The following is a 72,089-nucleotide window of genomic DNA, read 5'->3' as shown; positions in this document are numbered from 1 at the left end:
AACACACTCAGAAATAATGTTTTACCAGGTATCTGGACACCCCTTAGACTGGTCATATTGACATGAAATTAAACATCATGTTAAACTATATGGCAATTATATATATATATATATATATATATATATACACACACACATATATATATACTATATATTATTTATATATAATAATATAATATATTATATATATATTATAATTATATATATATATATATCCCTACCACTGTATAGTTTTTTTTTTTTTTGGTTGTTATTAGATATATGTAATTTGCAAATATTCTCCTTAGCAAGAGTTGCCTTTTACTTTGCTGTTGGTATCTTATAATGCACGAAACTTTCTAGTTTTGATGAGGTCCAAAGTATCTGTTTTCTTGTGTTACCTTTGCTTTAGATGTCATATCCAAGAAATAATTTCCAAATCCAATGTTATGAAACTTTTCCTCTATATTTGCTTCCAAGAGTTAATATTTAATTTTTATGATTAATTCTTTGAGCCATATATATTTTTTTTTTTTTTGTATATGGTGTAAGATAAGCATTCAACTTTATTGTTTTGAATGTAGGCAACCTATTTTCCCAGCACCATTTGTTGACAATATTTTCCTTTATCCAGTGAATAGTCTTGTAACACTTGTTGAAAATCATTGGACCATATATTTGAAGGATTCTTTCTGGACCCTTCATTCTATTCCACTGGTTAATATTTCTATCTTTGTGCTACTCCCACACTCTTTTTTGATTACTGTAGTTTGTAGTAAGATTTGAAATGAGAAAGAGTGAACCTTCCAACTTTTTCTCCATTTACCGTAATATTTTTGATTTTCCATATGAATTTTAGGATGGATTTTTCTTTTTGCAAAACAGTTATTAGGATTTTGATATCAATTTCATTGAATCTGAAAATTATTTTAGGAGTTATTAACATATTTGCAGCACTAAGTATTTCAATCCATGAACATGAAATATCTTTCCAGTTATTTTTGTTTTCTTTAATTCCTTTCAATAATGGTTTCTACTTGACAGTGTTTAAGTCATTTTCTTAAGTCAAATTCCCAAGTAATTTTCTTTTTGATGCTATTTTAAATGGAATTGTTTTCTTTAACTTTTGGATGGGCCATTGTTTACGTCTAGAGAAGAAAGCTCTGTTGAATTTGTTTATTAGTTCCAGAGTTTGAATGGAATGTTTAGGGTTTTACACATATAGGGTCACGATCTCTGCTATCAGAGAAAATTTCACATCTTTTTTTCTTTTTCTTGACTAACTACTGTAGCTAGAATTACAATACTGTGTTGAATAGAAGTGGCAAAAATGAGCATCTATACCTTGTTACTGATATAAAAGGAAAAGTTTTCACCCTTTAACCATTCAGTATTATGTTAACTGTGGGGAATTTCATATATGGCCTTTATTATGTTGAGGTGGCTTCTTTCAATTTCTAGTATACTGAGTGTTTTTGTCATGAAAAGTTCTTAAAATTTGCAACGTGTTTTTTTTTTAATTAACTAAGATAATCATGATTTTTTTTCCTCCATTCTGTAAACATCTTATATTGCAGAGGTTTATTATCTTATGTTCTTTTGGTATCTCTAATTTTCTTGAAGAGATCTCTAGTCTTTCCCATTCTATTGTTTTCCTATATTTCTTTGCTTTGATCACTGAGGAAGGCTTTCTTATCTCTCCTTGCTATTCTTTGGAAATCTGCATTCAGATGCTTATATCTTTCCTTTTCTCCTTTGCTTTTCTCTTCTCTTCGTTTCATAGCTATTTATAAGGCCTCCTCAGACAGCCATTTTGATTTTCTTCATTTCTTTTTCTTGGGGATGGTCTTGCTCCCTCTCTCCTGTACAATGTCACAAACCTCTGTCCATAGTGCATCAGGCACTCTGTCTATCAGATTTAGTCCCTTAAATCTATTTCTCACTTCCATTGTATAGTCATAAAAGATTTGATTTAAGTCATACCAGAATGGTCTAGTGGTTTTTCCTACTTTTTTCAATTTAAGTCTGAATTTGACAATAAGGAGTTCATGATCTGAGCCACAATCAGCTTCCGGTTTTGTTTTTGCTGACTGTACAAAGCTTCTCCATCATTGACTGCAAAGGATATAATCAATCTGATTTCAGTGTTGAACATCTGGTGACGTCCATGTGTAGAGTCTTCTCCTGTGTTGTTGGAAGAGGGTGTTTGCTATGACCAGTGTGTTCTCTTGAAAAAACTCTGTTAGCCTTTGCCCTGCTTCATTCTGTACTCCAAGGCAAAATTTGCCTGTTACCCCAGGTGTTTCTTGACTTCCTACTTTTGCATGCCAGTGTCCTGTAATGAAAAGGACATCATTTTGGGGTGTTAGTTCTAGCAGGTCTTCATAGAACTGCTCCACTTCAGCTTCTTCAGCATTACTGGTTGGGGCATAGGCTTGAATTACCGTGATAATGAATGGTTTGCCTTGGAAATGAGCAGAGATTGTTCTGTCATTTTTGAGATTGCATCCAAGTACTGAATTTCAGGCTCTATTCTTGACAATGTTGGCTACTCCATTTCCTCTAAGAAATTCCTGCCCACAGTAGGAGATATAATGGTCATCTGAGTTAAATTCACCCATTCCAGGCCATCTTAGTTCGCTGATTCCTAGAATGTCGGTGTTCAATCTTGCCATCTCCTGTTTGACCACTTCCAATTTGCCTTGAATCATGGACCTAACATTCTAGGTTCCTATGCAATATTGCAAAAGAATACAGTGATCAATGCAAAGATATAGAGGAGAACAATAGAATGGGAAAGACTAGAGGTCACTTCAAGAAAATTAGAGACAGCAAGGGAACATTTCATGCAAAGATGGGCTCAATAAAGGACAGAAATGGTATGGACCTAACAGAAGCACAAGATATTAAGAAGAAGTGGCAAGAATACACAGGAGAACTGTACAAAAAAGATCTTCACGACCCATATAATCATGAAAGTGTGATCACTCACAGTCACCTAGAGCCAGATATCCTGAAATGTGAAGTCAGGTGGGCCTTAGGAAGCATCCCTACAAGCAAAGTTAGTGGAGACGATGGAATTCCAGTTGAGCTATTTCAAATTCTAAAAGATAATACTGTGAAAGGGCTGCACTCAATATGTCAGCAAATTTGAAAAACTCAGCAGTGGCCACAGGACTGGAAAAGGTCAGTTTTCATTCCAATCCAAAGAAAGGTAATGGCAAAGAATGCTCAAACCACCACACAATTGCACTCAATTCACAGGCTAATAAAGTAATGCTCAAAATTCTCCAAGCCAGGCTTCAGCAATATGTGAACCGTGAACATCCAGATGTTCAAGCTGGTTTTAGAAAAGGCAGAGGAACCAGAGATCAAATTGCCAACATCCTCTGGATCATGGAAAAAGCAAAAGAGTTCAAGAAAAACATCTACTTTTGCTTGATTGACTATGCCAAAGCCTTTGACTGTGTGGATCAAAATAAACAGTGGAAAATTCTGAAAGAGATGGGAATACCAGACCACCTGACCTGCCTCTTGAGAAACCTATATGCAGGTCAGCAAGCAACAGTCAGAACTGGGCATGGAACAACAGACTGGTTCCAAAAGGAAAAGGAGTATGTCAAGGCTGTGTATTGTCACCCTGTTATTTAACTTATATGCAGAGTACATCATGAGAAATGCTGCCTTGGAGGAAACACAAGCTGGAATAAAGATTGCCAGGAGAAATAACAATAACCTCAGATATGCAGATGACACCACCCTTATGGCAGAAAGTGAAGAAGAATTAAAGAGCCTCTTGATGAAAGTGAAAGAGGAGAGTGAAAAAGTTGGCTTAAAGCTCAACATTCAGAAAACGAAGATCATGGCATTCAGTCCCATCACTTCATGGCAAATAGATGGGGAAACAATGGATACAGTAGCTGACTATATTTTTCTGGGCTCCAAAATCATTGCGATTGGTGATTACAGCCATGAAATTAAAAACAAACAAACAAAAAAACCACATTGCTCCTTGGAAGGAAAGATATGACCAACATAGATAGCATATTAAAAAGCAGAGACATTACTTTGCCAACAAAGGTCCATCTTTTCAAGGCTATGGTTTTTCCAGTAGTCATGTATGCATGTGAGAGTTGTAGTATAAAGAAAGCTGAGCGTTCAAGAATTGATGCTTTTGAACTGTGGTGTTGGAGAAGACTCTTGAGAGTCCCTTGGACAGCAAGGAGATCCAACCAGTCCATTTTAAAGGAGATCAGTCCTGGGTTGTTCATTGGAGTGTCTGATGTTGAAGCTGAAACTCCAATAGTTTGGCCACCTGATGTAGAAAGCTGACTCATTTGAAAAGACCTTGATGCTGGGTAAGATTGAGGGCAGGAGGAAAAGGGGACTACAGAGGATGAGATGATTGGATGGCATCACTGAAACAATGAACTTGGTTTTGGATGACCTCTAGGAGTTGGTGATGGACAGGGAGACCTGGCTTGCTGCGGTTCATGGGATTCCAAAGAGTCTGACATGAGTGAGCAACTGAACTGAATTGATTATCTTATGTTGAACTGTACTACAATTTCAGGATAAATCCCACTTTATCATGCTGTACAATCCTTTTAATGTGTTGTCAAATTTGATTTGCTAATATTTTGCAGAGAATTTTTACATCAATATTTATAAGGATAATTTTCTGTAGTTTTATTTTCTTTTAATGTCCTGAACATCTACTTCTGCTTTATTGACTATGCCAAAGTCTTTGTGTGGATCACAATAAACGGTGGAAAATTCTGAAAGAGATGGGAATACCAGAACACCTGATCTGCCTCTTGAGAAATTTGTATGCAGGTCAGGAAGCAACAGTTAGAACTGGACATGGAACAACAGACTGGTTCCATGTAGGAAAAGGAGTATGTCAAGGCTGTATATTGTCACCCTGCTTATTTAACTTATATACAGAGTACATCATGAGAAACGCTGGGCTGGAAGAAGCACAAGCTAGAGTCAAGATTGCCAGGAGAAATATCAATAACCACGGATATGTAGATGACACCACCCTTACGGGAGAAAGTGAAGAAGAATTAAAGAGCCTCTTGATGAAAGTGAAAGAGGAGAGTGAAAAAGTTGGCTTAAAGCTCAACATTCAGAAAACGAAGATCATGGCATTCAGTCCCATCACTTCCTGGGAAATAGATGGGGAAACAATGGAAACAGTAGCTGACTTCATTTTTGGGGGCTCCAAAATCACTGCACATGGTCATTGCAGCCATGAAATTAAAAGACACATACTCCTTTGAAGGAAAGTTATGATGAACCTAGATAGCGTATTCAAAAGCAGAGACATTACTTTGCCAACAAAGGTCCATCTAGTCAAGGCTATGGTTTTCTCAGTGGTCATATATGGATGTGAGAGTTGGACTGTGAAGAAAGCTGAGCGCTGAAGAATTGATGCTTTTGAACTCTGGTGTTAAAGAAGACTCTTGAGAGTCCCTTGGACTGCAAGGAGTTCCAACCAGTTCATTCTAAAGGAGATCAGTCCTGGGTGTTCTTTGGAAGGACTGATGCTAAAGCTGAAACTCCAATATTTTGACCAACTCATGCGAAGTGTTGACTCGTTGGAAAAGATCCTGATGCTGGGAGGGATTGGGGGCAGGAGGAGAAGGGGACGACAGAGGATGAGATAGCTGGATGGCATCACTGACTTGATGGATATGAGTCTGAGTGAACTCTGGGAGTTGGTGAAGGACAGGGAGGCCTGGTGTGCTGCGATTCATGGGGTCACAAAGAGTCGGACACAATTGAGCAACTGAACTGAACTGATACTGTATTGGTGTTTTTCTTTCTGGCTTACTTCATTCTATATAATAGGCTCCAGTTTCATCCACCTCATTAGAACTGATTCAAATGTATTCTTTTTAATGGCTGAGTAATACTCCATTGTGTATATGTACCACAGCTTTCTTATCCATTCATCTGCTGATGGACATCTAGGTTGCTTCCATGTCCTGGCTATATAAACAGTGCTGTGATGAACATTGGGGTACACGTGTCTCTTTCAATTCTGGTTTCCTCAGTGTGTATGCCCAGCAGTGGGACGGATAGTTCATAAGGCAGTTCTATTTCCAGTTTTTAAAGGAATCTCCACACTGTTCTCCATATTGGCTGTACTAGTTTGCATTCCCACCAACAGTGTAAGAGGGTTCCCTTTTCTCCACACCTTCTTCAGCATTTATTGCTTGTAGACTTTTAGATTGCAGCCATTCTGACTGGTGTGAAATTGTACAGCGTTGTGGTTTTGATTTGCATTTCTCTGCTAATGAGTGATGTTTCATATGTTTGTTAGCCATCTGTATGTCTTCTTTGGAGAAATGTCTATTTAGTTCTTTGGCCCATTTTTTGATTGGGTCGTTTAGTTTTCTGGAATTGAGCTGCAGGATCTGCTAGCATATTTTTGAGATTAGTTATACATGTTTTAAAAATACATTTTCTCTATCCATCTCTTGAAATAATTAAAGTGATCTCATTTTCTTTTGTATTTACAAGCATCTAGCACAACAGTTGGTATTAAATAAATATTTTCTGAAGGAATAAATGAGTAGGCAGATATTTATTAATATCTGTATTATTTGCACTCAATGTTTTTTCTTTCTTCTTCTTCCCTAACTTGAAGTTGAGCAATGAGTCATCTCAGATCACTACAAAGCACTAGAGAATTCAGACTGACATTTATTTCTGCTTGCTTTATCTTTGATTAATCTTTCTATCTACTGAAAGTATTTGTAAAAGGAATTTATTAACTTCAACATTTTCTTCAAACAATATTTTTAATTAAAGCAAGTGCCATTTTCTGCCATTATGCACTAAGCGTTATATTCTAGGGGCAATATTATTTCTCTCTAGATCTTGGTTTAAATTTTATGTAAGATTTCACATGTATGATATAATAAATAATAGCTAAGTAATGTACACATAATATGATCCTAAATTGATAGACATGGGAATTAGAAAGAAAGTACATATCTGAGAAAACCTTCCTTCCTTCTTCTGTCCTTTCTTTCTTTCTTTTTTTCCTTCCCTTATTTTATGCCTACTAATCCCCAAACTCTAGATGCACAACTAAGAATAAGAAACACTCTTCTCTTTGGAGAATTTCACATTTTATGGAGGGAGGGATACATATAAATACAAATAATTTCAATGCATTCTGATGTGTTTTTCTATGGAATTATAAAGATAGAGTGATTATTCCGCCTAAGGCAGTAGCAGAATTGCTCACAGAGGAAATAAAATTTGGGATAAAACTTCAATAGTGATACAGATGTTTAAGATTTATAGGAAAGGTAGACAAGAAAAAGGGTTTTCTGTTAGGAGAACAGTGAGTAATTCAGTATTACTAGATTAGAATTGCTTTGGAGGTAATGGTGAGATATGATGGTGGAGAGGAAGTTAGGGACCTTGTGAAGCAATTTGGATCTTAGCAATAAAGATAAATTAATTGTGATTTGATGGAATTTGAATAGAAAGATGATAAAGTACAATTTCTGCTTTGGGAATGTAATTCTGGAGAAAATGTGGAACATAAATTAAAGGGTCCAAAATACAAATTAAAATGCAAGTTGTAACTGTTGAAGTTAGGGATTAATTAGGTCCTCAACTTAGACACAGTGTTAGTGATAGTGAATTGTAACTGAATGCCAGACACATTTCTGATGCAAAGTTAAAAATTATTGTGGCCTATTATAAATGATTTATACACAGACAAGAATGAGAGGAGGAATAAGCTAGGGTTAAAGACTGGGTAGCATACTAGTCAATTAATTGAGTTAGGAAGAGAAGGAAAGGTTTTGTGTAGGAAATTTAGGGTGCTTCTATAAACCAAATTTATAATTCAGTAAGAGGTCTCTTTTGGAGGTAGATTTGGAATCATCAGAATATAAGCTTTTTGAAGTTGGTATTCTTGGATAAGTTTACTAAATGAGAGAGTTTTAAAAAAAGACTAAGATCAAAGATATAAAGATTATTGAGCACTTAGGAGACTAACAAAAACAGAGACATCTAGAAAGCCATTTGAGAAAAATTAATGTGAGAGGAAAGAGGAGAACCAATAAAAATGTAGTGAAATCCCAGTGAATCTGAGGGTGAAGAATATGAAAGACATTTTATTGAGGATAGATAAAGGGTTAAGATGTGGGAAATCCAAGAGACTTACAGTTTATGAAACTCATATGCTGGAGTAATTGTGTAACCACTGACCAGAACGGAAAAATTAGAAAGGAGAAAAGGTCTTGAAAGAAAGTTAGTGGTGTTTTACATAAAGAGAATTGAAGTGACATGCAAACAACCTATTCTGGTTGGCAGTGATAGATGCAGGACAGACTAAAAAAGGACCTATTACTTAAGGAGTTCTGGGGATGGGTGCTAGTGCTAATTGGATTAAATAATGAGTCTTTGTTACATCTGACTTAAGCTTAGGGACATAGCCAGGGATGGTAATTAGGCTTTTTGTGAATAACTTCTATTACTGTGCTTTTACACTTTCTGATTTAGCCTATGGTTAAAACTCCGAGGTGTGTAAATACAAAAATGAAAATAAGTGTGTAGGTGTGTGTGTTATAGATAAACTTGAATTTATAGCTGGATATATAATTATTGCTGTGCATATACCAAATAATAAATTATAAATATATGCATATCTAGTTGCAGATGGAAGTGAAAATGTTAGTCTCTTAGTTGTGTCCGACTCTTTGCAACCCCATGGACTATAGATCACTAGGCTCCTCTGTCCATGGGATTTTCCAGGCAAAAATACTTGAGTGGGTAGCCATTGCCTTCTCCAGGGGATCTTTCTGACCCAGGGATCAAGCCCAGGTCTCCTGTATTTTAGACAGATTCTTTACTGTCTGAGCCACCAGGGAAGACCTAGGGGCATATATAAGTGAGTTTTGAAAATATTGAAATACTGGGACTTCCTTGCAGTCCAGTGGTTAAGACTCTCTGCTTCCACTGTAGGGCATGGGTTCAATCCCTGGTTGAGGAACTAAAGTTCCACATGCTTTGCAGTGTGGCCAAAAAAAAAAAAAGAAAAAAAAAGAAAATAGTGCAATAATATTTTGCAATTATTTTAGACTTTGAGAATATTTTCTCTGAACTGGTTCATTCACACAGAGGTACCCTTGATCTTAAAGGTAACTACAGAACCATGCAATGTAGAGATCAATAGTTCTTGATTCATGGATATTTGCAAACAAACTGTCCTATATCTACAATGTTCATGACCCAAATTGTCAACTTTTGTTTTATGTTTTATGTCACAAATCAACTAAACTCAACGTCCCTTACATTTCTTGTTACCCAGAAGACTTAAAGGTCCTTAAAGCTGTTTGGGGAATCATAAAATTCTCTTCTAAAAAAGCATATATTTTATATGTCAAGTTTCTCACTACTATACCCATAAACTTTAGAATGTGAGAACATTCTAAATAAGACACTTTGTGTGTGTGTGTGTGTGTGTGTGTGTGTGTGTGTGTGTGTTGAGGGGTGATGTGGAATGAGGAGGGGTATTTCTCTTTTCCTTGTCAAAAAATATATATATCTTAACAATATCCAAATTGAATTTCACTTAATTTCTGCTTCAGCCCTCAAAATGGTACCATTAGGGATTTCCTATAGAATATATTAGCTGGACAATGTAGTTTAACTTTTGATCTTATTTTGGCATTATAATTTATTTTACTTGTATTTTTTGTCTTCTCAATGAAGACCATATCATTTTTATGTAAAAGATAATGTAACTAACTTTTTCATCTGTTCTATAAACACATTTTAATGAATATCTTAGATGAGAGATTAATATGTCAACAAGTAATGTGTTCAGTTGTTCACTTTGTATTTTTTTTATTGAAATGTAGCTGGTTTACAGTGTTATATTAGTTTTAGGAGTACAGCATAGTGATCCAATTTTTTTCAGATTATAATATGTTATTAGAAGATAATGTCTATAATTCCCTGTGCTATAAAATAGATCTTTGTTGCTTTTCCATTTCACATGTAGTAGTATGTATCTGTTAATCCCGTATTCCAAATTTGTCACTCCCACCATTCTTTTCTCATTTGGTAACTACAGGTTTGTTTTTTATGTCTGGGAATCTGTTTTGGTTTTGCACACACATTCATTAGTATCATTTTTAGATTCCACATGTAAGTGAAATCATAGAGTATTTGTCATTGTCTCTCTAACTTATTTCACTAAGTATAATATTCTCTTATGTCCATCCATGTTGTTACAAATGGTAGAATTACATTTGTTTTTATGGCTGAGTAATACTCCATTGTATATATAAACCACATCTTCTTTAACCATTTGTCTTTTGATGGGCACTTGAGTTTCTTTCATGTCTCAGATATTGAAAATAATGCTCCTATGAACATTGGGGTACATATATCTTTTCAAATTAGTGTTTTCATTTTTTACAGCTATATTCCCTGGAGTGGAATTGCTGGATCATGTGATAGTTCTATTTTTTGAGGAAACTCCATACAGTTTTTGAGTAACCTCCATACATTTTTCTATTGTGACTACACGAACTTACATTCCCATCAGCAGTGTACAAAAGCTGCCTTTTCACCACATCCTGCTCAATATTTGTGATTTCTAAGCCTTTTGATGACAACCATTCTGACAATTGAGATGTTATATCTGATTTTTTTTAATGTTTTTCTAACAATTAACAATGTTGAGAATCTTTTCATGTGTTTGTTAACCATCTGTGTGCCTTCTTTGGAAAAATACCTATTCAAGTCTTCTGCAGGAAATGGCAACCCACTCCAGTATTCTTGCCTGGAGAGTCCCAGGGACAGGGAAGCCTGGTGGGCTGCTGTCTATGGAGTCACACAGAGTTGGACACGACTGAAGTGACTTAGCAGCAGCAGCAGCAGCAGGTTTTCTGCACATTTTGTAATTGAATTATTTCATTTTTGATGTTGAATTTTAAGAGCTGTTTATATGATTTGGACGTTAACTACTTTTTGGTAACATCATTTGCAAATATTTTCTCCCATTATGTAAATTGTCTTATTTTGTCTGTGCTATGCATTTCTTTTCTATGCAAATACTTCAAGTTTAATTAAGCCCTATTAGCTTATTTTGTTTTTATTTCTTTTGCCTTAAGAGATAGATCCAAACAATATTGCTACAATTTATATCAAGTATTGTACTGTCTATGTTCCCTTCTAGGAATTTTTTATGGTTTCAGGGCTTACACTTAGATCTTGAATCATTTTAAGTTTATTTTTGTATATGGTATGAAAGGATGTTCTAATCTCATTATTTTATATGTAGCTTTTCAGTTTTTCCAGTAGCACTTGTTGAAGATACCGTCATTTCTCGACTGTATATTCTTCTGTAGTTTGCCATAGATTAACTAATCATATTTATATAAGATTATTTCTGGGCTCTCTACTGTTTTGCATGATCTATGACCTTTTTTTGTTTGTTTGTTTTTGAGAAGCATAATGTTTTGGCTACTGTAGCTTTTTAGTATAGTCTGAAGCCTGAGAGTTTTATACTTCTAGTTTTGCTATGTTTTCCACAGTATTTCTTTTCCAATTTGGGATCTTTTGTAGTTTTATATGAATTTTATGAATATTTTTTCTACTTATGTGAAAAGTGTCATTGGTATTTTGATAGAAGCTGCATTAAATCTATATAGAATGCTTTGGATAGTATGCTGCTACTGCTGCTAAGTCACTTCAGTTATGTCCAACTCTGTGGGACCCCATAGATGGCAGCCCACCAGGCTCCCCTGTCCTTGGGATTCTCCAGGCAAGAACACTGGAGTGGGTTGCCATTCCTTCTCCAATGCATGAAAGTGAAAAGTGAAAGTGAAGTCACTCAGTTTTGTCCGACCCTCAGTGACCCCATCGAGTGCATCCTTCCAGGGTCCTCCTTTCATGGGATTTTCCAGGCAAGAGTACTGGAGTGGGGTGTCATTGCCTTCTCCGTAGTATGCTGCTACTGCTGCTAAGTTGCTTCAGTCATGTCCGACTCTGTGCAACCCCATAGACGGCAGCCCACCAGGCTCCCCCGTCCCTGGGATTCTCCAGGCAAGAACACTGGAGTGGGTTGCCATTTCCTTCTCCAATGCATGAAAGTGAAAAGTGAAAGTGAAGTTGCTGAGTTGTGCCCAACCCTCAGTGACCCCATGGACTGCAGCCTTCCAGGCTCCTCCGTCCATGGGATTTTCCAGGCAAGAGGACTGGAGTGGGGTGCCATTGCCTTCTCTGTCTCCATAGTATAGACACTTAAAAATATTCATTCTTACAGATCAGAAACAGAAATTCAAGGAGCAATTCCATTTACCATCACATCAAAAAGAATAAAACACTTAGGAATAAACTTGCCTAAGGAGACAAAATACCTATACTCCGAAAACTATAAAATACCAAAGAAAGAAACAAACAAAAAAAAGACGTAAGCAAATATAAAGATATACCATGTTTTTGAACTGGAAGCATCAATATTGTCAAAATGAGTATACTCTCCAAGGCAGTCTACATTCAGTGCAATCCCTATCAAATTACCAACGGCATTTTTCACAGAACTAGAACAAAAAAAATCTCAAAATTTGTATGGAGACACAAAAGATCCAGAATAGCCAAAGCAACCTTGAAAGAGAAAAACGGAGCTGGAGGAATCAACCTCCCTGACTTCGAACTATACTACAAAGCTACAGTCATCAAAACAGTATGATACTGACACAAAAATAGAAATATAGGTCAATAAAACAGGATAGAAAACCCAGAAATAAGCCCATGCACCTATGATCAATCAATCTATGACAAAGGAGACAAGATTACACAATGTTGGAAAGACAGTCTCTTCAATAAATGGCATGGGGAAAACTGAACAGTGACATGTAAAAAAATAAAATCAGATCATTCTTTAGCTCCGTGTACAAAATAGGCCCAAAATCCATTAAAGACTTACATGTGAGACCAGATACTATAAGACTCCTAGAAGTAAATATTGGCATAACACTATCTGATATAAATCACAGCAGCATCTTTTACAATCCATCTCCCAGAATAATGGAAATAAAAACAAACACAAATGGGATTTACTAAAACTCAAAAGCCTTTGTAAAGCAAAAGAAACAATAAACAAAATGAAAAGACAACCCACAGACTGGGAGAATATATTTGCAAATGACGTGACAGATATGGGATTAGTCTCCAAAATTTAAAAACAGCCTATGATGCATCAAAACAAACAGTCCATTCAAAAAATAAGCAGAAGACCTGAACAGACATTTCTCCAAAGAGGACATACAGATGGCCAAAAGGCATGTGAAAAGTTGTTCACCATCACTAGTTATTAGAGAAATGCAAATCAAAACTACAATGAGGTATCACTTCACACTGGTCAGAAAGGATATCATCAAAAAATCCACACACAACAAATGCTGGAGAGGGTGTGGAGAGAGGGGAACCTCTTACACTATTGGTGGTAATGTAAATTGGTACAGCCACTAAGGAGAATAGTATGGAGATTCCTTAAAAAACTAAAACTAGAGCTACCATATGACTCTGCAATCTCACTCCTGGGCATATATCCAGAGAAAAACATCCAAAAGTATACAAGTGCCTTGATATTCATTGCAGCACTGTTTACCATAGCTAAGTCTTGGAATCAACATAAATGTCCATTGACAGAGGAATGGATAAAGAAGATGTGGTACATATATACAATAGAATATTATTCATCCATTAAAAAGAATGAAACAATGCCATTTGAAAAAATATGGATGGACAGAGAGAGCATCATCCTGAGTGAAGTAAGTCAGACAGAGGAGAAATATTTTATGACATCCCTTACATGTGGAATGTAAAGTGAAATGATACAAGTGAACTTACTTGCAAAACAGAAAGAGCCTCACAGACAGAAAATTAATTTATGGTTGCTGGGGGAAGGGACAGTTAGGGAATTTGAGAAGTTCATGTACACATTGCTATATTCAAAATTGATAACCATAAGGACCTATTGTATAGCACATGGATTTCTACTCAAAGCTATGTTCCTGCCTGGATGAGAGGGGAGTTTGGGAGAGAATGGATTCATATATATGTATGACTGAGTCCCTTTTCTGTTCACCTGAAACTACCACAATCTTGTTAATTGGCTCTATGCCTATACAAAATAAAAAGTTTAGTTTGAAAAAATAAAAATAACAAATATTCATTCTTTCAACCCAAAAGCACAGTTTATCTTTCTGTTACTTTGTGTCAGATTTAATTTCCCTCATCAATGCTTTATACTTTTCAGAGCACAAGTCTTTCACCTCATTGGTTAAGTTTATTCCTAGTTGCTAATTTTACTCTTTTGATGTGATTTTAAATGGGATTTTTTTAAGCATTCTCTTTGTGATAGTTCATTATTCATGCACAGAAGAGCAGACTTCTGTATATTTACATTATATCCTGAAGCTTTAGGAGAAGGCAATGGCACCCCACTCCAGTACTCTTGCCTGGAAAATCCCATGGACAGAGGAGCCTGGTGGGCTGCAGTGCATGGGGTCGTGAAGAGTGGGTCATGACTGAGCGATTTCACTTTAACTTTTCACTTTCACATATTGGAGAAGGAAATGGCAACCCACTCCAGTGTTCTTGCCTGGAGAATCCCAGGGATTGGGGAGCCTGGTGGGCTGCCCTCTATGGGGTCACACAGAGTCGGACACTACTGAAGCGACTTAGCAGCAGCAGCAGCTGCAGCTTTACTGAATTCATTTTAGCTCCAAGAGTATAGGGAGACTTTAAAGTTTTCTATAAAAAGTATGTCACTTGCCCATAGTGACAGTTTTACTCCTTCACTTGCAATTAGTATGCCTTCTTTTTGTATTTATTTATATTTTTGGGGGGTGGGGGGTGGGAGTCTGACTGCTGTGGCTAGGTCTTCCAAAACTGTTAAATAAAAGTGATGAGAGGGGATATCTTTATTTCTGAATTTAGAAGAAAATCTTTCAGCTTTTTATCAGTGAGCATGATGTTAGCTTTTTTTTTTTTTTGTCATAAATGGCCTTTATTATGTTGAGATATATTCCTTCTATAACTTCTAAGAGTTTTTATCATGAATTGTTGACTTTTGTCAAATGCATTTTCTGTATCTATTTAGATGACTTTTATTCTTATTTTTGTTAATGTGGTGTACCACATTGATTTTTTGGTGAATGTTTTACCATGCTTGGGTCTCTGTAATAAATTCAACCTGATAATGGTGTGTGGTTCCTTTTATATATTATTGGATTTGATTTGCACATATTTTGTTAAGGATGTTTCCATCTATGTTTATTAGTGATATTGGCCTGCAATTTTCCTTTCTGTGATCTTTTTTGAGTTTTGATATCAGTGTGATGCTGTCCTTGGAGGATGATTTCAGATATGTTCCTTCCTCTGCAATTTTTTGGAGTAGTCTGAAAAAGACTAGTATTTTACTTTCGTTTACATTTTTGGTAGAATTCACCTATGAAGTTCCTGGACTTTTGTTCATTGGGAGTTTGCTTTCATGATGTTTGTTGTAGTTTTTGACTGATTCAACTTCATTACAGTTAGCTGGTCAGTTCATATTTTCTCCTTCTTGGGTCATTTTTGGAAATAGTCCATTTCTAGGAAGTTGTCCATTTCTTGTGGATTGTCCATTTTATTGGTGTATAAGTGTTCATAGTAATTTTTTATGATCATTTGTATTTCTGTGGTGTCATTTGTAACTTTTTTTTTTCATTTCTAATTTTATTGATTTGAGCCTTCTTTTTTATTGATGAGTCTGGCTATTTATCAATAGTGTTTATTTTTTCTAAGAATAAACTCAATTTCATTGATTTTTTTCTATTAATTTTTTGGTCTCCATTTCATTTATATATGCTCTTTATGACTTCTTTTCTTCTATTAACTTTGGGAATTTTTTTCTTCTTTTCTAGTTCTTCTAGGTTTAAAGTTAGATTGTTTATTTGGTATTTCTTGTTTGCTAAGTTAAGCTTGTATCACTTGCCTCTTAGAACTACTTTTGCTTCATCTCATAGATTTTGGATTGTTGTGTGCATGTGTTTTGTTTTGTTTTGTTTTGTTTTTGTCTCCAGGTATTTTTAAAATTTCTTCTTTGATTTCTCAGTGATCATTTGTCATTCAGTAGCTTATGTATTAGCTGTTACATCCTTGTGTTTTTAGCGGTTTTTCTCTTGTAATTGATTTCTAGTCTCATAGCACTGTAGTAGGAAAACATTATATGGTTTCAATTTTATTAAATATACTGAGGCTTGTTTTGTGGCTTAGCAGATAAACTATCTTGGAGAATGTTCCCTGTGAGCCTGAATAGAATGTGTATTCTACTTTTGAGTGGAAAGTTATATATATGCATATATCTATTAAGTTCATCAGGTGTAATGTGTCTTTCAAGGCTAGTGTTTCTTTTTTCATTATCTGCCTAGATGATACATCTTCTGGTATAAGTGGGGTGTTAGAGTCCAGTACTATTATTGTGTTACTGTCAATTTACCCCTTTATATCTGCTAATATTTGCTATATATATATATATATATATATATATATATATATATGTAGGTCCCTTTGTTGGACATGTGCATATTTGCAATTGTATTTTTTTTGGATTGATCCCTTGAGCATTATTTAATATCTTTGTTTATTGCTATACTTTGCTTTAAGTCTATTTTGTCTGATGTAAACATTGCTACCTCACTGTTCTTTTGATTTCTATTTGCATAGAATATCTTTTCCAATCACCCTACATCCAATCTGTGTGTGTATTTAGCTCTGAATTGACTCTCTTGTTGTGTGGCATATAGATGGGCCTTATGTTTGTACACATTCAGACACTCTGTCTTTTGATTGCAGTATTTACTTCATTTCTATTTAAAGTAATTACCAATAGTTGGGTACTTATTGTCATTTTGTTAATTGGCTTTGGGTTATTTTGTAATTCTTTTTTGTTCCTTAGTCCTTTTGTTCTGTTTCCTTGTGATTTGTTGTCTATCTGTTGTGTTATTTTGAATTACTCTCTTTTTTTGAGGGTGAATCTATTATAGATTTTTGGGTTTTGGTTGCCATAAGCTTTATATGTAGCTATCTATATATTTGGATATTTTAAGGTACTGATCTCTTAATTTCAAGTACATTTTAGCAAACTTGTATTTTTACTCCCTTTCCCCCTTGTGTATGTTAGTCACTCAGTCACATCTGACTCTTTGCAACCCTATGGACTGTAGCCCACTAGACTCCTCTACCCATGAAATTCTCCAGCAAGAGTACTGAAGTGGGTTTTGTTGCCATTCCCTTCTCCAGGGGATCTTCCTGACCCAGGGATCAAACCTGGCTCTCCTGCATTGCAGTCAAATTCTCTAACATCTGAGCCATCAGGGAAGCCCTCTTCCCCCTTACAATTACTGTTTTTGACATCATAATTAATATCTTTTTATTTTGTGTATCACTTTATTAATTGTGGATACAGATGATTTTACTACTTTTGTGTTTTAACTTTCTTACTAGCTTTCTGTGTGGGTGATTTATCATCTTACTGTATCTTTGCCTTTACTGATGAGTTTTTTCCTTCAGTAACTTTTATATTTCTAATAGAGAACTTTTTTCTCTTGGAGATATCCCCCTTTATTATTTATTATAAAGCAGTTTTGGTGGTGTTGAACTATTTTGGCTTTTTGTTGTCTGTAAAACTTTTGATCTCTTCATCAAACCTTCATGAAAGTATTACTGGGTTGAATATTCTTTGTTGTATGTTTTTCCCTTTCATCAATTTAGATATATCACACCACTCCCTTCTGGCCTGCAGAGTTTCTGTTGAAAAGCCAGTTGATAGCTTTATGAGAGTTTCCTTTTATGTAATTTGTTGTCTATCCCATAATGCTTTTAATATTCTTTATCTTTAATTCCATGTAAATTACAATGCATCTTGGCATGGTTATCTTTGAGTTGATCCTGTTTGGGACTTTCTAGGATTCCTGGACCATGATTTCTGTTTTCTTTCCCAAGTTAGGAAAATTTTCAGGTATTATGTCTTCAAATATTTTTTCTGACCTCCTCTCTCTCCTCTTTCTGGAACCCTTATAATGTTATATTAGAATGCTTGATGTTGTCTCAGAGGTCCTTTAAAGTATACTCACTTATTTTTATTCATTTTTTTTTCTGTTCAGCTTCAGTGTTTTCCATTACTCTGTCTTTTAACTCCCTGATCCATTCCTCTGTATCATTTAATCTCCTGTTGATTGTTTCTAGTGTATTTTTCATTTCATTTCATTGTTTGCTTCATCTCAGGTTCTTTATATTTTCTAATTTTTGTTAAAAAACTTCAAACTTCTTACTCTTTTAATCCATTCTTCTGAAAAATTTGCTCATTTTTGTGATCATTACCTTAAGATGTTTCTTGTATAAATTGCCTATCTCCATTTCACTTAGTTTTTTGGGGGATTTATCTTGTTCCTTCATTTGGAAAAGGTTCATGTTTTTATTTCTTTGTATCTCACAGATTGGTTATGTTTATTGAGCTTGGAGAAGTGGCCTTTTATAGGAAACATTTTACACGTCCTGTCAGTGCACTCCCCTCTGGTAACCAGAGATATATGTTCTAGTGATGTCCTCTATGTATGGTCATGGATCCTTCTGCTGTGGTAACTTGACTACTGTGGGTGGTCTGAAAGGCCTGACTGGTCCATGCTCTGGCATGTTGCCAAGCTCTACCTTGTGAAAAGGCTACTACCTGCTCTTTTCAGGTTGAACTCAGTAATCATGAGACTGGCTGCAGAACCACATGTGTCCTGGACCTAGTTCTGATCAACTAGCAAACAGAGTTGGGTTCTAGTATGGGTGCTTATGGGGCCAGTGGTCTTGGATATAGTGTTGTTCTGTTGATGGTTGGGTTCTTGGGTGTTCTAAAGCTGGTTGTGGCATTTTGACGAGTGGGGCTAGATCCTGGGACAGTTGGCTGAGGGGTACAAAGGATCTGAGTTGACATTGGTCTGCTAGTGGGCAGGTCTGGAGCTCAGGTGGTCCCAGGCCTGATGCTGAACTTCTACTCGGTGAACTGTGTACTTCTTTAGTTAGCTGCAGTGGCCCTAGAGCTTGTGCCTGTCCACTGGTGTGTGAGAATGGCCCTGGGAGTTGTTTTAGCCTTCTGCTGGCTAAAATGAGGTCCTGGGGTCTCTTCCCCCAAGACCCAGAAGTTTGGGATCTGGTGTTTGTCATCTAGTGGGTGGAATGCAACTTAGGTTCTCCTGGGGTTAATGGTGCATCACAGGAGAGCAGAGTTGGGTCTCAGAGTCTGGCCTGTTGGTTGGTGGGGCTTGGGCCCAGATAATCCTGGAGCTGATGACTGTTCACACATGGTTGAGACTGGTTCTTAAGTTAGCACTGGCTCACTAGAGCCCAAGGAGTCCTGGGGCTTGTTCCTGCCTACTAGTGGGTAAACCTGGATCCTCAGGTTTCTGAGTGTATGGCCCTTGGGGTCCTGGTATTAGTGTCTGCACACTAGTGTGTGGGACCAGGTCCCAGGCCCTCTGGTGGACATTGCTATGCCCATGGGTGGGTTTGCTCTCAGGGAATCTTAAGGCAGCTTGCTTGCTGGTGGGTGCAGCTGTGTCTCTGCCTGGCTAGTTGCTTGGCCTGAGTTATCTGTCCTAGGACTTGTATTAAAAGGATGTTGGGAATAGCCAGGTTCCAGTTCCAATAATCTAGAAGAGCATTTCAAAATGAGCTTGTTAGCACCAGTGTCCAGGTAGTAGAATGAGATTACAGAAATAGTTGCCACAAATATATTTGCTCCCAGGTTGAGCTCCAGTTTCCTCTTTCTTCTTTGGGAGGCTCTCCAACATCAACAAGTGGGTCTGGCCTTTCAAATTCCTTTCAAATGACTTGTTCTACCTTGGATCACAGAACATGTGAGCTTTTGTGTGTGCTCATCAAGAATGGAGTCTCACAGAAGTAGAGAATGGATTTGTGGACCGACCAGGGGAAGGAGAGAGTGGTATGAATTGATAGAGTAGCATTGAAATATATCTAACCATATGTAAAATAGCTAGAGGGAAGTTGTTGTATAACACAGAGAGCTCAACCCAGTGCTCTGTGACACCCTGGAGGGGTGAGATCGGGTGAGTGGTGGAAGGGATGTTCAAGAAGGGAGGGGATATATGTATACTTATGGCTGATTAAAATTGTTGTATGGTAGAAACCAATACAGCATTGTAAAGCAATTATCCTTTAATTAAGAAAAAAAAAAGAATGGAGTCTCTAAATCTCACAGCCCTCTATGTCTCCCAAATAAAGCCCCATGGCCTTCAAAGCCAAACATTCTGGGGGCTTACCTTCCTGGTGTAGAACTACCAGGCTAAGGAAACTGATATCAGACTCAGATCCATTGTTCTCTAAGGAGAACCTCTGTAATTATAATTTTTCTCCCATTTGTGGGTTGCCCACCTGGGGATAATGGTCTTAACTACATCTCAATTCTACCCCTCTTGTACTCCTGGTTGTCTTCCTTCCTTCCATTCTTTCTTTCTTTAATTAATAAATGTATTTATTTATTGGCTGTACCACGTGGCTCACAGGGTCTTAGTTCCCTGAATAGTGATTGAATCCTGGGCCTTCCACACTGAGTACATTAAGTCCTTACCACTGGATCACCAGGGAATTCCCTGTGGTTCTTTCTTTATATCCTTAGTTTTAGAAAATACGTTATGTTAGATTCTTATCTTTCTCATTAACAATTTCTTGTAAATAGCTGTAATTTTGATGTGCTTATGTAGAGGTAAACTCCAAGTCTTTCTACTTTTGTCATCTTGGCCAAAGTCTCTGGAGCTTACCTTCACTAAAATTATTTAAGGTTTAGGTTTGACATATCCGACTTTAGTGCCTAGCATAGTGGTTCCCATATAATAGTCTATCATTAAATATTTATTACAAAATACAGTTCTGAGTTTATTTTAAAAAGCTGAAGTTTTATAATTTTACACAAGCTCATATTTTGGGTCAGGACACTGGATGATCACTTCTATTAACTTTCTGTGTTATCCTTTCCTTCAATTTCCAAACTCTCCAATTTTTAAGAGAATATAAGTACTCTAATAGATGCCCCCCCCCCCAAAAAAAGCAGTATTTAGCAATTACAACGTTTTAGTGACTGAAGAGCTGTCACTTTTGTCATTCTTAAATGAGAGTTACATATCTTTTCATAAATTGCAAGTGGTGGGGAATATCAGTCATGGAACTGAGTCTTATGATTTTCCATCTACTTTTTAAAAATATTGCTTAATGACACAAGGACATGTGAAAAAAATTAAATAAGATTAAAGAGCATATTACAAAAAAGGAGTATTCCCATCCCAGGCAACTCCTGTTACTCCTGCAACAATTTCTTAGATATTCTTCCAGAAATATCCCATGTATGCATGCAATCATCCTGTATGTGTTGATCTGTAAATCAATATGTTCACTTAACAATGTCAGAGGTCTTTCCATGGCAATACAGAGCAACTTCATTATTTTTACTGACTGATTACCATATCACTGTAAATGTGTCTCTGTGTGTATTTTAAAAGCAATCTATTGATGAATAGGAATCTGAGAAGGGGAGGTGACATATCATTGCTGTTTTGATGCACAGTATTCTTTTAAAAAAGGGAGGCTTCCCTGGTGGCTCATATGTTAAAGAATCTGCCTGCAATAAGGGCGAACTGGGTTCAATCCCCGCATTGGGAAAGTCCTCTGGAGGAGGGCATGGCAAGCCACTCCAGTATTCCCGCCTGGGGAATCCCCATGGACAGAAGAGCCTGGTAGGCTACAGTCCATGTGGTCACAAAGAGTCGGAAATGACTGAGTGACTAAACACAGCACAGCAAAACACATTCTTTAAAGAAAAGTTTTAAACCAGTCTAAGTCTTGTAATAAGCCATACTTTATTGTAATGAAATTGGAGATCGCCTTACCTACTATAACTTTGGCAGAAAAGAGTGCATAATGGTATAGTACTTCACCAACATTACTTAAAGTCAGGTTTGACACACATAGCTTTAGTATCTAACAGGGTGCCTGGCATATAGTAGACCATCAGTAAATACTTACTGCATAAATGAACTTTGAAGCTTATTTTTAAATGGCAGTTTTAAAACCTGTGGTGGATTCATGTTGATGTATGGCAAAAACAGTACAATATTGTAAAGTAATTAGCCTCCAATTAAAATAAATACATTAAAAATAAAATAAAATAAAATTTTATTTTATTTTTTTGTTTTTTTTTTAATGTATTTATTTTAATTGGATAAAATTCAACATAAAATTATAGTTTAAACCTAGATAGTTGGTTGACTGCATATATGGTTAGTGTAGTGTTTAGGAGTCAGAGAAGGCCTTGAAAGTATTTTGTTTTGTGTGCTTATAAGCTTTGTATTATAGGAAGTGTCTTACTCATCATGCAAAACAAGTCAGGAAAGAGTAGTCCCTTTGTTTACAATATGAAATATTTTCAGCAGTTTAAGTTCATTTTCAATCGATTTCTTTTCTTTGTCTTTTTGTTTCATTAACATAGTTTTACTAAAATAAGATAACCAACAAAGACCTACTGTCATACTGTATAGAACAGGGAACTGTACTCAATATTCTATGATAAGCTATAATGAAAAATAAACTGAAAAAGAATATATATATGTAACTGTGCTGTACTCCAGAAACATTGTAAATCTGCTATACTACAAATAAAAATAAATAAAATAAAACAAAAAGAATTTCTTTTTATTTTTATTTTAAATAAATATCCATATCCATAGTGAGGTTCCACACAGGTGTCAGTTTACTAACTGTAACTAGTGTTCAATGAACTAAGTATAGAATTTGAAATTTTTAGAAAGTTTTGTGGATATTTGATGGAACAAATTTATGTCCATTGAATCAATACTGTAAAAAATATGAGCATGTATTTTGTATATCTTTATTATTTCTCTTCCATTTTCTTAATTATTTTTATTGTACTTCACAAAATGATCTGGAACAAATTGATGATTTAGAAAATCAACTGCTCTTGTACCATAGGTAGTTTGAGAAATGCTGATTTAGATGACGTTTACAAAATGCTCTAGCTGTCTTCATATTTTGTAGCTGATTTTCTGATAAAATTCCCATTTCCTTTACTCTCCCAGAGATGCATATTCAAAGAAACAAAAGTTACAAGTAATTTTTTTCTGATCATGTTAATTTATTAGTGTATCTTAACTTTTGACAAGATTTAATGCTTAAAGTTCCTGTGATGTTGCTATTTCAGTTTTATTTAACATCAAGTCCTCTTAAATTTGAAACACTCTATGTAAGACAAAAATATTTAAAGATAATTATAATTTTTAATTGCTGAGTGATGATCCAACTTAAACATCAATCTGTTTAAAAATAACATAAATTCTCAAAGTGCTTGACAGTCATGTTAGCTGTATCATATTTAAGTACAGTGATTTCCCTTATTTGTACCACTTACTTTTCAAAACACCTAAAAGTAGTTTTAACTTTCCTTCTATTTTTTGCATTGAAATGCCTGAATGCCTTACTTTAATCTCTTTCTTCTTTATTACTCTTCTTCTATCAGCTACATTGTTGTTGTTGTTGTTGTTTTAATATCAAGTTTTTCCATGTATCCTTTTTTTTTCTTTTTGTAGTTTGGCAAGAGTAAGGCTTTATTGTATGTATTTATTGTCCTTTCCCCTCTCTTTCCATAAACAGGCACTCTGGAACCATTGGATAACTTGTTCTGTGTTAAAAACTGAGCATATTAATCAGGTTTTTTTTTTTTTTTTTGCCATTTTAATGGTGTTCATTTTAAAGTATGTATGACAGTTTGACACTAAGCTTCTCTTATAATAAAAATAAGTTTTAGTTAGGTAGTAGCTCTTGACCAAAGATCTCAAACTTTGATAGAGAATTAAATTTTAATTGCACTGCACTGATGTAATAGTTAAGGTTTATTATGGCCATATGTGCATTGCTACTCAATGAAAGAGCTGCCAAAACAATCCTGGGGTATTTATTTCCAGGCTAAGTACCAAGCACTGTCTTCTTCAAGGATTCATTTTATCCTTTAAAACATAAATCTAGACTTCGATTTTAAATTATTTCATGATTTAGGAAATTAAAACTTAGTAGGTATTTATTGAATATCGTTTATACTTCAGTCATTGTAATAGGTATGGTATAATGGCAGAAAATTCAAATCTGAATAAGTTACTTTGCAAAGGTACTCGCTTTTAATGCTCAGGAAAAAACAATCCATAACATGCCAAAAATTGACCACATGTTTTTATTTGTAAACCAAATGCTGAGCCTGTTTCAAAACTTTTGGTCATAAGTTAAATATAGTTAGATATAGAAAAATAAACTCTAAAAAACTAAAGATGACATGCTATTGTTCCTGAGCATTCTAGTTGGCAGAATATTGGGAGAAATGAACTGACTCACACAGTGTGAAGTGAAATAAAGAGGTAAGAAATCTGTTCTTATTACCAGGAAATTATATATGAAAAAAAATGTAAGAGGTAGAATGCTAGTTTCTATATTTTGTTGTACTGAATGATATTTTAAATATAATATTTGGTTCATTTTGATATTTGGCAAAACTAATACAATTATGTAAAATTTAAAAATAAAATAAAATTTAAAAAAAATGAAAAAAATATAATATTTGGGAAAAGAAAGAAAAAAGTAAGATTTATAAGAAGCTTGCAGAACTATGAATAATAGAGAACACTGATTAGAGCAATATTTTTCAAAATATTTTTGAAATAAATAAATTTATCTGCAACAAAGTGTTGTAGGTAGAAATTACATAAATATTAATTTTAGTCATGAAAAATGTGTTAAGTGCAAGTGCAGTCTAAAATTTATTTGTTTTCAAAATTCCCAATTAGTTATTTTGTTTCAATGATGACTATTTAAACATGAGCACTTAGGGCTTTTCTGGTGGCTCAGTGGTAAAGAATGTGGCTGCCAATGCAGAAGACATGGGTTTAATCCCTGGTCTGAGAAGATCCCACATGCCTCAGAGCAGCTAAGCCCATGCACCACAACTACTGAGCCTGTGCTCTGGATCCAGGGAGCTGCAACTACTGAGCCCATATGCCACAATTACTGAAGCACCTAAAGCCCATGCTCAACAATAAAAGAAGCTACTACAATAAGAAGCCCATGTACCACAGCTAGAGAGCAGCCCCCACTTGCCACAACTAGAGAAAAGCACATACAGCAACAAAGACCCAAAACAGCCAAATATTAACAAATAAATTATTGTAAAAAATGAACTCTTAAAATATATTATGTTTAATTATAATTAAAAGGCATATAAAAGTGTTTTGTAAACTATAAGGTACTATATAAACATGTGACATTTTGTATATTAAGTCCTATAAATTTATGAGAGATATATTATTGGACATTCAACGAAATCAAAGATAAATAATGAGAGAGAGAATGATTTGTAACCATCAGCTTGATTTTTGTAGACTAATAAAGATGAATAAGACATCTTATGAAAATAATAAAGTGAAAAAAATATTATTTTCTGTAATGGTTAGATATTAGCAAAATCTTACTGAGCCAAGGTCACTAGGTTTAAATCAGATTAAACATTAAGGTTCAATTGATCATTTTTTATTTTGAATCTACAGAATTACACAATCTGTATTTTATAATGGCAATAAAACATATTTTCATTCTTCATTATTTCAAGATTTGCTTTAGGAGAAATAGCTGTACCTGAAAAAAAGGGGGTTTCAATGCTTTAGAAATTCTATATAACAATGGTTCAAAGATGTTGTTGTTGTTGTGGTTCAGTTCTTCAGTTGTGTCTGACTCTTTACAACCCATGGGCTGCAGTACAGCAGGCTTCAATGTCCATCACTATTTTCCAGAGTTTGTTCAAACTCTTGTCCATTGAGACGATGATGCCATCCAACCATCTCATTCTGTGTCGCCCCCTTCTCCACCTGCCCTCACTCTTTCCCAGGATCAGGGTCTTTTCCAATGAGTCATCTCTTTGTATCAGGGGGTCAAAGTATTGGAATTTCAGCTTCATCATCAGTCCTTTCAATGAATATTCAGGGTTGATTTCCCTGAGGATTTGCTGGTATGATCTCCTTGCAGTCCAAGGGACTCTCAAGAGTCTTCTCCAACACCACAGTTCAAAGGTATCAATTCTTCAGTGATCAGTCTTCTTTATGGTCCAACTCTCACATCCATACATGACCTCGGGTAAAACCATAACTTTGACTAAACAGATCTTTATTGGAAAAGTGATGTCTCTGCTTTTTAATATGCTGCCTAGGTTGGTCATAGTTTTTCCTCCAAGGAGCAAGTATCTTTTAATTTCATGGCTGAAGTCACCATCCACAGTGACTTTGGAGCTCAAGAAAATAAAATCTGTCACTGTTTCCATTGTTTCCCCATCTATTTGCCACGAAGTGATAGGACAGGATGCCATAATCTTAGTTTTTTGAATGTTGAGTTTTAAGCCAGCTTTTTCACTCTTCTCTTTCACCTTCATCAAAAGGCTTTTTAGTTCTTCTTCACTCTCTGCCATTAGGGTGCTGTCATCTGCATATCTGAGGTTATTGATATTTCTCAAAGATGTTAATTCTACATTTTGGGTTTTAATAGTACAGGAAAAGTAATTTTTTTTCCTCCTATTTTCCTTGGATCATATTATCCATTTTCTATTAACAGAACATTACCAAAATGAATATTCTGATTTCATTGGGCATGTTTCTAATGTCTGTGGGGTTACATTAAAGCAATTCAATGGCTTCAAAGGAAGAGAAAGGATTAGAATCACTAATTCTCTGGCCTTCAGACTTCTCCATTATAACCTGCTTTATATTTGAAAATTTAGAAGCAGGAAGAGGATGGAAGTCTTTTTCCTCAGGAATAAAAGATGACTGACTTTTCTCTATGTGATATATAATGAAACACAGGGAGGATAAAAGTAGCTTTGACACACAAATATTAAAATTAGACTCTGTTACACTTAGGGCTGATCAATATGATTTTGTTTGTTTTCAGCCATATTTCATATGAACATTTGTGACATAGAGTTCGAGGTTTACTAGTTTATTTTTGTGTATCATGAAGCATGATAAACATCATTATAGACAATTATAGCTCTCTAAGCTGTTGGAATCAATATAAATATGATGCTTTACCTTCATATTGTGCTTCAGAATATGCAGAACAGTTTCTTAAAATGATTATATCCAGAATCTTTGCAAAAGTAATGGGAGGCATAGTACGGTCAAATAGTATTAATAGTCCTTTGAAATCATAGATCACTCACCTAGACCCAGACATCCTGGGATGTGAAGGCAAGAGGGCTGTAGAAAGCATCACTACGAACAAAGCTAGTGGAGGTGATGGAATTCCAGTTGAGCTATTCCAAATCCTGAAAGATGATGCTGTTAAAGTGCTGCACTCAATATGCCAGCACATTTGGAAAACTCAGCAGTGGCCACAGGACTGGAAAAGGTCAGTTTTCATTCCAATCCCAAAAAAAGGCAATGCCAAAGAATGCTCAAACTACAGCACAATTGCACTCATCTCACATGCTAATAAAGTAATGCTCAAAATTTTCCAAGACAGGCTTCAGCAATACATGAACCGTGAACTTCCAGATGTTCAAGCTGGTTTTAGAAAAGGCAGAGGAACCAGAGATCAAATTGCCAACATCTGCTGGATGACTGAAAAAGCAAGAGAGTTCAAGAAAAAAACCTATTTCTACTTTATTGACTATGCCAAAACCTTTGACTGTGTGGATCACAATAAACTGTGGAAAATTCTGAAAGAGATGGGAATACCAGACCACCTGACCTGACTCTTGAGAAACCTATATGCAGGTCAGGAAGCAACAGTTACAACTGGACATGGAACAACAGACTGGTTCCAAATAGGAAAAGGAGTACTTCAAGGCTGTATATTGTCACCCTGCTTATTTAACTTATATGCAGAGTACATCATGAGAAACGTTGGGCTGAAAGAAGCACAAGCTGGAATCAAGATTGCTGGGAGAAATATCAATAACCTCAGATATGCAGATGACACCACCCTTATGGCAGAAAGTGAAGAGGAACTAAAAAGCCTCTTGATGGAAATGAAAGTGGAGAGTGAAAAAGTTGGCTTAAAGCTCAACATTCAGAAGATGAAGATCATGGCATCTGGTCCCATCACTTCATGGGAAATAGATGGGAAAACAGTGTCAAACTTTATGTTTTGGGGCTCCAAAATCACTGCAGATGGTGACTGCAGCCATGAAATTAAAAGACACTTCTTGGAAGAAAAGTTGTGACCAACCTAGATAGCATATTGAAAAGCAGAGACATTACCTTGCCAACAGTGGTCCATCTAGTCAAGGCTATGGTTTTTCCAGTGGTCATGTATGGATGTGATAGCTGGACTGTGAAGAAACCTGAGCACTGAAGAATTGATGCTTTTGAACTGTGGTGTTGGAGAAGACTCTTGAGAGTCCCTGGGACAGCAAGGAGATCCAACCAGTCCATTCTGAAGGAGATCAGCCCTGGGATTTCTTTGGAAGGAATGATGCTAAAGCTGAAACTCCAGTACTTTCGCCACCTCATGCGAAGAGTTGACTCATTGGAAAAGACTCTGATGCTGGGAGGGATTGGGGGCAGGAGGAGAAGGGGACGACAAAGAATGAGATGGCTGTATGGCATCACCGACATATGGACGTGAGTCTGAGTGAACTCCGGGAGTTGGTGATGGACAGGGAGGCTTGGCGTGCTGCAATTCATGGGGTCACAAAGGGTAGGACACGACTGAGCGACTGAACTGAACTGAACTGAAATCATAGATCTAGTAATGAATATTTGTTCTACTACTTACTTGTTTTAGGTTTGAGCAAGTTATTTAATCTCTTTGAAACGTAGTTTATTTTGTAAAAATAGGAATGATAATTAAAAATACATCTAGCACAATTATGAGGAACCCATGATCACATATGATTATAGAAGTTGATTCCAAGGAGTTGAGATGTATTGTTGTGTAACCAGAGTGAATTTTATTTAATTTCCATCTACAAATGAAGCACTGGAGGTTCTCAGAGCCTAATGTTCAAGCAGGACTTGAAATTATATTTGTAACTTATTTCCAAAACTTTACATTATACCATCCTCCTGTAGAGGCTCTACAGTTGAGAATATAGTCCAATATAGTCAATATAGCCCAATATCGTCAATGAAACATTGAAATTAGTTCATTTAATGTGATTTGCACTTTTAATACTACATTGTGTGGTTAAAGTCAGCTGCCTGTGAGGTTTTTCTTATACTTTGTGTATCATGGTGGAATATCTTACAGTCCTAAACAGCCAGTAGAATGTGCTGGAAGTGGTACCATCTGCTTTATGAGCATGGGTGGTAAAAGGCAATGAGGTTTTAGCTTTCTTTGCTGGAATACTTGTACTTAGATCCCTGAGCTGCCATCTAAGTTATTTGGTTAGTCTCATATCCCATGTTGTATGGCTTATGCCACATACAAATGTATGTGGTAGTTTTGTTGAAAGCTACTGTTGAGGCCAACTTTTCAGCCATTTCTGCCAAGGTACTAAACATGTTAGTTAAGCCATCCTGAATCCTCCAGGCCAGACCATCTGCCCTCTGGAGTATAAGTGAACAACTAAGGTTGAGGCCAAAAAAGGGCAGAAAAATTGTTCAACTGGGCCTTTCCAGAATTTCTGACTCAGAATATCTGTGAGATATAATAAAATGCTTGTTGTTTAAGCCACTTGATTTGGGGGTAGTTACATAGAAATAGATCACTGGAGCAGTCTGTTTACATAAGCAAATTTATCTTCACTTTTCCTATCTTTCTGTCACTTTGACCACTTTCCTTTTGTCTCTTTGACAGTGATAAAAGATAAGTTCATAGTGAGATACTTATTATCTTAAAGGAAAACAAAACAGATGAAGAAATGTCTTAATCAGAAGTGTAAAGGAATGGGGATATTGTTGTAGAACATGACAGATGCTATAAATGTTGTATTATATAACAGGAGGAAATAAAATATGACAAGTAAAGAAGAGGTTTGAATTACACAATTAATTGGAAGCAATACTCAGATAAAAATTGGAAATGATACATTAAAACAGTAGGTTAAGTAAAACTGTATTTTATTTATTTATTTTATTATTATTATCTCTTTTTTTTTTTACTTTACAATATTGTATTGGTTTTGCCATACATCAACATGCATCTGCCATGGGTGTACACATGTTCCTCATCCAGAACACCCCCTCCCACCTCCCTCCCCATACCATCCCTCTGGGTCATCCCAGTGCACCAGCCTCTAACTTCCTGTATCCTGAATAGAAACTGGACTGGCGATTCGTTTCACATATGATATTATACATGTTTCAATGCCATTCTCCCAAATCATCCCACCCTCTCCCTCTCCCACAGTCTATGTTTGATTTTCTTCTGATTCTTATTTCCAAGGTGATATTTACCATCACCAACTCCAGGAGTTCACTCAGACTCATGTCCATTGAGTCAGTGATGCCATCCAGCCATCTCATCCTCTGTTGTCCCTTTCTCCTCTTGCCCCCAATCCCTCCCAGCATCAGAGTCTTTTCCAATGAGTCAACTCTTCTCATGAGATGGCCAAAGTACTGGAGTTTCAGCATTAGCATCATTCCTTCCAAAGAAATCCCAGGGCTGATCTCCTTCAGAATGGACTGGTTGGATGTCCTTTTAGTCCAAGGGACTCTCAAGAATCTTTTACAACATCACAGTTCAAAAGCATCAATTCTTCGGTGCTCAGCCTTCTTCACAGTCCAACTCTCACATCCATACATGACCACAGGAAAAACCATAGCCTTGACTAGACGGACCTTTGTTGGCAAAGTAATGTCTCTGCTTTTGAATATGCTATCTAGGTTGGTCATAACTTTCCTTCCAAGGAGTAAGCATCTTTTAATTTCATGGCTGCAGTCACCATCCACAGTGATTTTGGAGACCCCAAAACTAAAGTCTGACACTGTTTCCACTGTCTCCCTATCTATTTCCCATGAAGTAATGGGACCAGATGCCATGATCTTCGTCTTCTGAATGTTGAGCTTTAAGCTAATTTTTTTACTCTCCACTTTCACTTTCATCAAGAGGCTTTTTAGTTCCTCTTCACTTTCTGCCGTAAGGGTGGTGTCATCTGCATATCTGAGGTTACTGATATTTCTCCCAGAAATCTTGATTCTACCTTGTATTTCTTCCAGTCCAGAGTTTCTCATGATGTACACTGCGTATAAGTTAAATAAGTAGGGTGACTATATACAGCCTTGACATACTCCTTTTCCTATTTGGAACCAGTCTGTTGTTCCATGTCCAGTTGTAACTGTTGCTTCCTGACCTGCATACAGATTTCTCAAGAGGCAAGTCAGGTGGTCTGATACTCCCATCTCTTTCAGAATTTTCCAGTTTATTGTGATCCACGTAGTAAAAGGCTTTGACGTAGTCAATAAAGCAGAAATATATGTTTTTCTTGAACTCTCTTGTTTTTTCCCATGATCCAGCAGATGTTGGCAATTTGATCTCTGGTTTCTCTGCCTTTTATAAAACCAGCTTGAACATCAGGATGTTCATGGTTCACGTATTGCTGAAGTCTGGCTTGGAGAATTTTGAGCATTACTTTACTAGCGTGTGAGATGAGTGCAATTGTGCCATAGTTTGCGCATTCTTTGCCATTGCCTTTCTTTGGGATTGGAATGAACATTGACCTTTTCCAGTCCTGTGGCCACTGCTGAGTTTTCCAAATTTGCTGGCATATTGAGTGCAGCACTTTCACAGCATCATCTTTCAGGATTTGAAATAGCTCAACTGGAATTCCATCACCTCTACTAGCTTTGTTCATAGTGATGCTTTCTAAGGCCAACTTGCCTTCACATTCCAGGATGTCTGGCTATATGTCAGTGATATTATATTATACATGTTTTAATAACATTCTCCCAAATCATCACGCCCCCCTCCCTCTCCCACAGAGTCCAAAAGACTGTTCTATACATCTGTGTCTCTTTTGCTGTCTTGCATACAGGGTTGTCATTATCATCTTTCTAAATTCCATATATATGTGTTAGTATACTATATTGGTGTTTTTCTTTCTGGCTTACTTCACTCAGTGTAATAGGCTCCAGTTTCATCCACCTCATTAAAACTGATTCAAAAGTATTCTTTTTATTGGCTGAGTAATACTCCATTGTGTATATGTACCACAGCTTTATTATCCATTCATCTGCTGATGGACATCTAGGTTGCTTCCATGTCTTGGCTATTATAAACAGTGCTGCGATGAACATTGGAGTACATGTGTCTCTTTCAATTCTGGTTTCCTTGGTGTGTATGCCCAGCAGTGGGATTGCTAGGTCGTATGGCAGTTCTATTTCCAGTTTTTTAAGGAATCTCCGCACTGTTCTCCATAGTGGTTGTACTAGTTTGTATTCCCACCAACAGTGTAAGAGAGTTCCCTTTTCTCCACATCCTCTCTACCATTTATTGCTTGTATACTTTTGGATTGCAGCCATCCTGACTGGCGTGAAGTGGTACCTCATTGTGGTTTTGATTTGCATTTCTCTGATAATGCGTGATGTTGAACATCTTTTCATGTGCATGTAAGCCATTTGTATGTCTTCTTTGGAGAAATGTCTATTTAGTTCTTTGGCCCATTTTTTGATTGGGTCGTTTATTTTTCTGGAATTGAGCTGGAGGTTTTGCTTATATATTTTTGAGATTGGTTGTTTGTCAGTTGCTTCATTTGCTATTATTTTCTCCCCTTCTGAAGGCTGTGTTTTCACCTTGCTCATAGTTTCTTTTGTTGTGCAGGAGCTTTTAATTTTAATTAGATCCCATTTGTTAATTTTTGCTTTTATTTCCAATATTCTGGGAGGTGGGTCATAGAGGATCCTGCTGTGATGTATGTCAGAGAGTGTTTTGCCTATGTTCTCCTCTAAGTGTTTTATAGTTTCTGGTCTTATGTTTAGAATTTTAATCCATTTTCAGTTTATTTTTGTGTATGGTGTTGGAAAGCGTTCTAGTTTCATTCTTTTACAAGTGGTTGACCAGCTTTCCAAGCACCCCTTGTTAAAGAGATTGTCTTTTCTCTATTGTATATTCTTGCCTCCTTTGTCATAGATAAGGTGTCCGTAGGTGCATAGATTTATCTCTGGGCTTTCTATTTTTTTCCATTGATCTATATTTCTGTCTTTGTGTCAGTACCATACTGTCTTGATGACTGAAGCTTTGTAGTAGAGCCTGAAGTCAGGCAGGTTGATTCCTCCAGTTCCATTCTTTTTCTCAAGATTTCTTTGGCTATTTGAGGTTTTTTGTACTTCCATACAAATTGTGAAGTTATTTCTTCTAGCTCTGTGAAAAATACCGTTGGTGGCTTGACAGCAATTGCATTGAATCTATAGATTGCTTTGGGTAGTATACTCATTTTCACTCTATTGATTCTTCCAATCCATGAACATGGTATATTTCTCCATCTCTTAGTGTCCTCTTTGATTTCTTTCATCAGTGTTTTATAGTTTTCTATATATAGGTCTTTATTTTCTTTAGGTAGATATATTCTGAAGTATTTTATTCTTTTTATTGCAATGGTGAATGGAATTATTTCCTTAATTTCTCTTTCTATTTTCTCATTATTAGTGTATAGGAATGCAAGGGATTTCTGTGTGTTGATTTTATATCCTGCCACTTTACTATATTCATTGATTAGCTCTAGTAATTTTCTTGTGGAGTCTTTAGGGTTTTCTATGTAGAGGATCATGCCATCTGCAAACAGTGAGAGTTTTACTTCTTCTTTTCCAATTTAGATTCCTTTTATTTATTTTTCTGCTCTGGTTGCTGTAGCTAAAACTTCCAAAACTATGTTGAATAGTAGTGGTGAGAGTGGGCACCCTTGTCTTGTTCCTGACTTTAGGGGAAATGCTTTCAATTTTTCACCATTGAGGGTAATGTTTGCTGTGGGTTTGTCATATATAGCTTTTACTATGTTGAGGTATGTTCCTTCTATTCCTGTTTTCTGGAGAGTTTTTATCATAAATGGATGTTGAATTTTATCAAAGGCTTTCTCTGCATCTATTGAGATAATCATATGGTTTTTATTTTTCAATTTGTTAATGTGGTGTATTACATTGATTGATTTGCGGTAATTGAAGAATCCTTGCATCCCTGGGATAAAGCCCACTTGGTCATGGTATATGATCTTTTTAATGTATTGTTGGATTCTAATTGCTAGAATTTTATTAAGGATTTTTTGCCTCTATGTTCATCAGTGATATTGGCCTGTAGTTTTCTTTTTTTGTGGCATAATGCTCAGGTTTTGGTATTAGGGTGAACTTCATCATAGAAGGAGTTTGGAAGTTTACCTTCCTCTGCAATTTTCTGGAAGAGTTTGAGTAAAATAGGTGTAAGCTCTTTTCTAAATTTTTGGTAGAATTCAGCTGTGAAGCCGTCTGGACTGAGGCTTTTATTTGCTGGAAGATTTCTGATTACAGTTTCAATTTCCATGCTTGTGATGGGTCTATTAAGATTTTCTATTTCTTCCTGGTTCAGTTTTGGAAAGTTGTACTTTTCTAAGAATTTGTCCATTTCTTCCACGTTGTCCACTTTATTGGCATATATTGCTGATAGTAGTCTCTTGTGATCTTTTGTATTTGTGTGTTGTTGTTGTGATCTCTCCATTTTCATTTCTAATTTTATTGATTTGATTTTGCTCCCTTTGTTTCTTGATGAGTCTGGCTAATGGTTTGTCAATTTTATTTATCCTTTCAAAGAACCAGCTTTTGTCTTTGTTGATTTTTGCTATGGTCTCATCTGTTTCTTTTGCATTTGTTTCTGCCCTAATTTTTAAGATTTTTTTTCCTTCTACTAACCCTGGGGTTCTTCATTTCTTCCTTTTCTAGTTGCTTTAGTTGTAGAGTTAGGTTATTTATTTGACTTTTTTCTTGTTTCTTGAGGTATGCCTGTATGAACTTTCCCCTTACCACTGCTTTTACAGTGTCCCATAGGTTTTGGGTTGTTGTGTTTTAATTTTCACTCGTTTCTATGCATATTTTGATTTCTTTTTTTATTTCTTCTGTGATTTGTTGGTTATTCAGCAGCATGTTGTTCAGCCTCCATATGTTGGAATTTTTAATATTTTTTCTCCTGTAATTGAGATTTAATCTTACTGCATTGTGGTCAGAAAAGATGCTTGGAATGATTTCAATTTTTTTGAATTTACCAAGGCTATATTTATGGCCCAGGATGTGATCTATCCTGGAAAAGGTTCCATGTGCGCTTGAGAAAATGGTGAAATTCATTGTTTTGGGGTGAAATGTCCTATAGATATCAATTAGGTCTAACTGGTCTATTCTATCATTTAAAGTTTGTGTTTCTTTGTCAAGTTTCTGTTTAGTTGATCTATCCATAGGTGTGAGTGGGGTATTAAAATCTCCCACTATTATTGTGTTATTGTTAATTTCCCCTTTGATACTTGTTAGCATTTTTCTTATATATTGTGGTGCTCCTATGTTGGGTGCATATATATTTATAATTGTTATATCTTCTTCTTGGATTGATCCTTTGATCATTATGTAGTGTCGTTCTTTGTCTCCTTTCACAGCCTTTGTTTTAAAGCCTATTTTATCTGGTATGAGTATTGCTACTCCTGCTTTCCTTTGATCTCTGTTTGCATGGAATACCTTTTTCCAGCCCTTCACTTTCAGTCTGTATGTGTCCCCTGTTTTGAGGTGGGTCTCTTGTAGACAACATATATAGGGGTCTTGTTTTTGTATATATTCAGTCAGTCTTTGTCTTTTGGTTGGGGCCTTCAACCCATTCATGTTTAAGGTAATTATTGATAAGTATGATCCCGTTGCCATTTACTTTATTGTTTTGGGTTCGAATTTATACACTGTTTTTGTGTCTCCTGTCTAGAGAATATCCTTTAGCATTTGTTGGAGAGCTGGTTTGGTGGTGCTGAATTCTCTCAGCTTTTGCTTGTCTGTAAAGCTTTTGATTTCTCCTCCATATTTGAATGAGATCCTTGCTGCTGCTGCTGCTGCTACTAAGTCGCTTCAGTCGTGTCCGACTCTGTGAGACCCCATAGACGGCAGCCCACCAGGCTCCTCTGTCCCTGGGATTCTCCAGGCAAGAACACTGGAGTGGGTTGCCATTTACTTTTCCAATGCGTGAAAGTGAAAAGTGAAAGAGAAGTCGCTTAGTCGTGTCCAACTCCTAGCGACCCCATGGACTGCAGCCTACCAGGCTCCTCCATCCATGGGATTTTCCAGGCAAGAGTACTGGAGTGGGGTGCCATTGCCTTCTCCGAGATCCTTGCTAGGTGCAGTAATCTGGGCTGTAGTTATTTTCTTTCGTCACTTTAAGTATGTCTTGCCATTCCCTCCTGGCCTGAAGAGTTTCTATTGAAAGATCAGCTGTTATCCTTATGGGAATCCCCTTGTGTGTTATTTGTTTTTTTCCCCTTGCTGATTTTAATATTTGTTCTTTGTGTTTGATCTTTGTTAATTTGATTAATATGTGCCTTGGGGTGTTTCACCTTGTGTTAATTCTGTTTGGGACTCTCTGGGTTTCTTGAACTTGGGTGATTATTTCCTTCCCCATTTTAGGGAAGTTTTCAACTATTATCTCAAGTATTTTCTCATGGTCTTTCTTTTTGTCTTCTTCTTCTGGGACTCCTATGATTCGAATGTTGTGGCATTTAATATTGTCCTGGAGGTCTCTGAGGTTGTCCTCATTTCTTTTAATTTGTTTCTCTTTTTTCCTCTCTGATTCATTTATTTCTGCCATTCTATTTCACTAATCCTATCTTCTGCGTCCATTATTCTACTATTTGTTGCCTCCAGAGTGTTTTTGAACTCATTTATTGCATTATTCATTATATATTGACTATTTTTTATTTCTTCTAGGTCCTTGTTAAAACTTTCTTGCATTTTCTCAATCCTGACGCCAGGCTATTTATCTGTGATTCCACTTTTATTTCAAGATTTTGGATCATTTTCACTATCATTATTTGGAATTTTTATCAGGTAGATTCCCTATCTCTTCCTCTTTTGTTTGGTTTGGTGGGCATTTATCCTGTTCCTTTACCTACTGGGTATTCCCCTATCTCTTCATCTTGTTTATATTGCTGAGTTTGGGGTGGCCTTTCTGTATTCTGGCAGTTTGTGGAGTTCTCTTTATTATGGAGTTTCCTCGCTGTGGGTGGGATTGTATTGGTAGCCTGTCAAGGTTTCTTGGTTAGGGAAACTTGTGTCGGTGTTCTGGTGGGTGGAGCTGGATTTATTCTCTCTGGAGTGCAATGAAGTGTCTAGTAATGAGTTATGAGATTTCAATGGATTTGGAGTAACTTTGGGCAGCCTGTATATTGAAGCTCAGGGCTGTGTTCCCGTGTTGCTGGAGAATTTGTGTATGTCTTGCTCTGGAACTTGTTGGCCCTTGGGTGGTGCTTGGTTTCAGTGTAGGTATGGAGGCGTTTGATGAGCTTCTATCACTTAATCTTCCCTGGAGTCAGGTGTTCTATTATGTTCTCAGGATTTGGACTTAAGCCTCCTGCTTCTGGTTTTCAGCCTTATTTCTACAGTAGTCTCAAGACTTCTCTTTCTATACAGCACTGTTGATAAAACATCTAGGTTAAAGATGAAAAGTTTCTCCACAGTAAGGGACACCCAGAGAGGTTCACAGAGTTACATGGAGAAGAGAAGAGGGAGGAGGGAGTTAGAGGTGACCCGAATGGGATGAGGTGGAATCAAAAGAGGAGAGAGCAAGCTAGCCAGTTATCACTTCCTTATGTGTGCTCCACAGTCTGGACCACTCAGAGATGTTCATGGAGTTATACAGAAAAGAGAAGAGGGAGGATGGAGACAGATGTGGCCAGGAGGATAAAAGGGGAGAATGAAAAGGAAAGAGACAGATCAAGCCAGTAATCAGTTCCCTAAGTGTCCCCCACCGTCTGGAATACACAGAGATTCAGAGAGTTGGATAGAGACGAGAAGGGGGAGGGAGGAGACAGAGGCGACCTAATGGAGAGAAAGGTGAGTCCAAAGGGGAAGAGAGCAGTCAAGCCAGTAATCTCGCTCCCAAGTAATAATAGGTACTGAAGATTGGATTCTTAAAGGTACAAAATTGATAACAAATACCAAAAAGCAAAGATTAAAATTCTAGAGTAGTGGTTGGATTTTCAAAGATACAATATTAAAGAAAATAATAATAAGAAAAAAAAACAGTCACAAAAGCTATTATATATATATATATATATATATATATATATATATATATATATATAATATGGAGTTTGCTTTAAAAAATAGTCTTTTTTTTTGAAAAGTAATAGTGGGTTATAAAAATGAAAATTAAAGGAGTAATAGAGGATTTAAAAATTTAAAAAAAAAGTTAAAAAAGGAAAAAAAAGAAAAGAAAAAAAAGAAGAAGAAAAAAAGGAAAAGAATGATCGTAAAAATATATCTAGGACTTTCTCTGGTGTTGTTGTGGGCAGTGTGGGGTCAGTTCATTTTCGGATAGTTTCTTGTTTTGGCTTATATTTCTCAAGATCTATAGGCCCCTTCCTATGTAGTTGGTATTAACTACAGGGTTTTAATCTAGTGCACCTGTCACTTCCAAGGCAGTTCCCTCGGTTTTAGCTTCTGTTTGCTGGTCTCTTCAGTGTCTGATTTCCACCCTGACACAAAGAGGCAGTGGTGGACACTTTCTTAGGCTCACTTGTTCAGTCGCGCTGTGGGGAGGGAGGGACACTGTAGGCAAATAACACTGGCATGTGCTTGTAGTGTCTCAGCCACACTGGGCCTGCCCCTGCTCACGGCACGTGCACCCTCCCTGCCCACACAGCTCAGGCTCTAGGTTGCTCTGCTGGGAACCCTCTGAGGCCAGCCCTGGGCTGCATGCACCTCGCGGGTCTTAAGCCGCTCAGGTTCAGGCACTTGGGTAGTCCTCAGAGGTGCAGACTCCGTTGGGCCTGCGTTTGTGCCCTTCCCAGCTCCGAGCAGCTCGGGTGATGAGTTGTTTGGCGAGCGCAGTCACTGTGACTTATTGCCTCTCCTGTCCCTGCCACTAGGTTTTCTGGGTGTACAACCGGTGCACCTTCTCAGGCGGATGACTGTCCAGAACCCCAAGAAGCCTTAGTAAGCAAAGAAGCCTGCTTGCAGTTTGGTAGATAATGTCTCTCTGGGGCTGCGATTGCCCCCTTCCGGCTCTGGCTGCCTGTCACCTGAGGGGGATGGTCTGCTGCCAGCTAGTTCTGTTCTGCCCTTTGTTCTGTGCACGGGCCTGGTGGTGTCTTAGGGCTTTTAGCATGATAGCTATCCCACAGTCTGGTTTGCTAGCCCAAATTGGTTCGCTCTGATTACCCTCTGGTGCATTCAGTCCTGATCCTTACTCTAAGCAATGCAGCCCACGCCTCCCTTCCCAGCCCCCACTTGCTAGTGGTGGGTGCAGGCATATGCGCTGCTTCTCTGCTGGGGGAGTTACCGTTGGGCTCTTAATCTGTGGGTTTTAATTACTTACTTATTTTTCCTTCCTATTATGTTGCCCTCTGTGCTTCCAAGGCTCAGCACAGACTCGGCAGTGAGAGTGTTTCCTGGTGTTTGGAAACCTCTCTTTTTAAGACTCCCTTCCCAGGATGGAGCTCCATCCCTACCTCTTTTGTCTCTTTTTTTGTCTTTTATATTTTTCCTACCTCCTTTTGAAGACAATGGGCTGCTTTTCTGGGTGCCTGATATCCTCTGCCAGCATTCAGAAGTTGTTTTGTGGATTTTACTCAGCGTTTAAATGTTCTTTTGATGAATTTGTGGGGGAGAAAGTGGTCTCCCCGTCCTATTCCTCCTCCATCTTCAAGCCAACAAACTGTATTTTATTTGTTTTTTAATTAGAGGGTGGAATAGAATTTTGGCTGATGCATGGTCCTGTGGCAGTGATATAGGTTCTTCCATGTTCTTCCAAGGCACAATTAGATAACTTCTGTTGAGCATTAACAAACAATGGTGACTAATATTTATTGAGGATATCTAATGCATCATCTTATTTAATTTCCATGCAAAGCCTGCAGGATAGATATACTATTGCTTCTATCCTCAAATTAAATACAAGGAAAGTAAAATTCAAGTAGATTAAGGGACATAGTTAAAGTTTCAAGCCTGACTCCAAAAGCTTTAGCCTTTTCCACTCAAGCTTCCAACTGCCACAGCTATATAATAGGCCAGTTACTGTTATTGACACAGGTAGTAACACTAAGGTACAATGACAATTTTCAATATCATATTCATATCACCAATAATCAGAGAGGGGAATAAAGAGAACAGCTGAGAGAATGTGAGTAGCTGAATGCAGACTTAACCACACTACTAGAAATAAGAAAAGTCATAAATATTTACCTTTCTATTTCAGAACTATAAAAAGTCTCCTCTAAGGTTCTATTAACATAATTAAGCTCTCAATGCTTTTGAAAATTAAAGCTCCTTAGCATGCTACATAAAAGGAAAAAAAGGACTGCTTACTTCTAGGGAATTGATGTTGTGATTTTAAGTCTGAGGTCTTTAAGTTTTCTATGCTGATGTTTTCAATTTGTTTTCTATACATTTGAAAGTTTCTGTTGGATATATTTGCATTTATAATCTACTAGATAGCAGGATGTAGACTGAAGTCTAAGTTTGCCATGTGTATATTTCCAAATAGTGTACATTTACAAATTTACTAGTTTGCTGGATCAAAGTCTATAACTATAGGTAGCTTGCAGACTGAAGGAGGAGTTTACTAATGGAGGAGTTTGAAATTAGGGATTGATGAAAATGTGGTATGTAGCACACTTCCTTTGAAAGCCCACTGCTTGAATCTTCAGTCATATTTGGTTTTTTATAAAAATGTAAGCAACAGGGAACAGAACTACCTCCAAATGAAATGCCATATCTTTAGTAGCAGCAAAGTTTTTATTTTTATAGCAGAGCCAGGGAAACCTTTAGTTTGGTTGGCCAAAACAGTCATCCTTTTAGTATAGTGGTTTTTCAAGCCTTTTAAATCATGAACCATATTAAGGAATTAATTTAGCTCATGACTCAGTACACACATACATATATAACAACAACAACAAAAAAGGAACAACTGAAATTATGGGGAACAATAATTACCTTACTAACATGTTTTGTTCTCTTCTGTTCTACTTTATGCTACATTCTATTCTTCTAGTCTAGTCTAGTTTGTTTCATTTAAAAAGTAAAGTGTGACACAATTCACCAAAATAATTAGATGATTTTAATTTATGAGCTTCTTTCTGCCCATAGTCCTAGAATACAGTGATTTATCGATGAGAGAGCGAAGGCTCCAGATTCTGAGTTATAGTAGAAGATGGGCCACAACAAGATGTGAGCAGTAGAAGGACACACATAAATTCTCTCTTTCAAATGAGAAAAGAAGATGAGATATTCAATAGAGATTACTAATAATTTGCCACTATTTGTAACACAATAATATGTAGAAGAAACCATTTGTGGATTTTATAAATTTTTACCTTGGAGTAGGTTAAAAAAAATTGGAATACATATAATAAAGGCATAACTCTGAGATTTCAGATGACCATGATAGAGAATATAGAGCAGTGAAATGAGTCAAACTTTTTTTTTTTTTTTTGGTTTTCCAATGCATTTAAAAGTTATATGTAACTATACAGTAGTCTATTAATTGTGCAATAACATTATGTCTAAAATAAACAATATATATACCTTAACTAAAAAAATACTTTGTTCTTAAAAAATGATAACCATCAACTGAGCCCTCAGTGAGTTGTTATCTTTTTTCTGGTGGAGAGTCTTACCTTGATGTTCATGGCTGCTGAATGATCAGACTGATGATTGATGAAGGTTGGAGTAGCTGTGGCAATTTCTTAAAAAGTATACCTGTGGGGGATTCATTTTGATATTTGGTGAAACTAATGCAATTATGTAAAGTTTAAAAATAAAATTAAATTAAAAAAAGACAACAATGAAGTTTTCTGCACTGATTGGGTCTTCCTTTTACTAATTATATATCTATAGCTTACAATGCTGTTTGAGAGCATTTTATCAACAGTAGAAAATTCAAAGCTGGAGTCAGTTCTCTCAAGCACTGCTGCTCCTGTACAAGCAAAGTGTATGCAATATTCTAAATCCTTTGTTGGCATTTCAACAATCTTCAGAGCATCTTCCTCAGAAGTAGAGTCCATCTCAGGCAACTACTTTTTTAACTCATCCATAAGAAGCAACTCCTCATCTGATAGTTTTTTCTTGAGACTGCAGAAATTCAGATCTTCAGGTTCCACATCTAATTTGATTTCTCTTACTATTTCTCCCACATCTGCAGCGGCTTCCTCCACTGAAACCTTAAACTCCTTGAAGTCATCCATGAGAGTTGGAATAAACTTCCAAATTCCTGTGAATGTTGATATTTTTAATTCTTCCCATGGATCAATAATGTTCTTAATGATATCTAGGATGGTGAATCTTTTCCGGAGGGTTTTCAACTTACTTTGTACAGATCCATCAGAGGAACCACTCTCCATGGCAGCTACAAACATTGCAAAATGTATTTATTAAGTAGCAAGACTTGAAAGGAAAATTCACTCCTTGTTCCATGGTTGACTTAATGGAAATTGTGTTAACAGGCATAAAAGCATTAATATCATTTTCCATGTCCATTTGAGCTCTTGACTGATGTGGTGCATTATTAAGAAGCAGTAACATTTTGAAAGGAATTTTTTTTTCCTGAATAATTGGTCTCAGCAGTGGCTTAAACTCTTCAGTACACCATATTGTAAACAGATGTGCTGTCATCTAGTCTTTGTTGTTTCATTTGTAGAGCACAAGCAGAGTAGATTTAACATAATTTTCAAGGACCCTAAGCGTTTTGGAATGGTACATGAGCATTTCTTCAACTTAAATCACCATCTGTATTAGTCCCTAACAAGAAAGTCAACCTGTTCTTTGACACTTTGAAGCCAGGCATTGACTTCTCCTTTCTAGCTATGAAAGTCTTAGATGGCACCTTCTACCACTGTAAGGCTGTTTTGTCTACATTGAAAAATCTGTTGTTTAATGTAGCTACTTTCATTAATTATCTTAGCTAGGTCTTCTGGATAACTTGCTGCAGCTTCTATTTGAGTCTTGCTGCCTCATCTTACACTCTTATGTTGTAGAAACAGCTTATAGAGGTAAAGTTTTCTTCTGATGCTACCTCATCTCTTCCAGTTTTTATAGGATGGAAAAGAGTTTGGTGGGCCTTGCTCTGAATTAAGTCTTGGCTTAAGGTAATGTGGTGGCTGGTTCGATCTTCTACCCAGACCACCACATCTTTTTTTTTTAAACTTTTAGAAAATAAAAACAAGCAATATAAAATAAGATCATTAAATCTTTCTCCATATAAGCAAGGTTGTTTCACTTTCTTACCATTCATATGTTCACTGGAGAAACATTTTTAATTTCCTTCAATTACTTTCCCATTTCATATAAAAGTTGGCTAATTATTTGGCACAAGATGTCTAGATTTTGGCTTATTTCAGCTTTTTATGTGACTTCCTCACTAAACTTAATCAGTTCCAGCTTTTGATTTAAGTGAGAGATGAGGGGCTCTTTCTTTCTCTTGAACACTTTTAAGTGTTCAATATCTTTTAAGATATTGTATAGTTATTAACTGGCCTAATTTCAATATTGTTGAGTCTCAGAATACGGAGGTCCATCCAAGAAGAGGGATAGAGATGGGGTAAAGGCCAGTCCACAGAACAGTCAGAACATACACATTTGATTAAGCTTGCCATCTTATATGGGCATGATTTCTGACCCTTGAAAACAGTTACAATGGTAACATCAAACATTAGTGATCCCAGATCACCATAACAAATATAATAATAATGAAAAAGCTTGAAAAACTTTGAGAATTATAAAATTGTGACAGAGACATGAATTAATCCAATGCTTCTGGAAAAATGAAGACAATTGACTTGCTTGATGTGGGGTTGCCACAAACGTTCAATTTGCAAAAAATGCAGAATCTGCAAAGTACAATAAAGCAAAGTGCAATAAAATGAATCATGCTTATTTACCTTCAAAAAAATTTAGGATCACAGTTATCATGTGATCACTTAGCTTTATTTATTTAAATTTTAAAAGCAATATGCACTCATTTACATATAATTAGCAAAAAAATGCTATGAGTGAGTAAATCAAAACTACCCATAATTCAAAAACCGATTAGTAATATTTCGTCATATTTTCATATAACTTTTATTCTTCTCATTCTTTATTTTTATATGTATATTTTTCTTCAACAGAAACTGATGTCATATTATATATATTCTACCTTTTCACTTAAAATTATAAATATTTCTATGATATTACATACTGTTTGAAAAATAATTTTCATGTGAACATTATATTAAGATGTATACTATGACCTATGTGTCTGCGTTTTGTTGTTAGACATGTAACTTATTTTTATTTTCTCACTGAAATTTATAGCAAATTATAAATAATATTGCACTGAACATTATTGTACATATATCACAGTTGAATTTGAACCTCATGGTATATTTTATAGGATGTGGATTTAATGGATCAAGAAGTACAATTATGTGTGCCTACATAAGTATGTCCCCAAACTTCTTTCCAGGAAGGCTATAACAATTTGTTTTCAGAAACAGTCTATGGGACTGCATTTGACATTGATCTTTTAAAAAAATAAAACATTGCTATTATCTTAAGAAAATTGCTGATTTAATACATATTACTTTTATTTTTACTTTATATAATTTACAATTATATTTGTAAATATTATTTTCTATAACTATAAAATTTGAGTACAATACATTTTTCTCCTTATCTAATTTGAAATGATTAAGCATCTTTTACAACATCCTTTCAACGATTCCCAATGTGTGCCAATACAGTTTAGAATTGTACACCTGTACTATTATTATTATATAATTATTTCATTTTTGCAACATTCTTTTACATATTGCTTTTTCTCTTATGATTAATCTCTTTAAAATAATTATAAAAATATGTCTCCATTTGTTTAGTTGCTATAAATTATCATCATAAACCTACTCTTAAGTTCTTATTTTGTTTTTGTGAATTAAAAAAAAAAATATCTGAGCTCTAACACATTAGAGATTTTAAAACACTTTTGGTTATTGATCATTCCATTTCACCTCATGCAATGATGCATCACTAAGAACTATAGTTTTCTTAAGGTATTTAGCAATAAATACTGAAGAGCTCCAGGTGGGGATGGCTACCTGTGTCGTTAACAGTTTTTCAAATGGTAAATGAATGACCAATAATTTTTTGTTTGTATCCCCATCCTTGAGCCACTAATATGACAATATAAAGTGAAAACACTAAAAGTCTTCTCTTACATATATTTTATTTTCCGTTAAGCCCAAGTTGGTCTTTGCCTCATAGAACTGCTCCTCTACTAAAAGCTACTTAGATTCTATACCTTGTTCTCATAGGTATTTAAATGGGAAAGTGGATTAATGTGAATCAGACATCATCATCTCAAATTGGAATGGCCATTTATTTGTTTTGACTAAAGATTCTAATTGAGTTGAAAGACTATCCTACAACATTAGAAGGCTTAATATGTCTGTGATGTATTTTGAGTGTATATATTGTATATGTGTGAATATTTTATATCTACAGTATGAAAGCCAATAGAAATTTCCAATGAACTCTATGAAATAATTATTTCTAAATTATTTACTACTTTTTTAAAAATAGTGGGAACTGTTTCAACTTTTTAATAATTTTGTTCAGACCTTCTATGGACTGCTGCTGCTGCTGCTAAGTCACTTCAATTGTGTCCGACTCTATGCGACCCCAGAAACAGAAGCCCACCAGGCTCCCCCGTCCTTGGGATTCTCCAGGCGAGAACACTGGAGTGGGTTGCCATTTCCTTCTCCAATGCTTGAAAGTGAAAAGTGAAAGGGAAGTCACTCAGTCGTGTCCGACTCTTAGCAACCCTATGGACTACAGCCTACCAGGCTCCTCCATGCATACTGGAAAATTTGGTAGTATCGATATTATGCATGGTCTCGTTTCTGCTGTATGCATATCTACTATGCTTCCCCTTGCCTAAATGCAGTATTAACATGAAATCTAAGTTGCACAGATGTCTTTAAATCAATGCTGAATTTGCAAAACAGATTTTTTGGGTAAAAAACTGTGGTTTGACTTAATAAAATTGCTACTCAATTTCTGTCTTAAGTTATTTCACAAGAATTTACATATTTAAGTTATTTCTGAAGAACCAATGAAGTTCAAGTGATTTTGAACATAGACGACATGAATGAGTAAAATAAACTACTGTCTTTCCTTCATTATACATGAGGTGTAACTTGCAGTGTGAGTGAGTGAAAGTCTCTCAGTTGTGTCTGACTCTTTGCAGCCCTATATATACAGTCCATCGGATTCTCCCAGCCAAAATACTGGAGTGGGTAGCCTTTCCATTCTCCAGGGCATATTACCAACCCAGGGATTGAGCCCAGGTCTCCCACATTGCAGTCGGATTCTTTACCAGGTAAACCATTAGTGAAGCCCAAATAAGAACCTCAGATATGCAGATGATATCACCCTTATGGCAGAAAGTGAAGAGGAACTAAAGAGACTCTTGATGAAAGTGAAAGAGAAGAGTGAAAAAGCTAGCTTAAAACTCAATATTCAGAAACTAAGATTATCCATCCAGTCCCATCACTTAATGGCAAATAGATGGGGAAACAATGGAAACAGTGACAGATTTTATTTTCTAGGTCTCAAAATCACTGCAGATGGTGACTGCAGCCATGAAATTAAATGATGCTTGCTCCTTGGAAAATAAGCTATGACCAACCTAGACAGCATATTAAAAAGCAAAGACATTACTTTGCTGACAAAGGTCCACTAGTCAAAGCTATGGTTTTTCCAGTAGTCATGTATGGATGTGAGAGTTGGACTATAAAGAAAGCTGAGCACTGAAGAATTGATGCTTTTTAAAAAATAAATAAATGTATTTTAATTGGAGGCTATTTACTTTACAATATTGTATTGGTTTTGCTACACATCAACATGAATCCGCCATGGGTGTACATGTGTTCCCCATCCTGAAACCCTCTCCCAGCTCCCTCCCTATTCCATCCCTCTGGATCATCCCAGTGCACCAGCCCGGAGCATCCTGTATCATGCATCAAACCTGGATTGGGAATTCATTTCACATATGATATTATACATGTTTCAATGCCATTCTCCCAAATCATCCCACCCTCACCCTCTCCTGTATGTGAGACAGCAAAAGAGACAGAGATGTATAGAATGGCCTTTTGGACTCTCTGAAATTGATGCTTTTGAACTGTGGTGTTGGAGAAGACTCTTGAGAGTCCCTTGCAAAGCAAGGAAATAAAACCAGTCAATCCTAAATGAAATCAGTCCTGAATATTCATTGGATAAACTGATTTTGAAGCTGTAACTCCAGTATTTTGGCCTCCTTATGCAAAGAACTGACTCACTGGAAAAGACCATGATGCTAGGAAAGATTGAAGGAAGAAGGATAACGGGATGACAGAGGATGGGATGGTTGGATGGCATCACTGATTCGATGGGCACAAGTTTGAGCAAGCTCTGGGAGTTGGCAATGGACAGGGAGGCCTGGTGTGCTGCAGTCCATGGAATCTCAAAGAGTCAAACACGACTGAGCAACTGAACTGAACTGAGACAATTTTCATGGGCTAAATAAACTTAGATGTTAAGTGCAAAAGAAAGCAAACTTTCTATCGGTGATATCTGGCCAACTTCCATCAAATTTGCAAATGCTGGCTTTTAGGCATCATAATGGAAACTGTTTCTATGAAGTACTATAGCATATTCAAAAGTAGAGACATTACTTTGCCAACAAAGGTTCGTCTAGCCAAGGCTATGGTTTTTCCTGTGGTCATGTATGGATGTGAGAGTTGGACTGTGAAGAAGGCTGAGCGCCGAAGAATTGATGCTTTTGAACTGTGGTGTTGGAAAAGACTCTTGAGAGTCCCTTGGACTGCAAGGAGATCCAACCAGTCCATTCTGAAGGAGATCAGCCCTGGGATTTCTTTGGAAGGAATGATGCTAAAGCTGAAACTCCAGTATTTTGGCCACCTCCTGCAAAGAGTTGACTCATTGGAAAAGACTCTGATGCTGGGAGGGATTTGGGGCAGGAGGAGAAGGGGACGACGGAGGATGAGATGGCTGGATGGCATCACTGACTCGATGGATGTGAGTCTGAGTGAACTCCGGGAGTTGGTGATGGACAGGGAGGCCTGGCGTGCTGTGATTCATGGGGTCGCAAAGAGTTGGACACGACTGAGCGACTGATCTGATCTGATCTGATCTGAACTTTAAAAAATTAAACCAAACTCGGCAGTTAGTGCAAAACTTTCTAAATTGTAGCCAACAATTTACCTCTCTTTTCCTTTAACACCTCATTAAAAGTAGCAATGAGAAAAAGCTAAATGGGAAATAATAATGAAAAGATAATGGAAAGAATGAGACAACAGAAAAAAAAAAATTGAAACTAGAAGTCATAGCATTTAGCAAACAAGGGAAAGCTGAACTTTAAGCCAGGAAGTAATAGGGTGAATGGAAACAATCCAGGTGGTCTTTTTAGAAATCTACCAGAGGTTGTGCTGCTCCTCCAAAATGAAAGAACAATCTAAGAAAGAGTAAAACATAGGATACAAGAAACAAGGAAGAGAGAACAAGATGGTGGAGGAGTAGGTGGATGGGGAGTACATCTCTCTCCATGGATACATTGGGAACACACTTTCAGACACAGAAGTACATGCAGAACATCAGTTCAGAGTGGACAGGAGTACCTGACCAGAGGAAAAGAATATATAGTACCATGCAAAACTCAGTAGAACAAAGGAACTCGGGGGAAAAACAGAAGTATTAGTAGCACTGGACCTGCCCTGGGCTGGTGGAGGAACTGAAGCAGGGATCTGATCCCATTTCGGGGCAATTGTCTGAGTCAGAGGAGAAACATTTAAGGCTGAGAGTGAAGCAGCTGATTTGTGGCACCTAAATGGAATGAAAATCAGACAGTCCTTGCCACAGCCATACATAGCCTGGACAGGGATAAGGGTCCCCTGGAAGGTGCAGTGGCTGGGAGCTGGAGTTTGGGGAATGTGGAACGATTCCAGAGTGAGGAGTGCTGTTGACTGCGGAGGGACAGATTGAGAAAGGAGACTGTGATAGGAAATTCCTGTGGAGGAAAGCCAGGCAGCCATGGAAGCAAGGTGATACAGCTGAGTCATGCATAGGGGGTGGAGCCATCACCATAACCTCTCTCTCCCCACAGGCCAGCATTGGCAGCTGAACAACAGAGAGGCTGGCCCATCAAATGCCTGACACATTGAACTGCAGAGCAGGACCCCACCCAGGGTGCCCCTTTAAGTGCCTGACGTGCCAATCTACAGAGTATGACCTGAGCCAGGGGGTCCCTCTATGTGCCTGATGCTCTGAACAGAGAAAGACCTCAGGCAAGGGAGCCCTCTAAGTGCCTGAATGGGTGGAGCTAAGGAGAAAGACTGGCCAAAGAGGCCTTCTGATCGTCAGCTACAAAAAGATTGAAAAACGACTCTGATAGGGCCATAACTCCTTCAGTGGAGTCAGTCTGTGTTCCTGCACACTTGGCATCACCAAGGTTCCCACAAGCCAAGCAGGTGCAATACCTTCACACTCAACTCTCATTAAGGCAGAGCTGGAACAGGAAAAAAAAAGTCTTGTGTCTATGTGCACAAGGTCACTTTGATCATGTCTGGCTCTGTGACCCTGCAGACTGTGGCCTTTCAGGCTTATTTGTCAGGGAAGGGGGGGTTCTCCAGGCAAGAATACTGCAGTATACTGGCCAATATTGTTTGCCATACCCTTCTAGAGCACTATATTTCCTGCTGCCCTAGCTGCCAACTGCTCTGTGTGCCTGGTGCTGCCAGAACCATGTGACCCAAGCAACTGCATTACCTCTACACCTGGCCCTCACAGGGGCAAGCCCAAGTCCTACAGGGCAGCCTCAGGAGCAAACCCCAGAGGATGATCCACATGCAGAGGTGGAAAGAAAACCACAATTGAAACTCAGGGGCAGTGTGGCTAAGGGAGAAACCCAAAACCTTTCCACCAGCTGTACATGCTGCTGATTAAATCCACACCACTAACTAGGCAGACTCTGTGTCAATGGAATATATAAAAGATCATTGAGAGCTACCACAAAAGAAAACAGTAGTTCTTATAGCTGTGAACATTGGAAGCAAGAACACACAGGAGTAGGACCAGATTAGAATCTGAGCTGCACCCACAGCAGGTCCAGAGATCAACACAGTGTTGGAGGGCATCCTAGGGAGGTGAGGTGGACTATGCCTCACAGCAAAGGAAAGGACTCTGACAGCAGTGACTCGAGAAAAACATTTATTATTCTTATATTTTGACTTGTTCTGTAGATTCTTTTGGATTTTTTCTTTTTTTTTTTCTTTTATTTCTTCACCTGTTGTAGCTGTCTATTTTATTGGCCTTATGAAATCTAATTGAGCTTCCGAGCTTTTTTTTTTTTTCCTCAGTCACAAGTTTTATTGTTGTTATAAACCTCTACATTGGGATTTTGCAGTCCTGTGGAGTTTTCCTTTTCTTTCTTTCTCTTTTTTTTTAAATTTTAATTTTTTAGCATATATATATATATATTTTACATTTATTTCCTTGTTTGCTTTTCCTACTGTTTTTTCCCTTGCAGTTAATCTTTAATGTATATAAATCTTCTTTATCTACCTCTATTTAACTTTGCATATTTATTCTTTCTTTTCTTTCTTCTCAACAAATTGGTTGGTTTTATTTTCATTGCTTTATTTCCCAGTTGGCACCTTGCTTTAGTTTCTTATTTTTTTTTTCCAGATTTAATCTGGTAGATATAATTTTTTGATTCCTTTGTTTGCTGGGTCAATATATTGTACTGTATTTTTGTTGGACTGTTTTGATTTTACTTATCAGTATATATGTTTAGGTGTATATTCAGTCACAATTTTTGTTGTTGTTGTAAACCTCTGGCTCTAAGTTGGGCTTTTGCAGTTCTATGGAGCTTTCTTCTTTTTTTTTTTCTTTATTCTTTCTCCTTTCTTTTTTTTTTCTTTTCTCTTTTTTATAATTTTAATTTTTAAAAACCTATTACATTTTTTCTATATTTATTCATTTGTTTGCCTTTCCTACTGTTCTTTTCCACTTGAAGTTAATCTTTAATGTATATAAATCTTCATCTACTTCTATTTAATGTTGCATATCTATTCTTTCTTTCTTTACTTTCTTTACTTTCCTCTCAACATATTTGTTATTGTTTCCATTGCTTTATTCCCCACTTGTCCCCTTGTTTTAATTTTGTTTTCCAGTTTGTCCTTTAGTCAGTTTTGTTCTTAACTGGTAAATATAATTTTTAATTTTCTTTGTTCACTGGGTCAATCTACTGTGCCTTGTTTTTGTTGGACTGTTTTCACTTTGCTCATGGATGTATATGCATGTGTGTATATTTCATTATTTTAATTATTACTTGTCTGATTTTGTAACTGCCATTTGTCTGGGGTTCATCTTTGCTTTCTAGTTTTGGATATTTGTTTTAATCCCACTTAATACCATAGCAAACCACTTGTGGAATCTTGATTCCTGACCAGAGATCAAGCCCTGAGCCTGTGGAGTGGTACCACTGACTCCAAGACCTTAGACTACCAGAGAACTAACCCTAGGGAGTATCAAATAGTGAGAACTCACACAAAGGAAACTGCTTGAAAACAAGACCCAGCAACACCCAACCACCAGTAGCACCCTATGCAGGATACCTCACCTAAACAACAAACAAAACAAAAATACAAACCCAATCATCAGCAGACAAGATTACTACATCATTCAACCTTGCCAATCAGAGAAAAAACAAACAAACAAAAACTCAGCACAAATATCACCCTATATGAAGCTTACACAGGCCACTGGACCAACCTTAGGAGGGAAGAAAAAAAAAGGAAGAAAGAATTCAACCTTGAAGCCTAGGAAAAGGAGACCTCAAACACAATAAGTTAAAAAAAAATAATGAAAAGGCAGAGAAATATTACACAAATGAGGGAACAAACTAGAAACACAGAAGTCCAAATAAATACAGAGAAAATAGGCAAACTTCCTGAAAAAGAATTCAGAATAATGATAGTAAAAATGATGAAAAACCTTGAATACAAAATGGAAAAAATGCAAGAATCAATTAACAAAGACCTAGAAGAATTATCAGACCACCTCACCTGCCTCTTGAGAAACCTATATGCAGGTCAGGAAGCAACAGTTAGAACTGGACATGGAACAACAGACTGGTTCCAAATAGGAAAAGGAGTATGTCAAGACTGTATACTGTCACCCTGTTTATTTAACTTATATTTAACTTATATATACGCTGGAATCAAGACTGCCGGGAAAAATATCAATAACTTCAGATATGCAGATGACACCACCCTTATGGCAGAAAGTGAGGAGGAACTTAAAAGCCTCTTGATGAAAGTGAAAGTGGAGAGTGAAAAAGTTGGCTTAAAGCTCAACATTCAGAAAACGAAGATCATGGCATCCAGTCCCATCACTTCATGGGAAATAGATAGGGAAACAGTGGAAACAGTGCCAGACTTTCTTTTTTTGGGCTCCAAAATCACTGCAAATGGTGACCGCAGCCATGAAATTAGAAGATGCTTACTCCTTGGAAGGAAAGTTATGACCAGCCTAGAGAGCATATTGAAAAGCAGAGACATTACTTTGCCAACAAGATCCGTTTAGTCAAGTCTATGGTTTTTCCTGTGATCATGTATGGATGTGAGAGTTGGACTGTGAAGATGGCTGAGCGCTGAACAATGGGTGCTTTTGAACTGAGGTGTTGGAGAAGACTCTTGAGAGTCCCTTGGACTGCAAAGAGATCCAACCAGTCCATTATGAAGGAGATCAGCCCTGGGATTTCTTTGAAGGGAATGATGCTGAAGCTGAAACTTGAGTACTTTGGCAAGGTATTGTCTCTGCTTTTGAATATGCTATCTAGGTTGGTCATAATTTTCCTTCAAAGGAGTAAGCGTCTTCTAATTTCATGGCTGCAGTCACCATCTGTAGTGATTTTGGAGCTCAGAAAAATAAAGTCTGACACTGTTTCCACTGTTTCCCCATCTATTTCCCAGGCAGTGATGGGACCGGATGCCATGATCTTCGTCTCACGCTCCTCTTTCACTTTCATCAAGAGGCTTTTTAGTTCCTCTTCACTTTCTGCCATAAGGGTGGTGTCATCTGCATATCTGAAGTTATTGATATTTCTTCCGGCAATCTTGATTCCAGCTTGTGTTTCTTCCAGTCCAGCGTTTCTCATGATGTACTCTGCATAGAAGTTAAATAAACAGGGTGACAATATACAGCCTTTAAGTACTCCTTTTCCTATTTGGAACCAGTCTGTTGTTCCATGTCCAGTTCTAACTGTTGCTTCCTGACCTGCATACAAATTTCTCAAGAGGCAGATCAGGTGGTTTGGTATTCCCATCTCTTTCAGAATTTTCCACAGTTTATTGTGATCCACACAGTCAAAGGCTTTGGCATAGTAAATAAAGCAGAAATAGATGTTTTTCTGGAACTCTCTTGCTTTTTCCATGATCAGTGGATGTTGGCAATTTGATCTCTGGTTCCTCTGCCTTTTCTAAAACCAGCTTGAACATCAGGAAGTTCATGGTTCACATATTGCTGAAGCCTGGCTTGGAGAATTTTGAGCATTACTTTACTAGCATGTGAGATGAGTGCAATTGTGTGGTAGTTTGAGCATTCTTTGGCATTGTATTTCTTTGGGATTGGAATGGAAACTGACCTTTTCCAGTCCTGTGGCCATTGCTGAGTTTTCCAAATTTGCTGGCATATTGAGTGCAGCACTTTCACAGCATCATCTTTCAGGATTTGAAATAGCTCAACTGCAATTCTATAACCTCCACTAGCTTTGTTTAGTAGATACTGAACAGAAAAAAAAAAAAATTACTGCAGATAGTGACTAGGCATGAAATTAAAAGACACTAGCTCCTTGGAAGAAAAGCTATGGTCAACCTAGACAGCATATTAAAAAGCAGAGACATTACCTTGCCAACAAAATTCCATATAGTCAAAGCTATGTTTTTTTTTTTTTTTTCAAATAGTCATGTATGAAAGTGAGATTTGGACTACAAAGGAAGCTGAGGGCCAAACAATTGCTGCTTTTGAGCTGTGATGTTGGAGAAGACTCTTGAGAGTCCCTTGGAGTGCAAAGAGATCAAACCAGTCAATCCTAAAGGAAATCAGTCCTGAATATTCATTGGAAGGACTGATGCTGAAGCTGAAGCTCCAATACTTTGGCCACCTGATGGGATGACCTGATTCATTGGGAAAGACCCTAATGATGGGAAAGATTGAAGGCAGGGGAAAGATTGAAGGCAGGACGAGGAGCAAACGACAGGATGAAATGTTGGATGGCATCACACTCTCCATGAACATGAGTTTGAAAAAGCTCCAGGAGTTGGTTATGGATGGGGAAGCCTGGTGTGCTCCAGTCTATGGTGGTAACTGATACTTCCTAAGGCCCACTTGACTTCACATTCCAGGATGTCTGGCTCTAGGTCGGTGATCACACCATCGTGACCATCTGGATCCTGAAGAACTTTTTTGTACAGTTCTTCTGTGTATTATTGCCATCTCTTCTTAATATCTTCTGCTTCTGTTAGGTCCATACCATTTCTGTCCTTTATCGAGCCCATCTTTGCATGAAATGTTCCTTTGGTATCTCTGATTTTCTTGAAGAGATCTCTAGTCTTTCCCATTCTGTTGTTTTCCTCTATTTCTTTGCACTGATCTCTGAAGAAGGCTTTCTTATCTCTTCTTGCTATTCTTTGGAAATCTGCATTCAGATGCTTATATCTTTCCTTTTCTCTTTTGTTTTAGCTTCTCTTCTTTTCACAGCTATTTGTAAGGCCTCCCCAGACAGCCATTTTGCTTTTTTGCATTTCTTTTGCATGGGGATGGTTTTGATCCCTGTCTCCTGTACAATGTCACAAACGTCATTCCATAGCTCATCAGGCACTCTATCAGATCTAGGCCCTTAAATCTGTTTCTCACTTCCACTGTATAATCATAAGGGATGGGATTTGATTTAGGTCATACCTGAATGGTCTAGTGGTTTTCCCTACTTTCTTCAATTTAAGTCTGAATTTGGCAATAAGGAGTTCATGATCTGAGCCACAGTCAGCTCCTGGTCTTGTTTTTGTTGATTGTATAGAGCTTCTCCATCTTTGGCTGCAAAGAATATAATCAATCTGATTTTGGTGTTGACCATCTGGTGATGTCCATGTATAGAGTCTTCTCTTGTGTTGTTGGAAGAGGGTGTTTGTTATGACCAGTGCATTTTCTTGGCAAAACTCTATTAGTCTTTGCCCTGCTTAATTATGTATTCCAAGGCCAAATTTGCCTGTTACTCCAGGTGTTTCTTGACTTCCTACTTTTGCATTCCAGTCCCCTATAATGAAAAGGACCTCTTTTTTGGGTGTTAGTCGTAAAAGGTCTTGTAGGTCTTCCATAGAACCGTTCAACTTCATCTTCTTCAGTGTTACTGGTTGGAGCATAGACTTGGATTACTGTGATATTGAATGGTTTGCCTTGGAAACAAACAGAGATCATTCTGTCGTTTTTGAGATTGCATCCAAGTACTGCATTTCAGACTCTTTTGTTGACCATGATGGCTACTCCATTTCTTCTGAGGGATTCCTGCCCGCAGTAGTAGATATAATGGTCATCTGAGTTAAATTCACCCATTCCAGTCCATTTCAGTTCGCTGATTCCTAGAATGTTGACATTCACTCTTGCCATCTCTTGTTTGACCACTTCCAATTTGCCTTGATTCATAGACCTGACATTCCAGGTTCCTATGCAATATTGCTCTTTATAGCATTAGACCTTGCTTCTATCACCAGTCACATCCACAGCTGGGTATTCTTTTTGCTTTGGCTCCATCCCTTCATTCTTTATGGAGTTATTTCTCCACTGATCTCCAGTAGCATATTGGGTACCTACTGACCTGGGGAGTTTCTCTTTCAGTATCCTATCATTTTGCCTTTTCATACTGTGTATGGGGTTCTCAAGGCAAGAATACTGAAGTTGTTTGCCATTCCCCTCCCCGGTGGACCACATTCTGTCAGATCTCTCCACCATGACCCGCCCATCTTGGGTTGCCCCACGGGCATGGCTTAGTTTCATTGAGTTATAATAAAATATCATATTATACTCACTAGGTTGAGTACTATTAAAAGAAAACAGAAAATAGTAAGCATTGACAAGGATGTGGAAAAATGAGAACTTATATGCACTGTGGATGGGATCGTAAAACGGTTCAACTACTAGGGAAAAGAGTGATGTTGGCATGTGTACTTAGTTGAGTCCTACACCCTGCTACCCCATGGACTATAGGCTGCCAGGCTCCTCTGTTCATGGGATTTTCCAGGCAAGAGTACTAGAGTGGGTTTCCATTCCCTTCTCTAGGGGATCTTTCCAACCCAGAGACTGAACCCGGTCTCCAGGGAAGCCCCCATGGAAAACAGTATAGACATTCAAAGAAAAAAACCTACATATGATCCAGCATTCTTATTTCTGGATATATACACCAAGAACCGAAAGCTGTGTCTCAAAGAGATATTTACACATCCCTGCCTGTTCATAGCAGCAGTATTACAATTGCCAAACAAGAAAAATGTGCATTCATTTAGATGAATGGATTAAAAAAATGTGAAGTATATATAATGAGATACTGAACAGACTTAACTAGCAAGTTAAGTCTGTCACATGCTGTAACATGCATTAACCTTGAGGTCAATTTGCTAGTGAAATAGGCCTGTTGCAAAAAGACAAATACTATATAATTCCACTAAATGTGAGTTATGTAAAGTAGTCAGATTTATGGAAACAGAGGTAGAATGTTGGTTACCAGGGACTGGGGGAGGGGGAAGTTAAGAGTTGTTTATTGGGGATACATTTTCAGGTTGGCAAGATGAAAAACTTTGGAGACCTTTTTCACCACAGTGTGAATATACTTAACACTGCTGAATTGCTTATGAAATAGTCAAAACATGTAAATATTAAAAATAAAGCTGCTTCAAAAACAGTTAAGATTGTAAATTTTATGTTGTATATTTTTTACTGCAATAAAAATAACTTATCTAAAATGTTTTTCATAGTTCCAAAACTGAGAACAGTTGAATTTTCCATAAGCTTTTCTTATGCCATTCCATAAGCTGGCTGTGTATATATGCATGTTCACAGTTTCCTTGTGTTGAATATATTTACCCTTGGTTAAGAGAAAAAAAATTGTCCTTATGAAACTTTTGTGTTATCTGGAGTTTTACAATAAAGCTGTTAGTGAATATTCAAACAAGTATGCATGGTTTGCTTGCTATTCTAGTAGCTGAGTGGTGAAGATGAGCTGAAAGAGTTCTGGTAGGATCTTGAATTATAAAAAAGAACTTCCTCAGGTACTCAGGAAACCTAATGGGAATTTTGCCTGTTGATTTCATGGTCAATAAAAGGTGGCGATTTCCTCAGAGAACTGGCTTGGATTCAGTATCATCCTTCTCTCCTCCAAAGATGGCTCTGTCTTCAAAATATATATTCAAGCATCACATATTCACGCCTGTATTTGAATCCTTTTCACTGCCTCATACATCAAAGTTGCCCGATATATATTTATTTCATACATGAATGCATGGATCATTCATTTCTTAAATGCTGAAGAAGTTTTATTCTAAGGGGAGAACTGTATTAGAAGTCAATCATGACAGTAGTCCAGGTTGTCTAATGATCCAGTCATGACAGTCATTTGTATTTTGGCAAATCACAGCCTTATAAGTGGGACAGTCTTCATCTGTAAAATAATGAGAATTATGAATTAAAATGACAATACTTGGATCAAAATTTTAATGCATTTGTAAACTGTATGGCAATATAAAATGTAGCATTTCATTTATTTTCAGAATTACTATATGTCTTGTTCTTTGCTAGGTACAGGGGAGATAAAAAGGAAACATGATCCTTCACCATTCCTTCAGGAAGCAATGTACTCATCTATCTAATTTTGAAGGACTACCTTGTTGCTTTTTAAAGAGATTTAAGACAGGAAATTAGATAGATGGACACAGTTATATATTAAATAGCAAGGTCTGATGATAAGTTTGGCTGACAATTCAAGTAGATAGATTACTGACGGAGACTTTCAGACAGTGATAAATCTTTTGGGAAATTTTGTTTGTTTTGTTTAAGCAAATAGAAAGTTCTGTGAATGTCTACTGGCTTTTATAAGATGATCATTCTAAACACCTGATAATAATGAGATCTCACCATGCTACTCCATAAAAAATAGGTAAGACCAGAAAAAGGTAATATTAGAAACTGAAATTCTGAGTTGTACATCATACATCTTTAAACTGTGAATACAGTATATGCTGCAACACTATATGCTTGCAACTTTTTAAATGTATTTTTGTCATATTGAAGTGTAACTTTGAATTATACCCTGCTTCATTTCAGTTCCTCAGCAAGATAGAATTGCATAGCTTATAGCTTTTGTGTTAGCTCAAGTTGACCAATAGTGAGTTGGGCTCTGCATGGGCATATTGCATGATGTAAAGTTCTTGAAGCACATGAGTGGGAATAAGACTTAAATTGCAAAGTTCTGGGGAACTATTGTAGGCTAATGAGAAGAACATAAATGCATGGTGGAAGTGATGATGGTGTATCACTTCACTCATTATTATTCTTATTGTTTAATAGTAGCCAAGTTCTTTGAGATCATTTTGAAAAATGTCTTGGTTAGTACTCAAAGATTTGTAAGCTACTCTTGACCAAACAAAACAAACAAAAAACAAAAGTAAATATTAACAAGATAAAGAATACCTTACTTTTGGGGAACATGATTACTTTTAAAAAATGACTCATATCTTTGCTTTATAAAACATTTTTCTGTAGTAACTTATCTACTAATTGAGTTGTTATGTAAAAATGCTGTCATCAACAAATCATCTGCAATTAGAGGTCATATGTAGTACCAGGATCTTAGTAGTTATCAAGCTGATTAACAGGTTGAAAGTTGCAGAGGACAGCTAGCAAGTACATGATGAAACAAATACAAAAAGTCCCACAGTCACAAACCAAGCTAAATACTGAAGTATTTATCTTCATAAATACTGAAATATTATATTTATGGAGATCAGGTGCAAGACTGTGAGATACAGGTAGTATATAAAGAATATTCAGTCAGTTTAATATTTTCAGCATTCAGTAAGGTCTAAATTCAGATCAAGTTGGAAGACTATCAGAAATTTTGCATATGTTGACCATGTTATTGTAGTTCTTCACAGACATGTGAATTATGCTGTGTTTTAATATTATCTATACAGATTTTCTCCAAACAAAACTGCCACTCTTGTTCTAACATTCCTCCCACTTGATATAAACAAAATCCATCCATACCCACTTAGGGGCTTTTCTGATGGCTCAGTGGTAAAGAATCCATCTGCCAAGGCAAGAGCCATGGGTTCAATCCATGGTCCAGGAACATTCCCTGGAGAAGGAAATGGCAACCCACTCCAGTATTCTTGCCTGGAAAAACCCCCATGGACAGAGGGCCTGGCAGGCTACAGTCTATGGGATCGCAAAGAGCCAGACATGACTTAGCGACTGAGCCATTATTTCATGGCAAATAGAAGAAGAAAAATCAGAAGCAGTTGACAGATTTTATTTTCTTAGGCTCGAAAATCACTGCTAACATTCACTGCAGTCATGAAATTAAAAGACACTGGCTCCTTGGAGGGAAAGTGATGAAAAACCTAGATAATGTACATCATTTGTCAACAAATGTACAAATACTGAAAGCTATGGCTTTTCCAGTAGTCATGTGCAGGTGTGAGAGTTGGACCATAAAGAAGGCTGAGTTCTAAAGAACTGATGCTTTAAAACTGTGGTGCTGGAGAAGACTCTTGAGAATCCCGTAGACTGCAAGGACATCGAACCAATCAATCCAAAAAGAAACCAACCCTGAATACTCATTGGAAGGACAGTTGCTGAAGCTGAAGCTCCAGTACTTTGGCCACCTTATGGGAAATGCTAACTCATTGGAAAATACCTTAATGATGGGAAAGATTGAAGGCAAAAGGAGAAGAGGGCAGCAGAGGATGAGATGGTTAGATAGCATCACCAGCTCAATGGACATGAATTTGAACAAACCCTGGGAGATAGTGCAGGACAGAGAGGCCTTGTGTGCAGTCCATGGGGTTGCAAAGAGTTGGATAGGACAACATATCCACTTAAGCATCTGCCCCAGCAATACTTTTGAAGGGAATCCCATATATAAGCCTCGTTGTTCTACTATGAAAACCCAATGAAAAATGTCTTTAAGAAGTTATTCTATGAAGAACTGTTTTCTTTTTTTCTGATAAATACCAAGAACTCAGTTTTCACTTTAACTCTTGGGAAGTTTAAAACTTGAGCTGAGACTCCATATAGCAATAATGTAGGTCTCTATGACCTGAATATTTATTTTTCTGTTTTGTATCCTGGCTGAAACTTTCCTATTATTTAAAATATTTGTTTCCCTTTTTCTTTGTGTAAAATTGATCTTTTAGAACATTTTATTGTATATGTTCATATTATAAGAAACCTTGAATGCTTTTAAAATGAGGTAGAGGTACAAGTAAATACTTTTTAAAATGTCAGGTGACATAATCATTTGGCAAGAGAATTACATTCATTCACAGGAGAAGGATTAAAAACAGCAGATTGTGGTAGAATGTAATATTCAACAAATTAATGCATTATCCCTCTCAAAACACAAAACAAAACCCACACAGTCTTGTAGCCTAAACCATACATGAAAAGACATAACTTTGTTTTTCTAATTTTACTTTTTCAACTTTGATATTTATAATAAAGTTCTGTATTGATGTACAATTACATTATAGAAATTTAGGAATGTGGAAATAACAAATTGTATTGGGATATATACATATATAGCAATTTATCCATTACTTTTTGGTTATCTAATTTGTCAATGTACACATTTTTAATTACTTTTAATTACATTACTTTGCCAACAAAGGTCCATCTAGTCAAGGCTATGGTTTTTTCCAGTAGTCATGTATGAATGTGAGAGTTGGACTATAAAGAAAGCTGAGTGCCTAAGAATTGATGCTTTTGAACTGTGGTGTTGGAGAAGACTCTTGAGAGTCCATTGGACTGCAAGGAGATCCAACCAGTCCATCCTAAAGGAAATTAGTCCTGAATGTTCATTGAAAGGACTGATGTTGAAGCTGAAACCCTAATACTTTGGCCACCTGATGGGAAGAACTGACTCACTGGCAAAGACCCTAATGCTGGGAAAGATTGAAGGCAGGAGGAGAAGGGGTCAACAGAGGATGAGATGGTTGGATGGCATCACCGACTCAATGGACATGAGTTTGAGTAAACTCTGGGAGGTGGTGATGGACATGGAGGCCTGGCGTGCTGCAGTCCATGAGGTCTCAAAGAGTAGGACATGACTGATTGACTGAACTGAACTGAATGACATTTTTAATAGTCTCTTATGATCCTTTTTATTTCTGTGGCATCAGCTGTAATGTCTCCTTTTTCATTTACAATTTTATGTTTGAGTCTTTTCTCTTTCATTCTTAGATTAGCTAAAGTTTTGTCAATTTTGTTTATCTATTCAAAAAGCCAGATATTTGTACTAATGCATTTTTTTTCTAATTTTACAGTTATCTATATTATTTATTTCTGTTCTAGTAAAGATATGACCAACCTAAATAGCATGTTCAAAAGCAGAGACATTACTTTGCCAACAAAGGTTCGTCTAGTCAAGGCTATGGTTTTTCCTGTGGTCGTGTATGAATGTGAGAGTTGGATTGTGAAGAAGGCTGAGCGCCGAAGCATTGATGCTTTTGAACTGTGGTGTTGGAGAAGACTCTTGAGAGTCCCTGGGACTGCAAGGAGATCCAACCAGTCCATTTTGAAGGAGATCAGCCCTGGGATTTCTGTGGAAGGAATGATGCTAAAGCTGAAAGTCCAGTACTTTGGCCACCTCATGCGAAGAGTTGACTCATTGGAAAAGACTCTGATGCTGGGAGGGATTGGGGACAGGAGGAGAAGGGGACCACAGAGGATGAGATGGCTGGATGGCATCACTGACTCGATGGAGGTGAGTCTGAGTGAACTCCGGGAGTTGTTGATGGACAGGGAGGCCTGGCATGCTGCGATTCATGGGGTCGCACGGAGTCGGACATGACTGAGCGACTGATCTGATCTGATCTGATCTGATTTATTATTTAATTTCATCTGCTAATTTTGGGCTTAGTTATTTTTGAACTGTGGTTTTGGAGAAGACTCTTGAGAGTCCCTTGGTCTGCAAGGAGATCCAACCAGTCCATTCTGAAGGAGATCAGCCCTGGGATTTCTTTGAAAGGAATGATGCTAAAGCTGAAACTCCAGTACTTTGGCCACCTCATGTGAAGAGTTGATTCATTGGAAAAAACCCTGATGCTGGGAGGGATTGGGGGCAGGAGGAGAAGGGGACAACAGAGGATGAGATGACTGGATGGCATCACTGACTCAATGGACGTGAGTCTGAGTGAACTCCGAGAGTTGGTGATGGACAAGGAGGCCTGGCGTGCTGTGATTCTTGGGGTCACAAAAAGTCGGACACGACTGAGTGACTGATCTGATCTGATCTGATTCTCTTTTCTTAGCTACTTGAGGTATACAGTAAGATTGTTTTAGATCTTTCATCTTATTTTAATCTAGGCTTTTATCTTCATGAACTTTCCTTTTAATGCTTCTTTAGCCACTTACATAAATTTGGTATATTTGTTTTCATTTTCATTTTTTTTGCAGTGGGAAAATTTTATTGCTGCAAAACATTGCAGAGTAGGTTTGTTTTCATTCTTTATCTTTGTTTTATAGGGGCCCTGTCTCTCCATTGACACAGGGTAACATAATCATCAGTACCCTTGTCCTTCTTTTATAAGATAATTAAAAATCTTTTCTTATAGCCATGTGTTATTTACTTTTCAAATGGAGAATAACTACTTTACACTACCGTGATAGCCTCTATCATGAATAAACATGAATTGACCATAAGCATACATGTGTCCCCTCCTGAACCTTCTTTCCCACCCCATCCAGGTTGTCAGAGAGCACAGGCTTTGGGTTTCCTGAATCCTACATCAAAGTCCTGCTGGCTATCTAATTTACATTTGGTAATGTATATATTTCAATGCTATTCTCTCAAATCATCCCACCTTCTCCTTTCATTCTTTTACATGTAGCTGTCCAGTTTGCCCAGCACCACTTATTGAAGAGGCTGTTTTTGCCCCATTGTATATTCTTCCCTCCTTTGCTAAAAACAAGGTACCCATATGTGCATGGGTTTAATTCTGGGCTTTCTATCTTGTTCCATTGGTCTATGTTTCTGTTTCTGTGCCAGTACCATACTGTCTTGATGACTGTAGCTTGGTAGTATAATCTGAAGTCAAGAAGGTTTATCCCTCCAGTTCCATTCTTCTTTCTCAAGACTGCTTTGGCTATTTAGGGTCTTTTGTGTTTCCATGTGAATTGTGAAAATTTTTGTTCTAGTTCTAAGAAAAATGCCATTGGTAACTTGATAGGGATTGCACTGAATCTGTAGATTACATTTGGTAGTATAGTCATTTTCAAATATTGATTCTTCCTACCCAGGAACATGAGATATCTCTCCATCTGTTTATGCCATCTGCTTTTTCTCATCAGTGTCTTATAATTTTCTGTGGACAGTTATTTTGTCTCCTTAGGTACGTTTATTTCTAGATATTTAATTATTTTTGTTGCAATGGTAAATGTGATTGATTCCTTAATATCTTTCTGATTTTTCATTGTTAGTATATAAGAATGCAAGAGATTTATGTATATTGATTTTCTATCCTGCGACTTTGCTGAATTCACTGGTTAGCTCCAGTAATTTTCTGATACCAACTTTAGGGTTTTTCTATGTATAGTATCGTGTCATCTGCAAACAGTGAGAACTTTACTTCTTCTTTTCTGATTTGGATTCCTTTTATTTCTTTTTCTTCTCTGATTGCTGTAGCTAGGACTTACAAAACTATGTTGAGTAATAGTGGTAAAAGTGAACACCCTTGCTTGTTCCTGATCTTAGGGGGAATATTTTCAGTTTTTCATCATTGAGAATAATGTTTGTTGTGGACTTATTATATATGGTCTTTATTTATGTTGAGGTGGGTTCCTTCTATGCCCATTTTTTGAAGAGTTTTAATCATAAACAGGTGATGAATTTTGTCAAAGGCTTTTTCTGCATATATTGAAATTATCACATGGCTTTTATCTTCCAATTTGTTAATATGGTGTATCACATTGAGTGATTTGCATATATTGAAGAATCCTTAAATCCCTGAAATAAACCCAACTTGATCACGGTGTATGAGCTTTTTAATATATTGTTGAATTCTGTTTGCTAAAATTTTGTTGAGGATTTTTGCATCTATGTTCATCAGTGATATTGGCCTGTAGTTTTCTTTTTGTGGGTTGTCTTTGTCTGGTTTTGGTATCAGGGTGATGGTGTCCTCATTGAATCTGTTTGAAAGTATTCCTTTCTCTGCAATTTTTTTTTTGGAAGAGTTATAGAGAGATAGGCATTAGCCTGTCTTTAAATGTTTGATAGAATTCACCTGTGAAGACTTCTGGTCTTGGGCTTTTGTTTTTTTGGAGATTTTTTTTTCATATTTTTCAAAGGAATTTATTAAGAAACAGGGGGGGAAAATATAAAGTAAACAATCAAAGGAATCAAAGAGTTTACAACATAGCTTCTTCAGGCCAGTGGCAACTAAGAAATACTTGCTGAGCCGACACCAAGGGTACGGAGGCCCGAATTCCATTTTCAATCCCATCTCTCTGGTTTGGGAAGGCAATCTGACTTTTTGGAGGAAGTTTCAAGCTGATTGGGTTAGCAGCCAAGAGAGATGGGATTGAAAATGTTTTTTGGGAGATTTTTGATCAGAGCTTGTAGTTGGGTTGTTCATAATTTCTATTTCTTCCTGGTTCAGTCTTGGAAGATTGAACAATTCTAAGAATCTGTCCAATTATTCTGGGTTATTCACTTTATCGCCATATAGTTCCTCACAATAGTCTCTTATAATCTTTTGTACTTCTGCATTGTCTATTGTACCTCTCCTTTTTCATTTATAATTTTGTTTATTTGATTCTTCTCTCTTCTTTTCTTGGTGAGTCTGGCTAAAGTTTATCAATTTTGTTTATCTTCACAAAGAACCAGCTTTTAGCTTTATTAATCTTTGCTATTGTTTCTTTCATATCTTTTTTCATTTATTTCTGCTCTGATCTTTATGATTTCTTTCCTTCTGCTAATTTTGGGGTTTCTTTTTCTTCTTTTTCCAGTTGTTTTAGGTGTAAAATTTTGTTGTCTATTCAATGTTTTTCTTTTTTCTTGACGTAGGATGGTACTGCTATAAACCTCCCTCTTAGAACTGCTTTTGCTGCATCCCATAGTTTTTGAGTTGTGTTTTCATTGTCATTTGTTTTGAGGATTTTTATTATTATTATTATTTCCTTTTGGATTTCTTCAGTAACCTGCTTGTTATTTAGGAATGTATTAATCTCCAGTGTTTGTTGTTTTTAGTTTTTTTTTTTTTTCCCCTTGTAATTGATGTCTAGTCTCATAGCTTTGTGGTAAGAAAAGGTGCTTGATTCTATTTCAGTTTTCTTAAATTTACTGAGATTTGATTTGTGACCCAAGATGTGTCCCATCCTGGAGAATGTTCCATGTACACTTGAAAATAAGGTGCACCCTTTGCATTTGGATGGACTGTCCTGAAGATATCAATGAGATCTAATCATTCCATATGTTCAGAAAATATACTTGCTATGATTTCAATTTTATAAAATTCATTAAGACTTGTTTTGTGACCTAATACATGATCTATCCTGGATACTGTTTCATCTGTGCTGGAGAAGAATGTGTACTTTCCTGCCCTTGGGGGACTATTTAGTATATATTCCTTAAGGTCATGTGTCTCTAGTGTTTTTCCAGTTCTCCATTTCCTTACTGATCTCCTATCTGGATGTTCTATTCATTATTTAAAATGGACTATTGAAATCTCCTACTGCTAGTGGATTTTGTATTGTTGAATTGGTTTCTCCATGGGAGGAAGGAGAGTCTCAGGCTTCTTATTCTATTATCTTATATTTTACCCTTGTAACTAGCTTTTAAATCTAGTAACAGAGTGATAATATGTGACACTATAATTAAGGCTTTATGAGTATTATTTTATACCCTTTATATTTTTCAGATTTTGCTTTAAAATTTTTGATCCTATGTTTTCTAAAATAGTAAAATTTATCATTATGAATCAATATTTTATATAAAATGACACCCTTTGCCCTATTTAGTTTTGCCTTCATTTCCACTTTGTCAATTAGTAATATTATAAGTATTTTTATTTTTGTCATTGCCTGGCAAATATTTGTCTATCTGTTGATTTTTAATCAGTTTGCCTCATTTAATCTTTCAGCATGTATCTTATAAGTGAAAAAAGTAATAATATGTTTTTATTATCTCACAAAACCTACTTCTAAATAAAGTTTTCATCTCTTTACATTTATTTTCACAATTGATAAGCTTGACCTGACTTTTATTTTGCAATCAAAATAAATTTTTTATAAAAAAAATTTTGTAATTTTTATTCCATGGATTTTAATTCTTCTAGTTGCCTATTGTTTATCTTTGAGATATTTCTCATAATTTCTCTTAAATATAGTATGACAAAAATAATTTTGATTGTCATTTCACATTTGACTTAATGCAGTGTTATTTTTTATTTATGTTTCTACTCAAAACTTTGAAAACAAAAGTCTCTTACAGTGTAATGCATGGACTCTAGGGAACCACAGACAGACTTAAAGGATTGCATCAACCACTTGAAAATTTAGGCCAATATTTTATTTATTGAAAGGATATTTTCTTTAATTTTATTTTTTAACTTTACAATATTGTATTGGTTTTGCCATATATCAACCTGAATCCACCACAGGTATACACATGTTCCCCATCCTGAACCCTCCTCCCTCCTCCCTCCCCGTACCATCCCTCTGGGTAGACCCAGTGCACCAGCCCCAAGCATCTAATATCATGCATCAAACCTGGACTGGCGACTCATTTCATACATGATATTATACATGTTTCAATGCCATTCTCCCAAATCATCCCACCCTCTCCCTCTCCCACAGAGTCCAAAAGACTGTTCTATATATCAGTGTCTCTTTTGCTGTCTCGTATACAGGGTTATTGTTACCATCTTTCTAAATTCCATATATATGCATTAGTATACTGTATTGGTGTTTTTCTTTCTGGCTTATTTTGATAAGAAGAAATTTTTAAAATCCTTCAAAGTGATCATGATCCCTAAAATGTTAAGTACCACTGATTGAGGTATTATGCCATTGTCTTCTAGCTTATTCTTTGGAGAAGAATGTCCTTCACGTTACTGGTTTGATATTCTGCTGTGTCTATTATGCTCTTATTTTATCAATTTATTGTCTATATATTTAAAAATATAATATGTGTTTGTTTGCATTTTTCTTAGTTAGATTTCTTGGTCTTCTTTAATTTCAGTCTGCTATTTTCTTAAGGCTCTCTGGTACTGTTTCATGCAAACTGTTCTATTTTCTACTTTTGAAGATAATAGCATATATATTCTAGAAATTTCATGTGCATCTTAACACAAAACTATTTTAAGAGATTTTTTTTCTGAGTTGTCATGGCAATTTTCCCTTTCTCGCTTCCTTCAGAGTCTTTTTAAAAGCTTCATACCAGTTTTACAAGTTCATGACTGTTTCAATAGCTGTGTACCTAAGCATGCTATTTTCTAGAAAACAGGAGGAATATAGTTTCTATAACTTTCTTAACGGTCTATTTAGATATTGGCATTTTTTTTTTCCTTTTCACAGCTAGATCTGAAGTTGAGTTCATATGGATCCTACCTCAATTTGCAATACTTTTATTTTTTGGGGTTCTATTAAAAGTATTTTAGATATTATCTAGTTACAGCTCTCATATATATTTACTAGACTTGGAAATGAGATGCAGTTTGAAATAGTTATTTAGACAGTATGAAGTGTACGTCTACCATATACACTCTCCCAATATTCATTCTTGTTTATATTCCTCACTCCCCCTTAGATGTTTACATATCAGGATACTGCATGCATTCATTCATCTCTTCTCTTCCTTCCAAGCAACATTCTGACGTGGTTACTAGGTGAAAGCAAAAACTAATTTGTACTGGACATAGCCAAACTCTGTCTCTGTTTGGCTCAAAATATATGTGCCATACATTTGGAAGATAACATTTTTTTTTTTTTTGTCCTGTTTTTTTTGATCAGAACAGTACTTCTGTTCCAGACTTAGGTGAAAACAGTAAAACTGAGTGAACTTTTATTTTTATCATTATGTCCATGTGTGTAACCCTTAGTGTTTTGTTTTAGATGGTTGAGAATGAAGCATTTTTTTTTTTTTAGTTTATCCCTATAAATAATACTGGATATAGAAAGTAGTGCTTTCTTGATGGCTCAGTGGGCAAATAATCTGCCTTCAATGCAGGAGACACAGGAGATGGATGTTTGATCCTAGGGTTGTGATGATCCCTTGGAGAAAAAAATGGCAACCCACTTCAATATTCTTGCCTGAAAAATCCCATGGATAGAGGAGCCTGGTAGACTACAGTCGAAAGGGTCTCAAAGAGTCAGACACGACTGGGAAAATAAGGACATGGAAAAGTATGAAGAGACTCAGACCAAATATCTTTGTTTTTCTCCTTATCATTTGGTTTTCTTACATTTATCTTAGAGATGTTTTGTGTAACCAATCATGACTACCTTGTTTTCATGCTAAAATTAAATTCGCTTCCTGAAATATTTGTACCTATTATTTCATTTCTATTACATTTAATTTCTCTGTCATTTTGTTTTGAATGGATATTAAGTCTCAGGTCTTTATGTTAGATCCCATTTTAGTCATTAATCCTGTCCTGAAGTGTGTAAAACCTTTTATTCTAAAAAATTACACCATATTAAAAATTGTCCTAATTTTTCTGAGATGTTTCAAAGTATTTGTGTTCCTATGTAAAATTACACTTAGATCTCCCTATTACTTAAATCTCCAAGACTTTATTTTTGAAGACACTGCAGAATGAGTTTGTCTATTTATGAATCATTAGTTGACTTGTTTGTTCATGTGAACCATTCCACTCCACCTCACAAAATAAAAACAAATGAAGTCTACAAATCAGTCATAAAATAGCAACAATAAAACATCAAATTAAGTTTAAGTAAAATTTTTATAATGGCGACTTAGTTCAGATTTGCCTACTGCCAGATTATGAAACTTATTTGATCATCATGGGCAAACTATGATGTAGATACTATTATTGTATCCTTTATTGTTAAAAGGGAAGTATGACAAGATTAAGCATCTTGCCTCAGTTCATGTAGCTTGTAAGTGGCAGACCAGGATTCAAACTCAGGTTGCCTATCTCTTTAATACCTTCATAACCACTAAATTATACAGAATTTCATTACATTTCATTTCCTTATGGACTTCAGAGGCCAACAATCTCAATATTATAAGATAATTAGCTATATAGAATATGTATAGAATATGATTTTATACATTTTGTCATTTGAGTATTCATAGAAATAGGCTTGTTAAACAGTGGTATGTGTGTTTGCTGATATGACTTTATATGGGAGCAAAGAATGGTTGACACTATTTGGTATAAGTAGCAATAATACTCGGTTTACTGTAGGAGTTCTCTGGTATTCATATGAAATAGACTAGTTAATATGATGTCAGTTACTTAGCTAGACACTGGGAATACACTGATTAACCCAACAGGTCCTATGGAGATATGGACATTAAATAAATCACTTTACATATTTCTTAAACTGAGTTTATGGGCACAGACTAATTTGAAAAGAAGTACTGGGTCTAATTAAGACTATTGGGAGTGCCTTGTCAATGTCCTTGTCACTGAAAAAAAGCATAGTGTACTCAAAAGACTGTAAGAAGTGTTCTATTGCTGAAGTGGAGAAAAAAGGTGGAGAGAATCCTGAAATAAGACACTAAAGATAGGAATCAGAATATTATGGGCCTTGTATCTTATGTTAAAGAATTTTATTTCATCCAGATGAGAGTACTAATAGGATTTTAGGGAGAGAAATGGCTTGTTAACATGAGTACATTAGAAAAATGATCCAATGAGATATTACAACTGTCACTAGTGAGAGGAAAGATAGACAAGTAGCACTAGTAATATTTGGGTTGAAGATAAATTTTAGAAAATGCTATATAACCACAGGTCATTTCTATAGAAGACTGACAAAATACTCATGTCAGATAAAATTATTCTAAGAGAATTGTGGTTTTGTACTTTGATTTCAGGTAAGGGTGCAAGTAGCATGCATCAGTACAAAGGTAATGAAGACCTTTCCAGGGATTTAAGTAGATGTAAGATACAGTTGGCAACCGGATGTAGGAGGCAATGGCAACCCACTCCAGTACTCTTGCCAGGAAGGTCCCATGGATGGAGGAGCCTGGTAGGCTGCAGTCCACGGGAGACTTCACTTTCACTTTTCACTTTCATGCTTTGGAGAAGGAAATGGCAACCCACTCCGGTATTCTTGCCTGGAGAATCCCAGGGACGGGAGAACCGGGTGGGCTGCTGTCTATGGGGTCACACAGAGTCAGATACAACTGAAGTGACTTAGCAGCAAGATATATTATTGTTCATAGGGAAGTAATATCTCTTTAGGACTGCCAAGTGGATACTGGAGAGAACTTATGATACACCTTGAGGCATCATTTACACATCATTTATTTGGATGTAGTGGAGTTAAAAGTCAAAATGAAAATACCTACTAGAAACTGACTGCTCCCAGGATATATGTAGACATTATTGCTAACCCTCTATGACTTTATTCTTGTACTAACCAAATCAGAAGATCAGTGCCCTAAAATTAGTTTTCTGACCAGCAATATCTTGAATAGTTAAACCTTAAAATGCTGCCTTCTTCTAGAGGTCCTCAATGAACTTCATTACTAGAACAATGCAATCATTCAGTCAAGCCCTATGGGTCTCAGAGTAATTGGGGAAAAATATCCAACTAACCCACTGAGTCCTTCAGCTGCCATTCATAGACTGGCACCATGTAATATTCCAAGTAGAGCAACTGCTCTACTATCACAGAAACCTTACCATATTAATACTGTGGACTCAGCCATTTTGAAGACTAAAGGAAGTGATTGTGTTTAATGTATAGCAGCTGACTCTTTCAATTTTCCTCTTGAAATTCCTCAATAATAATATTCGTGAAACTAAAAAGTATATATATAATATATATATATGTTTCTTATATATATATATATATGTTTCTTTCTGAACAAAACTACAGATTTGTGTAGAATTACTCTACTAAATTTTTGACCATGTGCATGTGTAAGACAGAAATGTTTGACTATAAAGATTTCATATTGATGTAATGACAGCTTTCAGCTAAGCACTTACAATACGTGTTTCCCCAATGGTTTCCTTACATACTGTCAATTGAAATGCACATTAAAACAGTCAATCCCAGTTTTTCAGCATCAGTGCAGAGTAATTGGCTGCATTTATATTTAAAAATAGTATCTAGTGGAACTTAAACTATGTTGAATATGTCTCATTAAAATATGCATTGCAGATAAAATAATTGGGCACAGGCAGATACATGTATTGAACTTTAAATGCAGGAGGTTTGAAGTTGTCTGGGCAGTGATTACATTTTCAAAATTTATCTTTGTATTTTTAGCACCTAAAATATAGGCAAATAGAAGGTATTCAAAAATTTTTGATGGCAGAATGAAGG

General features: G+C 36.5%; 1 pseudogene; it reads right to left on the bottom strand.

The window, feature by feature from the left end:
• Nucleotides 1-41,787: 41,787 nt before the first annotated feature.
• On the bottom strand, nucleotides 41,788-63,615 carry LOC109554815 (tigger transposable element-derived protein 1-like; annotated as a pseudogene).
• Nucleotides 63,616-72,089: the final 8,474 nt, after the last annotated feature.

Source organism: Bos indicus, chromosome X (assembly GCF_029378745.1).
Source record: "Bos indicus isolate NIAB-ARS_2022 breed Sahiwal x Tharparkar chromosome X, NIAB-ARS_B.indTharparkar_mat_pri_1.0, whole genome shotgun sequence".
Classification (NCBI taxonomy): Eukaryota; Metazoa; Chordata; class Mammalia; order Artiodactyla; family Bovidae; genus Bos; species Bos indicus.
Note: the sequence above shows the minus strand (reverse complement) of the source record. Positions and strands in the feature narration are given on the sequence as shown.